Raw genomic sequence first — 71,332 nt, forward strand, 5'->3', positions numbered from 1 at the left:
ACAAACCGCACTCAGTCCAGGTTCTTTGAGGACAAAGTGTTTGGAGCAGAGGGAGCAAATGCGTCCCGAGTGCATCGCTGGTCAATATCTGTCTGCAAATAACAGACCATCTGCATAACCTCCAACTGCTGTGTCAACGGCTTGATATGCAGCTTTAGTGCCCCCCTGTGGCCACAGATCACCGCACAGGACACGCAACAGGTGGCAGGTTTAGTTTATTGCATGGAAACAGCAAGGAGAGCCACGTGTTTTCTACACTTCACAGCTTTTTGGCATCATTTGAGCCTTTTGTAGACAAACTAACATACAAGAAATTATTAAGATTTAGTCAAAAGTGTCACAATTTTGTGTGTTCTTGCCCTGGGTTGCTGTATAGGTGAGCTGTGTAACACACCAAGGCCTTCCTACATGTTTCCATGTCACCTACATACAAAGCAGCGGATACGCTTTAGGCTGTGGAAATGCACTTGATAAGACTTCACACGCCTTAAGCATATCAGAGGAGATTTGTGCCGTTAGATATGATTCAGAATCGTATCACTGATCAAAGGTTAACCTCTGATAACATACGCTGGTGGAGACGAAAGCCAACTCCAGCCACTCTCAGTGACAGTGCTCCAGTAGGGGGCGCTAAACAGAAAAAATGATTCTATGTCCAACACTTAAGGTCAAGTGCTGCATCTTTCTTCAATCTCAGAGCATCAACATTAAGGTCAGCTGACTCAAAGGAGGTGAGTCATCAATGGTCACAGAGATACGCCTGAGGAGAGGCATGACAGTAAAAGCATTTGACAGAGATGAAGTAAGCGGCAGGTGAGTCAGTGAACTCACCATGCACTTCTTTTTGATTTTGGTGAATGTGAAAGTCACATGACGTATTCAGGACTCACACATGACCGGAAATGAGGAAGGAGACGCTGCAGTGTCCAAATAATGAAAATAAATTACAACACCTGGCTTTACTGCACTTATATTTTCAGAGGCAGTTTGACATGAAATTACTTGTTTATGTCTGACAGGGTATTGCTGAGGACTGGTTGTGAGTAAAGTAAATACATTACATTTGACCAGATTTACAGTAGGACACTTTTTATTTTATTAGAATTTAACGGTTAAATAAAAAGATTTACTGTATTATTTACTCTCTCTCTCTCTCTCCCTCTCTCTCTCTCTCTCTCTCTCTGCTTGGTGTATGGCGCCCCCTCCTGTTGCTCTTGGTCTGTTCACATCATTTGAAGCAACTGTCTCCTGTTGAATCTCATCAAATTCTGCATTGAACCTAAGACAGTGGACAGAGGACAGTGGACATTTTACTGATTAGTTTCACCCTGAAAAGTCTTTCTCCTTTAGTTTGAGCATCAGCCGTCTTCAAGTCATCCTTCTGTTACACTCACTGAGTGTTAAATTAGGGTGTGTTGAAGCCCAGGGTCTGTGCAGGTGAACCAGGTGAACCTAAGACAACTCATTATGGGTCTTTTAATATGCAACATTATCTTCCTATGTGCCAAGAAAAATGGATGTATGACTGGCTGCATGTAGAGAGCGCAGCTCCAGAATAAAGAATAGTCGCATTGATGGCGGCTGTAGTGAAGTGTACTGACTCTCATCATGTGTTTGACTCCTTAAGATTCCTGAAAAGGAGGAACCACATTTCATGGAGGATGCCTGGTGTTGTTTTTCAGGGTCCTGTAAAGATGTGATGTTGTAAATCCACCGGTGAGTCCTCCCTAGATATGATTAGCAGAAGAGAAGTCGGCCCAGTGGTTTGAGTCTGTGGTCACAGATATCTCACACTGATCTGTGGTGCGTGTGCAAAGAAACGTTCATGGTTTAAACATTAAAATATCTTCTGTCTGATTTAGTGTCACTTTACAAATAGAGCGAATATTTTTTTCATGCTAACAGTCCCTAAAGTAAATCTGAAAGATTATTGTCATGTTTGTAGATATAAGAAAGCATGAAACAATATATACGGCTGTAATGCACATGTGAAGCTGCAATAATTACAACTTTCATTATGTGCGCATGCATGACAGTGTATTAAAAAAATTATCTAATTAGCCATATGTTTAAAAAGAGAGTGTAAAGTAAGATCATGTATTATTAAACTCCAGCTATTATTACTTTAAACGATCTTTTATGATGTGTCATATTCAGCAAATTTAACTGATATTTATATACAGTATGTAAAGTTTTTTGTGGAGGACTCCAGCTCCCTCCTGCCTGGATGGACGTCTGAATCCGCGCATGCGCTCTGCCGCCTCTGTCCGCCAGGGCGGTGATCTCGCTCCCTCTCTCTCTCTCTCACACACACACTCTTTCTGCGTGTCTCTCTATCACTCTCTCTCTCTCTCTCTCTCTCTCTCTCTCTGGGAAAAACCCGAGCAGGAGGAGAGCAGCAGAAGGGGGAGGAGGCGGACTCCTTCTTCTTCTTCTTCTTGTTCTTCTTCTTCTTCTTCCGATACAGCGGCGGCGGCGGCGGCGGCAGGATATTTAGAAAAATAAATAAAAAAAATCCGCGCACCAACCCCCCGGTGCGGAGCGGCAGAGGAAGAAAAAAGCTCACGGATGTGCCACCGAAAGCGCAGCGGATACCGCCCTCCAGACCTTATTAATGCCAAGATTGTGAGTATCTGATCGGCTGCAGAAACGAGCTTGGACACGGGGAGGGGAGGGCTGCTGTTCAGTTTAATTTCCCCTTCCCTGGTCTCCAGTCCGCGGCGGGGCTTTTCTTCGTTCCGCGGTGTTGAGGAAAAGGTCGGGCTCCGCGGTTCCTTCCCTCCCCTCCCTCCTTTCCTCCTTCCCTCGTTGCCTTTCTCACCTCCTTGACTCCTTCTTGAGGACGGGCAGCAGGCAGGCGGTCTGTGGGGAAAAGAGGAGCAGAAGGAGTCGAGCGGACCTCCGTCTTGTCTCCTTTTCCGTCTGTTTCTGTGTCTTTTGGACGTTTTTCTTAATGACACCAGCAGCGGTGGTTCAGTCTTTAACTGTCCAAAAACACACAAACAGGTTGTTGTTAGAAAACTGAGGAAGGAGAAAAAGGGTTACTTTATTTTTGTTTACTGACTTTCTGGCTTTTTTCAGTTTTCATGTCCAATGAAGTGAGTTTAGTTAAATAAATTTAACTGACTGTTAGCTTACTGTCTGCTGTTGAGGATGATGAACCCTCTCAGGTGTAAGGGGACATGGTTCATTGGTACGTTAACGCAGGCTCGCGGCTAACTAGCACGTTTGATAAATTTCGTGTTGAACTTCATGTATTTGACTGAAACCTCAATATTTGGATTTGTTTGTGGCTTTTTTGTTTCTTTTCCCAATTGTTTAAAAAAGTAACAGAAAAGTAACAAAAATATAAACAGGGATTACAGCAGTTAAAAATGAGTTACAAATAAACAATTAACTAAATGTAACTAAATATCAAGTTATATAATATGTGTTAAATATTAAAATAGTATTAAATAGTATAAAAACAAGCATTTACGACAACAAAAAACCCTCTCCTAGCTAGCTATTTAAGCTAACTCTTGGCATGCTAACTGCACTGCTAACCACCTGTGGTGTAGTGTGCCGTCAGTTGCGATACGGATTCAGTGTTGTAAAATGCGTGTTTTTGTCTTGGTGAGTTTGCTAGCTCGTAAGATAGCAAGTTGCTAGCTTGAGATTTAGCTTCTGGAGCTAGGTGCTAACCGCAAGAACCTGCAAAGGAATCTTGCATGCAGGAATGATGTAGCTCCGTTTTCTCCAATCTTAAAGCCAACGTTAGGCTACGTATCACAGCCCTCACTGACCTCGGCATCATTTGAAGCTATTAAAAGAGCATTTTAGAAGCTCGGCCATTTTCTATTAAGAACAGCAGATGTTCTCTTTAAATACTCTGACTTTTATTTTACAGACTGACATGTTCGTCTCACTGAATGAAGACTTGTGGTTGGTGTCCTCCATGTTGCGAGGCTGGTGCGTTAGTTTGTCGTGTTAATGTACATTTAGATACGCTAACTTACCAACAACAGACATTATCTGAGACTTTTTTCAATGTTTTCTGCCCTCAACTAATTTTTCAAGCTTTTTTGTTGCGGCGCTTTCTCACTGAACAAAACAATGTTGTCAGTTTTTCCTGTATCTGCTCTAAGGATGTGTGAAGATCATGTTGATTTTGGTGCTGGTTATCGACAGAGAAAAAGTCTGATGAGTGCACTCCTTAAGTGGGATATCGCATGCACTGATTGGACCTTTTCTCTTCCAGTTCTCAGCGTATTTACCCAGCATTCATTTATGTCAGCTCAGTGTGAGAGTCTTTACAAACAGCCTCGTGTGGTTCGTAGCCCTCCACACTCATGCAGCTGAGCCGAGGACGGACAGCTGAAGTGACGATAATGTCGTCTGTACCGGTTACAAACATGCTTGCTAATGAACAACACCCTAACGCGCTGACGGTCCGTGTTTTTGTGTTTTTAGCTGAGCGCGACCAGAGACCACTCTGTTAAACCAGATTGATGATGCTGTTTGCTGGAAGTGAAGTGCTGTAGCCTCAGTGCGTTTCATGTGGATAGATCACTGCACCAGACTGTGCTTAAAAAAAAGAGTCTTTTAAACGCTGCATTGCTTGTCAGCATCCGGTCATATGGTAACTTGGGAGGCAATTTGCCCTTGTGTGCTCTGATTAATTTGGCATGCAGTTAGCACAACAGTCATACTTTTGTTTTAATGAAAACTGGCATTTGCTCCTGGCGTTTTCACCATTGCTTTGGAAGGAGGAAATAACGGGAGAAACAGTTGGACTGTTGTAAAAGTGACATATTGTCTTTGTAAGTACATGCTGTGAGGTGGATCTAATTGATGCCGATGGGAAGAGTGGTTCATGTGGATTTGGAAAAGTAGCCGGTGAATATTCTTCACTCAGTCTGCATTGTAAAGAAAGAAAGAAACTTAAAAGTGTTAAATTCGAGAATGGAGTTTGGTGTGGTGCTGGGTAATAGAATGAGGGGCAAGATGCGATGGAATCTGCTTTTGGTAACTAATTGAATTAGATCTTATTGGTACAATTCTTCCATCTTTGGACTGGACCTTTTCACTCTCACTTCAATTCAAACAGAATTGGAAAAGTACTCAGAACAGCCTTTCTTAAGCTAAGGACAAATAATAGCTGTACATGACTTGTAAAATATGACTCTTTTAACTGTTTGTTTTGTTCAGATCCCAATGTTCTGTGATATAAAACTGAATTCGGTACATCAGCTCAGGGTTTCTGCCTCAACAGGTCGCGATCTGACACCATTACTGTCTTTTCCCTGTATGGAAAATCTGAATTCCTCAGTACTGGATGGGATTTTTATGTAAGGAAGCATGAGGCTAGAGATTGTTGTGGAACTAAAACCTGAGTTGGCCGCCCTCTGCAAATTACTGAACATACCTGATAGAGGAAACACAAAATTGAATGATGCTAACTAAGTTAGACCAATGGCAAACTTTAATAAGATTGGAGTCATGCATACCTGTCCCATTTACATTCAGTAGGCTGTGAACCTGCTCTGTGTTGGTCTGTTATTGTGTAGCTGAGATTTGCTGAGCATTGGGCCATTGGAAGAATACATCAGGTACTGGTGACTGATGGACTGTTTTGGTCAATTTGAATCATCAGAGGGTCTTAATAATAATAATAATAATATATGTATTATCAGCAGTCGAAGTCATGAGTGAAATGTGAAAAAAAATTCAAAAATGGTGGTGTGAGGTTGCAGCCTTATGGTGGAGGTCTGGTAGCTGAAAATAGTGTTTGTTTGGGCTGATCTTTATGAATTTAGACTTTGAATGAGATCTTGATTATTGGAATTAAAACTCACAGCGAATGTCAGAGCGACGTCACAAATTAGGGGCGGTGGAGTCCAAAAAAGACCCTGTTCCTACAGTGTCTGTGAGGTTTGTGAGTTTATTGTGACCTTGCTGTACTTGATGATATGTTTATGTATAAACTGACACTATGAAGTTCCGACATGCTTGTCCAGTCCAGCAGTAGTCTTATTGTACACATTCTCCTATATACCATAACACACCCTTAGTCTAAACTATAGCTTCAATATCACTACTGGGACTCATAGGATTCTTATAGAATTCCTATTTATGACCATATAAGGCGTTACGCTCTGGTTAGCCGATTTTTAGAGGAAGAGACACAAAAAAAGCAGAAACGAATGTGTGGTTGCGTTAATGTATATGTAATTTGAGCAGAGGTGGTATTTTACAATTCATCCCTTCATTGTGCAGTAAACACCTTTTCAGGAATTATACCGGACCGCTTCAGGTGAAGGCATTGCACAGGAAGGTGCTTTTCAAATCAGACATGAGGGCTGAAGGAGGTGCCAGTTTTTCAAAATAAAGCTCTTTGCAGAGCTTCTCTGTTTTCTGTTCTGTGTGTCTCAGACATGTGGAAATGCTGGCAAGTAAATGTCAACATCCAGCTCGCTTTATCCTTGTAAATCCTTGTGTTTTGGGGTCCTTTCCTGTAGCTGGTTCGAGTTACGCCCTCAGTATCAGTAAACTGACTCTGGGGTCTCAACCCTGAGATTAAGAAACGTTCCACCTCAAAGGTACTGACTTGTACCCCGTCCAGAGTCTTGAAGCTTTTTCCTACTTCCTGTTGCCAGTTGGTACACACTTCCTCTTCCTGTGTCTTTCTTCATTATGTCTGTTGCTTGCTTCCTCTTTTTTTAAGTTGGTCATCGTCTTCCCTTCCTGCGTCTCTCTCGTGGTTTCTGTTTCCCCCTTTGTTTTTTCTTTCAGTCTCTTATTGTGTATTTCTGTCCACCTTTACTGTAACTCTGCGTGTGTGTGTGTGTGTGTGTGTGTGGTGTGTATGTGGCTGCCATTCTCTCAAGTGTGTGTCTTCATTATCATCTTGTGCTACGAGTGTGTGGTGGTTTCACTGGTCAAAACCAGCATTCCCATCACTGATGTCGCATGAAAACCTTAAACCTCCAGAATGTCAAATGTTTGTCCAGGAGCTGAAAAAACCTGCTGTATTTTTAGTTTGACCACAACATATTTTTGTGGTTCCAGTGGGATTTTGAAAGGATCATCGAGAGTTCAGAGAGTTTTCTCAGCCCATAGAAGACCATGTCACTCTTAATAATAATATCAACTTAAAACACAGTCGCCAAAATTGGAGTTACGAGTTATATGCTGTTCCCATAGACCCTAAAATAAGTCGACGGGGCTCCAGGTCTGACCAGTGAAGCTGACGTGGGACTGCCTTAATCCTGCATTCTTTCTAGTGGTCAGCAGGAGGCGACTCTACTGGTTGCAAAAAAAAGTCTGAATTAATGTGAGCTTAAGAGAAAATTAGCCTAATTATCGATTGATTTATTACCTCAGTAAACATTTCCCTGATGACTTTATGGGCTCGGTCACTAGTTTCCAGTCTTCTGTACACCACGCTGGTCATTTTGTGAATCATGGCTCCATGCATCAGGGCGTGGCCACCTTGTGACTGACAAGTCAGTACTGCGGCACGTCCTTGGCTTCTCAGTCAGATCCAGCCAGGATAAAGGCGTAGCAGCATGTGTCCTACCCGGCTCCACCTCCTCATCCAAACATGGTAACTTCCAGCTCTAAAAAAACCCCCCAAAATGGCCGTAACCATTGTGCCAGACTCAATGGTTACAAACAGCAGTCCACAAACCAATGGCTGACATCACGATGGCTCCATCCATCTGCTTATTAAACAGTGTTTCTGAGGGTGTAGATCTAGAAAATATCTGAAAAATACAACTTTCAGCAATGTGAGCAAATGTTCGTTTTGTCCAACCAGCACTCCAAAACCTGATGTTGGAGCAAATTAAGAACAAGTTAAGAATTCCATAAACTCAAAAACTCCTATTTCTCCAAAATGACCTCTTCATTAGCTTTCCTTATTGAAGCTAATTGGCATGATAAGCAACAACCTTGCAACTAATCTCTGTCTCATGGCTTCAATTTGGAATTCCGGTTACGTTGAGGATTTCAAAGGAAAATGGACCCCAGAGGTAAATATCCAAAGGGCAGCTGCTTTTAAAGGACTCAGCGCTCCAGAAGTGCAGCGTTGCATCATGGTCAACATCTTGAAATTGTTCAACAGTGTTGGTGCATTTGATTTTCTGTAGTGTTTTAGGCCAGTTTTGGTCCAGTATTGACAGGAGCATTGTCCTGGTTTGGTCCAGTATGAACTGGTGTTAAACCAGTGAATTGGACCACTGTTATGCCCTTGTTGGTGGTGTTTTGGTCGTGTGTGAATGGGTCTTCCAGTCATAGTTTGGTCCATTATTATATCATTGTTATTGCTGGTACGGTGCGATATTTGGTGGTGTTGGTGTGGTCCGGTTACAGGGAGGCACCTCGTCCAGTGTTAATGTGTGAACGTCATCTTACACGTGAAGCAGCGATGACACACCGTGACCTTCTGCAGGTCCTGGTTAAATACTCGTGTTCAAACGTCCGCAGTGTGTTTACGTGAGAGGAGTTTGTGGAAACACACACACAGTCACTTTCTCTTTCATTTCCTTTTTTTTGGGGGAAATTTGCTTAAAATTTGAATTAATTGTCAGAAAATGAATGTCCTGTGTCACAGATGGAAGATCACACACACTCACTGTGCCCTTTTTTCTCTCCGTGTGTGTGCGTATGTGTGTGTGTGTGTGTGTGTGTGTGCTGTTGCCTGTATGCACCCATGTTTCTTTGGATAAATGTTTGGTGCATTTTGTGGTTGTGCTGTGTTTTCTGTGCTTCTTCGTCGTGTTTTCGGTCCTCGGCTGCACGTTCTTTTGGGATTTCACACACGTTCATGTATGACTGTGTGTGTTTTTGTGATGCATCATTGTGGTTCTGTGTGCCATATATGCGTGAATGCACGTTTGCATGTTTTTGCGTGTGTGTGTGTGTGTGTGTGTGTGTGTGTTTATAAAGGAGAGGTCCGAGGCAGAAGGGGGGATGACATGCATGTGTCCGGCCTGCTAACATCGCTGACGACTTGCACACTAACCGACTGCCCGCCCTCACAACATGACGGACGTACTGGTAAACCAACTGAATTTCTTTGTTTACTGTGTGGGAAATGTTTTTGTCACACCTGTCACACCTGTCTGCTGGCAGAGCAACAGGCTCATGGAAAGAATACAGTGCAAACTCTCAGAATACCTCAGAAAGCATCAGTGGTCAGTGGATCTCAAAGCTCAGAGTGCTGACACGACAGCAGTTACAGAAGAAAAATCAGTGATGAGTCGCTCCTAACTTGCACCATTGCTGCCATTGGTGGTGGGTGTGAAATGCATGCTGGGATACTTGTATACCTCAGGTCCACACAGTCGTCTGGCAGAGCATCCTGGACAAAATGAGTGAAGTAGTAACATTCCTGGACGTTTGGACTGTTTTTCTCTCTCTCGCTCTCCCCCATTCCTCCCAGTTCCTCCACTGCTTTCCCTCTCGTTATCTCTCACCCACTTTCACTCTTCATCACTCTTTCTCGAGTTCTTTCTCCCACTCCCCCATATTCCCTCTCAGCTCTCTCTCCCCGTCTTCTTCTCCGTCGTGCTCGTCTGTTTCCTCCCTCGTATTAACTCTCCTGTTGTCCTTCACACAGGCTGGTTCAGTGTGTACATTCAGCCGACTGCTCGATGCCAAGCTGCCAGTTAAAGGTTCACTGAAGTGATCGCATTGGTACAGGTTGATGTTAGATTTCCTCTGATTTTAGTGGGCGGGGGGGTGTCTTGACATCAGGCAGCCCACCTCAGCTGTAATACTCTGTTTAGATTGTTTCTCCTGTAAGAGCAGTGTGTGAACTCCTCCATCAGCACCTGGTCGGGGCTGATTGTAAAAAGCTTCCTGTTTCTGCGACGTGCAGCTCTGATTAAATACTGCGAAGAATGTGATCAGTCCGTCAGTCTCCAGCTGACCCCGACCATCTCATCTGCTCATCACAGCTACCAGACGACGGTTTGAACAGTCGCCTCACTCATTAAATATGTGGCCTTCGTTGTGTGAATGAACCGCTGCTCATTTGCTCCTAAAGCTTGATAAGCCTAGTGTTGTATTTCACACAAATGTAATTCCATCTTACATTATTGAGGCGCCCTTTATTTCGGGCGAAGGCTGCAGGAAACCCTGACTCATATCACATGCTGAACATCTCATTCCAAAACCACGGCATTAATCTGCTGCTATAACTGCCTCCATTCTTCTAGGAAGGCTTCCACAGGTTTTTGGAACCTGCAGGGATTTGCGTTAGTGAGATCCAGCCTTGATGTTGGGTGATAAGGTCTGGCTCCGGTTCATCCTATAGGCGATGGAAGGGGTTGAGGTCCAGGCTTAGTGCAGGCCAGTTAAGCTCTTCCACTCCAACATGGAAAAGCGGTTCTTGATGAACCTGCCTTCGGTTCAAGCGCTCTACTGTCTGAAATATATCTCAATGCTCCGGCGTTAGGATTTACCTTGTTTTGAACTAAGGGGCCCAAAGCATGAAAACCAGACCGAGGCAACAAGCGCGCTGGAGTACGGCCGTGTAGTGTACGCGCTCGGTCAATCAGAGGGAGGCGAAGCTGCGAACAGCTGCCTCTTTTTCACTCTCCTCCCATCAAAGAATGAGGAGGCTGACACGGCGGAGCCGGGAAGACACGATCCTCTCTGATGTTTGCTGCCTGCAGCATTTACGTAGCTCGAGGGATACACAGTCAGATTTGTAAAGTTTGGCATTCTTGTGAAAGACGGAGACGTTGACAAGTCTGGACTGGACTCCAGGGGTGTCCAAGTTCAGAGGAAGAAGGAATGTAAATGCTGGTTTTAGGAGCTTTTCTCTGTAAGCCATCTTGGCATGAATAGGCTCACGCAGTCATGACGGGTAGGGTTGGTGTGAGTGCGTGTGTGGGCGTCAGTGTGTAGACACCAGGTCTGATTCATCAAGTTTCAGAAAGAAACCAAGAAGCCCTGTGTGTCACAATACTTCTGACTCTGCTTCCTGCCTCTCTCTCTCTCTCTGGCTCTCTCTCCATCTTTTTCTCTTGCCTTTTGTCTCGTCCTCCTTTACTCGAGTGTTGATTGATGGAACCATCGTAGCTATTAGTGAAAGAGTGAGAGAGGCTAAAAAGAAGGACCCGTTTGTTCTTTCATTCAGTCGTCCATCGTCGATCCACCACTGAACCGTCTCGTCTCTGGTGAGCTTTGCGGCTGAGTGCTTTCTGTGTGCTGACAGTTGAATGTGACAGAGTTTGGTTAGTTCGCGCGCTCTTAAAAGTTGTGACTTTATAGCTGGATAGAGAGCAGGGAGCACTGGGATTAGTGGTTTGAGTCCCTCTCTGGCTGCCCATGCACTTCAGAAGGATGCGTCCCAAACTGAATGTCCCTTCTTTACTCAGATTTATGTGATTTAATAACCCCTCTGTGGGTTTTAGAGGAAATTCCCAGTTGTCTTTCTGATGAAACTCTTTCAACACCCTCGTAGATACACTTGAAAATGCGTTGTCATCAAGCTTTAAACAAGACTTTTCTCAGTTCCTGAAAAGTGGACACCTTGGACATATTTTTGCATATTTTGGCTGATAAACAACTAATAATCTGCACATTTTACTTTCTCCAGATTCAGAGGTTTCAGATGGATTTCCCTCTTTCCAGACCTCTTGGCTTTGGTTTATTGTTAATCATTTATTTGGATCGCCAGGAGTTGCTTCTCCATTATTGATACACTTGGTAATGTCAGCAACTTTCTTGTTTTGCACAACCAACAGTTGAAAAGCCAAAGGTGGTGCATTAACTGCCATGTAAAACACAGACAAGCAGCAAATGCTCACATTGGAGACTAATTAATGGATCATTTTTTTCATCACCATTTTTCATCATTCATTGAGTTTTCTATCAATCGACTGATCAATCAGGGTTTTTTTGTGCTCATTTTATGCCCTCTGAGTCTTTTTATAGCTTCAGCGCTCAGCGGTAGTCGACAGCAGAAGTGCACGAATGGTTTGCGGTGGCGATAACCTGGTTTCAAGTCTCATTCTCCCTGTAAGTAAGTGTGAGTGTCAGATTTGACTCGGCAGATGGCTGACACGACAGAAATGCTGAGCTGTAATGTAAAGTTACGGTAATTCGTCGAGTCGAGAGACTGCTGGCGTGTAAGTGCTGGTGGATACTGAATGTTTAACCTGGTCAGCAGCGTGTACGCAGGGCTTTTATTGTGAAAGGAGAAAAAGAAAAATGCACCTGTAATGCATTTTGCGATGTTGGAAGCAGTAAAGAATTAAGTGGTCCTGATTCAGATTAGTCCTTCCTCTGTCCCATCACCAGCTCTGCTTTGGTGGAAACAAACCCTTAATTCACAGAGTTACACATGAAGATATTCTGACTTCCTGCGACTTCCCTCTGCTGCTGTTAGCCTCTTTGTGCAGACCGTTAAATTAAAAGAATTAAAAGAAAAAAACAAAACAGTGATGGATTTAGCCAATCACAGACAACCGACATAGTCCTCCAATCGCCCGACCCCAACCTACAGGACGTCTGGCTGTTCGTGGACACATACTTGCTGTCCGCTCCGGGAATCAAACCTGTGACTGACCACAACGTGGTATCTAACCATGGAGATGGAGTTAATCCATTTCTCAGATCTGTTGGTCAGAGCGCTGAAAAATGACATTTGGTGAAAGTCAGCAGTAACAAAGCTTTCTGGAAATGATATCCGACAGTGTCCAGAGTGATTTCTACTCCGGAGAATCCACTGACCTTCAGGCATATTTAACATTACGTGTCTTTGTACGTGTCTTTGAATGTGTCTTTGAACGTGTCTTTGAATGTGTCTTTTTTCTCACTGTGGACAAAAATGTGTTTTCCCTGTTTTAATGGGAAGTCAGCGTTTTCATGTTTGGTTTCAGGCATGTTTGCAAAGGGGCATGCTGCAGCTTGTATGGTTGTAGTGTGTGTGTGTGTGTGTGTGTGTGTGTGTGTGTGTGTGTGTGTGTGATGTTACTCTAAGTGGACATGTGTATGTTGTTGCAATTGTGTGCGTCACAGTGTGTTTGTATGCACGTGTGAGCAGTTGTAGCTTTACTGTGTGTATCTAGTCAGTGTGTGTGTGTGTGTGTGTGTGTGTGTGTGTGTGTGTGTGTGTGTGTGTGCGCGCGCGCGCATGTGTGTGTGTGTTTGTGTGTGTGTGTGTGTGTGTGTGTGTGTGTGTGTGTGTGTGTGTGTGTGTGTGTCCATATAACGAGAGCAGAAGAGATGAATTTGGGAGCTGATATGGTTTGTTGGCGCAGCCCTCTGGTGAAAAACCTTGAATCTGTCACTGCAGAGCGCTGTTAGGCCGGATTTATAGACCCACTTACTCTGTGTGTGTGTGTGTGTGTGTGTGTGTGTGTGTGTATGTGTATGTGTGTGTGTGTGTGTGTGTGAGAGAGAGAGAGACTGTTGTAAAGTAAGAGGGAGTTTCAGTGTGAGAGCGAGGGAGTGTGTGACATTTTCAAGATCAAGAACGAGAGGAGAGGAAAATACAGTATAGTATAGTGTGTGTGTGTTTGTGTGTGTGTGTGTGTGTGTGTGTGTGTGTCTGTGTGTGTGTGTGCGCGTGTGTGTGTTAAACAGTGCATTAGCAAAGCTTTGGCAGCGTTAACATGTCAGGACAGGAGTTTGGAGCAGCTCCTCTCCTCCAGTGGATCTGAGGTGTGACTCACTGTCATCCACCTGCACTGTTTGTGAAGTGGAATCTGCAAAGCAGCCAGAAGTGACTTCACACCCACTGAGCTCCTCAGCTCAGAGACACCGAGTTGAGCAGCAGAGCCGACACTGATCTAAACAGAGACACAGAGGAACGCCGGCCTGCTTGTGTTCATTTAGGGTATAACTCCGTCTGTTGGCTTTTGGGCTGTTGGTGAGACAAACCTTGACGTGTTTTTATTTTGCTTTGGGTTTCAGATCTTGAGAGTTGATTCACAGATTCATTGGCAACCAAATCATTAAGAGCAGCTGATGTTTTCTGGTTTTGTGCTGAAATCTTTGAATGCATTCAAAGCTGTGCTTCAGACACTCAGGTGTTTCTTCACCTGAGGGCTCCGGGTCGTGTTGTGACTTCACTGTGATCATGTCAGGGTTATGTTTCAGGGTACGTCTGTGAATCTGCTATTCATAACGATATGATTCGATCGATGCTCTGCTCAGTCGCCGGGGTTTGAACTCAGCTGTTTCGCTCTTCTCGTGCTCCACCAGGTGCTTCTGTTCCAGGTGGTGAAATAAGTTTTTTATTGCCCTCTTCTGTTGTTACAGTCATCTCGCACTTGTTGCTTGTTACTGTACTTTTATCATATCAATAATGACGGTAAAAAACTTTATTTATGCAGCACTTTTCAAAACAAAGTGCTTCATGTGGTTGAAACAGGACCAAAACCTTTCAGGACTGATGCAGGTAGAACTAGAATAAAACAGAATAAAATGCAGTAAAGATAATGATAATAATGCTGCAGATAAGACGTGAGATAAACAGTGGCGGTAGCTGAGAGGACGTGACTGTAAACGCTTGGTCTCCTTCACTTTGAGCCAGGACATTAAAAATGATACTGATAATATCTGATAATGCGACCTCAGTGAGAGAACCTGAGAGGACGCGGCAGACAGTTCACTCAGTTCCTGTGAAGAGCGTGAGATGACGTGTCGTGATGTCGCCATTTAGTTCCACAAAATCGTTGTTGCACACCTCATGTTTGTTGGAAATGGGCCAAATGATTGAGCAGAGTGAGCTGAGGTGAAAATCTTTTTCATGACTGAGTGTTTAGTCGGGATGCGCCTCCACGCCACCACGCGGCGTGCAGGTGGGACTGCAGCTGTCGCCTCCGTTTATCTCAAGTCTGTCACATTTTGTCTGCATCTGCTCGAATCGCTGTGAGCAGGGATGAGCGAGAAACATGAGACCTGGAACAAGAACTAGAGATGATGGGCTTCAAGAGCAGTACGAGCCAGATGGTGGCGCTGTGATCAAGGTCCAGGTTCTCTGCATCGTGCATGCTTGTTGGGTTTTGACGGTGTTAGCAGCAGAGTGGGCGTACAGCACCCATGATAGATGAGCACGATCGGTCAAAAACCAAAAAACATCAACCAAAACATCAACTTCAAGCAAGTGTTACCCAAAATGTGAAGCGCCGTGTTGATGGCTGTGATTGGACAGGGCCTGTCACATGTCTGCTCGTAGCTCGAGGTGCCTTTGAGCAGTCCTGCTCCGATGAAGGGACAAACGTCTGAACTCCAGTGAAGTGCTGCAGGCTTCGTGCGACTGCTGTCACAGCTCGTTTAAACACATTCAGACCAGCCGCAGTGACCCCGCTCACCTGTGTGAAGCCTGATTGGTTCCTGGTGCAGCTCCAGTCTTTAACTGGCTGAGCTGGTGCAGTTTCCTCAAGTGTTCCTGAGCTCGTGTGTTCACCTCCTTCATCCAGTCATGTGTTCACAAACCTCGCTCCATCCTCGCTCGTGAACGGCTGAGCCTTTCCAGGATGCCCCTTTCATACCTGTTTACCTGTGGAATGTTTCAGACAGGTGTTTCTGGAGCCTGTGTGAGATATGTGAACATGTTTCCAGTAAACCGAGAAGTTACTTAAAAGAACAGCCTGTCACTCTTTGACTCCGTCCTTCATCTGTCTGTCTCCTGATCTGTCACTGTGACCCACACCTCTGTCACACACACACACACACACACACACACACACACACACACACACACACACACACACACACTCTCATAGATGGCTGTTTGTGATCGGGTGATGAGATTATGGAGCAGTAATCTCTCAGATTAATACTTAAAATGAGCGCTTAATTACTTAAACTCTGCTGGCAGGTGCTGCTGGGGTGTGTGTGTGTGTGTGTGTGTGTGTGTGTGTGTGTGTGTGTGTGTGTGTGTGTGTGTTGGGTGCTGTACATGCTGCACTCAATTCCCTGCCAGTGACTCTGAATTTAAATGTGATCTTGCTTTATTGACATGTGAGTCCATCTGTGCTGCCAGAGCACGGGTCCAAGTCCAGGTCCAGGTTCAGGTCCAGGTCCAGGTCCAGGTCCAGGTTGGTTCAGGTCCAGGTCCAGGTTCAGGTTCAGGTCCAGGTCCAGGTCCAGGTCCAGGTCCATGTGATCACAGTGGACTTCTATAAAAATGACCACTGGACAGAAAAGTGCCCAGAAGTGCTTTCATGTACCTGTTGTATGTAACTGTTCAGTGAAATGTCGTTTTAGTGAAAAGATAATGAACTACTGTGTGTGTGTGTGTGTGTGTGTGTGTGTGTGTGTGTGTGTGTGTGTACGTACGTGTGTGTGTGTGTACGTACGTGTGTGTGTGTGTGTGTGTGTGTGTGTGTGTGCGTGCGTGCGTACGTACGTGTGTGTGTGTGTGTGTGTGTGCATGCGTGTGAGTGTGTCTGTGTGTCTGTGTGTGGTTTCTAAGTCTTCCTAATGTCATCTACTTTAATCAGATTAACACTCAGCCCAAATCCCGTTAAACACACACACACACACACACACACACACACAAATTCACGTGGAACAAAAGAGGAAGTGAGACATCTGCTCAAAAGGAACTGAACAGCTTCTGTCTTTCTTTCTTTCTTTCTTTCTGTCTTTCTTTCTTTCTTTCTTTCTTTCTTTCTTTCTTTCTGTCTTTATCTCTTTCTCTCTTTTTGTCTTTCTTTCTTTCTTTCTTTCTTTCTTTCTTTCTTTCTTTCTTTCTTCCTTCCTGTCTCTCTTTCTTTCTTTCTTTCTGTCTTTATCTCTTTCTCTCTTTTTGTCTTTCTTTCTTTCTTTCTTTCTTTCTGTCTTTATCTCTTTCTCTCTTTTTATCTTTCTTTCTTTCTTTCTTTCTTTCTTTCTTTCTTTCTTTCTTTTTCTTTCTTTCTGTCTTTATCTCTTTCTTTCTTCTTTTTGTCTTTCTTTCTTTCTTTCTTTCTTTCTGTCTTTATCTCTTTCTCTCTTTTTGTCTTTCTTTCTTTCTTTCTTCCTTCCTGTCTCTCTTTCTTTCTGTCTTTCTGTCTTTCTGTCTCTCTTCCTGTCTTTCTTTCTTTCCTCCTCTTCGTAATGAATCTTCCAGTGTTCAGTCATCACCTCTAGAAAACATGAATTCACATACACACGCACAGACTTGCCTTTTCACACACACACACACACACACACACACACACACACACACACACACACACAGGCAGAAATGTGATAGCCCTGTGTTATAAAAGATGGTGTAGGTGATAAAAGAGAGGAAGGGAGTGTTCCTCCATCTTTGCTCTGATGGTGCAGGTAAACCGTGATATCACTGCAGTGTGTGTGTGCGTGTGTGTGTCTCTGCAGGTGTGTGGTTGTGTACATCCTGTGTGTGTTTGAGCGCACTCATACAGCACACCTGTCAGCTGCACCAAAGGTGGCTGTCTTGCTCAAACACACATAATCAGAGAAAAATCGCTGTTCACTTGAAGTTTTGTCGTTGGTTTTCTCTCTTCAGGCAGTTTTATGGTCACCACACAGACCAGGGTCCTCCCCCGAGAGCGGGTCGTTATAATAATCCATCTTTAGGATGTGTTTTATCAGTGAAAAACTAAAGGTGTCTCCTCAGTTTTCTGTCCATATTCAGGACATGTTAGCGCTGCTGCAGTCTGCTCCTCCGTTCTGAGAACACTGCGAGTTCAACGCGTCACGAGGAGCAGCTGGCCGTTCTGATTGGTCGGTCTAACGAGTTGAATCATCATTGAAACAGCACCAGTCACATCACAAGATGGAAATATGGGCTTTATGCTTGTTTCCTGTGTTGTTTCTGAGAACTTTGGAGTCCTCACGGCTGCTTCTTTGTCTCTTCAGTCGCTTTTTTCAGTCGCCCACAGCGATTTTTTTTTTCTGGCATTTCTGCTCCATTTTTTCTCCTGTACAAACTGAAAATGAATCGCTTACAGACATGACTGAACTGTCTGCAGACATGCCTGCTGTGTGGAGCGGTGATGGTCCAGGACTTTAGGAAACAGCGGCTCAAAACAGGGACGTTCAAGAAACAAAATCCATCGATTTAAAGAAGAAGCTGTTGTGTGGACACAGCGCAGCGTGCTTTAGAGTAAAGTGAGAGCTTCCAGTTTCACTTCAGCTCTTGATGCACGTCGTCACCCAACCTTTATGACTAGCGAGCGTCCGGGAGCAGCTAAAGGTGTTCGTTCCATTCCAAGACGTCGGTGCGGAGCCCTGCGTCTCCCGAGGCTCACAGACGACTGCGGACGGAGAAATTCACGCTTCGCAGTCTCGGCACACGCTTGTGGTGAAGCTGAAGAATTTAAATAGCTCACCTTGTTCACAGGCTGAGACTCAAAGGAGTGAAACGTGCAGTTTGTGCCGCAGCAGCAGGCGACGTCCTTCATTTGAGTTCATGTTGTGGCTGCGCTTCATCGCTCAGCCGCTGCAGCCTGCAGCGTTTCATCAGGATCAAAGTGCTGCACGTTCACGCATTTACTGTGTGACCAGCATCAGCGGCCATTCTGCCACACTCAGCCGCCGTCTGCAGTGTTGGCATCAATCACACACACACACACACACACACACACACACACACACACACACACGTACGTCAGCAGGCCACTTCCCTGTGCTGGCACACACACACACACACACACACACACACACACACGCAGTCGACAGCTGGAGGCTAATGTCAGCTGAGCTGTAGTTTCTCCATTTTAGAGAAATGTGAAATAACAAATACATCCAGTCTAATGATGATGGCATCGACGAGGAATTCTCTGCACACACACACACACACACACACACACACACACACACACACACACACACACACACTGCAGTATCTGCGTGTGTGTGTTCTCTGTACATCTAATTGCATCTTTATTTGCACCTATGTGTGTGTGCTTTGTGTGTCTTTCTGTGCATGTGTACGTGAGCACATGGTGTCCACCTCGTCTTCATACACGTGTTGCTGCGTGCAGCCGTACAGATGTGCGGCATGTGTGTGTTTTTTTAACTCTGGATGAAGAGAGCTGTGAGCAGGAACTTTGAAATGTTAAATGTAGAAAACAAATGTCATCCTGCAGCGTCATGTGTAGATCAAGCGACCCAGAAATCCTGAATTCTGAACCTAGAGTTGAGAAACCTGTGTGTGTGTGTGTGTGTGTGTGTGTGTGTGTGTGTGATCACAGTTCAGTCACATGATGCATCACATTGCCCCGTCTGTCTCCATACCCGCTCTCTTTCACTTCCTCTATTCTACATGGTGCCTCTCTCTCTCTCTCTCTCTCTCTCTCTCTCTCTCTCTCTCCTCTTCATCACCCTCTCTAAATTTGTAAACCTCTTGCTTCCCTCTTCCTCTTCCTTGTCATCTTTTATCGCCTCTCACCTTTTTTTTTATCGCTCCGTCTCCGAGCTGTGTCTTGCAGTCCATTTATTGATTCCCTCTTTTAACTCTGCCCGTCTGTTTCTTCCTCGTCTCGCTCTGTTGAAGAAGAAGAAGAAGAAAACAGATTGTGGTCAAAGACTGACTCATTATCTTTTGCGAGCACTTCCTGTTTGTTCATCTTCATCTGCAGCTTTATGTTCCGTCTGTTTGCGAAGCCTTAAGGCAGGTTTGACTGAAGGAATCTGCTCGTGCTTCTTCGTCTCTCTTCTCCCCTCTCTGCCTTTTCTCCCCCTCCCATCTCAGTTTACAGTTCAGTTATTATCAGCGTGTCTGTGTCAAAGAGACAGAGTTTCCTAATCGCTGTGAAAACGACTGTCTGGCAGGATTGTACATTTTCTAACACAAAAACACACGCAGTGTTTGTTTGACGCCCGGTGAGAACGCTCTGTGACTTCACATCCTTCACCGTGAGCTCATCCATCATCCGTCAGGCCAAACGTGCCATGCGGAGCATTTTGAAACAGACAAACACCCCAGTGCCATGTTCACGGTGCTACCTGGCTGTGATTACTGTAAACAGAGAGGGTCATCTTTCTGCGCGCTGTGGAGCAGAGGGTTTACTCTTCACTGGATGCGGCTTTCTTTCCTCCTGAACTCTCCTGATGTGTGTCAGGATCGATCCGTGCTGATGTTCAGAGTGACCTCAGGATTGGTTGATGCTGAAGTGCTCGACGTGACACCGTCAGTCATTTTGAAGTACTTTAAATAACTGTTCAGACCCAAAGAGGCTGAACTCTATTTCATAAGAAGACTTTGTGTTGTTCTCCATGAATCACCTTTTGACCTTCCAGATTTATCAGGTGTCCCTTGGAAGGGTCCGAACCTTAGGTTGGAAACCACTTATTTCCAACAGTAATTAAAGGTGCAGCAGCTCCACTTCGACCTGCTGCTGCACGTTGATGCATCTGCATGAACAGTCTATGAATGTAATATGTGGAACACCTGAAACTAAGAGGGAGTATTTTTTACTTTGTGGTACTTAAAGTGACTCGAAGTGACAGTACCTCTCTCTCTGCAGTACACAGGTCCGATCCCGGGCGAGCGAGGGGCCGAGCTGGCCATGGGGGGGGGTCGCAGCGAGACCTCCGCACTGAGCGGGGCGGGAGGGGGGCGGGGCACGACCTCTACCCAGAATTCCCAACGGCCCAACGCCTGCTGCTTCTGCTGGTGCTGCTGTTGCAGCTGCTCATGGTAGGACACACACACACACACACACACCGCATTTACACAAACTGCATTTACAGACACACACCAGCGCTTGCACACATGTGCACCTCTAATGTAAGCAAACACACACGCGGGCGGAGCGGCTGTGTGGGAGTGCTGCAGTTCTGTCAGCACAGCTGGAAACGACACAGCTGCCTCGTCGGTGTTTCAGCGAACTTCATCGTGTCTGCGAGGCTTCGCGTGACTCCACGACTCGTCCGTGGTGTCAGTGGAGCTTCAGCGGCGTGTCAGCGGTAAACTGTGCGTCTCTGCTTCCTCAGTGTCACTGACAGTCTCATGTATTTATGTTTTTATTCAGTAACAGCAGTGAAAGACGAAGGAAGCAGAAGGCTTTGGCTCTGCTGGATCACAAACTACAGTAGAAAAACACAAAAATAAATAAGTTCATAAAAAAAAAATGAGAGATTCAAGTGAAAAGGCGAAGAAATAAAAGTATAAAAAAGAGATGAGAGTGTGCTGCTTGAACGAGGTCTTCAGCTGATATTTAAAAATGTCAACATGTCCGCTGCAGCGACTTCAGGAGGAGTTCAAATACCAGCACCAGACCCAGTGTTGCTGAAAAGAAGCAGATTTAGCTCGTCGTCACCTGCAGCAAATGCTGCAGCATCAGAAACCTGCAGGAGGAAGCACAATCAGCCCAAACTGACCAATCACAGTTCCTGTGGTTTCCACTCGGCACGCTTTCAGCCACCGAGGCGTTGACACACAAACTTACTCTTTTTTTTACACTTCAGCTGTGGTGAAGCATTTGGTCCAGTCTGGCTATGTGTGCGTGCGCACACACACACACACACACACACACACACACACACACACACACACACACACACACACACAGATACACTGGACAAGCCTACTCACAGTCACACACAGTGAGTCTGCAGACGTTAGTCAGACAGTAACTGTGTAGTGATTAGGTCTGTAAAGTTCCCACAGGGGAACTAATTATTTATAGCTCTCTCTGTGTCACACACACACACACACACACACACACACACACACACACACACACAGTCAGCCACACGCTGAAGGTGTAGACACCTGTAGCTGCTGTTTTACCCTGCTGTTAACATAACTGTGGTTAGTGCGGCCATCAAATGGGGGTAGTAACATCTTTGTGGGTGAGTGAACGTGTGTGTGTAGCTCTGAGGGCAATTACTCTTCTGTCAGCTGTGGATTAGTGTGTGTGTGCGCACGTGTGTGTGCGCGTTTCCTGTCTGAAAGCCGTTTTATCATGTCAGTCTCACCGTCAGGAATGAAGAGGAGAGACGGAGGCGGAGCAGGAGGAAGAGAATATCACAGGACACCAAGATGGAAACTATACCAAACTGTGAAGCTTGGTGAGTCTGCAGCGCTGACACACACACACACACACACACACACACACACACACACACACACACTCACTGTGTGTGCTGTGAAATCTACAGAATGTGTGGAAGGTTTAAATAAACTCCTGCTGCTTTAGTCAAGGTTAGTTTTCGGTCTGGATGCAGGATTTAGAAGGACTTAACAGCCCCAGACTGAGAAGACATTTTCTCATCAACACCTGCACTTCATTTAAAACACAGCTCAACGTTCACAGACGTGCTAACAATGCTAAGACCGAAATGTCCATTACTCTGCTAATAATGCATGTTAAATATGTAGCATGCTAATGTGTTAGCATGTCAGCCGCTGCATGTTGATCTGCTCTCGTTCACATTGACATGCTAACAGTTAGCATGTGTTGTTAAGCATGTCAGCTCAAGTTAGCGTGATTCCAGTGGTGACACTTAGCATGCACGTTAGCGTGTCAGGACTTTGAACTGCTGATGGAGTGAATCGGGACTCTTCCCTCCTCAGCACCAAACCCTCAGTGGAGGAGATCCGGCTGTGGTCTCAGTCCTTCGACAAGCTGATGAGGAACCCGGCGGGTCGGAATGTTTTCCGGGAGTTCCTGCGGACGGAGTACAGCGAGGAGAACATGCTGTTCTGGCTGGCCTGCGAAGACCTCAAACAGGAAATCAACAAGAGCGCCGTTGAGGAGAAAGCGCGCTCCATCTACGAGGACTACATTTCCATATTATCGCCAAAAGAGGTAGGAGAGCCGCTGCAAACACCTTAACGCTGACGCAGAATCAGCTTCACGCCTGGTCGATGAAGTAACAGGGACTCCGTGCTCTTCCAGGCTTTTCCAGGGATTTTTTCCTGGAAGTTTTCAGGCTGCTGTCGGGCTGGCAGATGTAAGGCTTGCATCATTGTTTAAATTCCAGGAGATTATTGCTCGTTAATCACTTCAGGATGTCGAACCGTCGGGCGAACGTTGCCTCTCTTGTGCCTCAGAAACGAGATGATTTAGGGAACTACAATTTTTTGAAGACATTTTCTGATGAAAGATCCGACTGATGCGTTTAGTTTTGTCCGGTGGTTCTTGCTTCATGTGTGTCCGACTGTCAGTCAGTCTGTCTGTCAGTCTGTTCGTACCTCCTACATCTTGATTCACAGCGAGATGTGTCAGCAGCTAAAGTTTGTTTATTGATCTTCATGGTCTGCTCATGAACCCTGTCCATGTTTTTCTCTTCAGGACAGACGTTAAGGTTTGTCCCTCTCTGATGTTGACGCTGTAAAGACGGTTGGAGGCTCGTTGTTTCCTGTTGCTCTCAACACGTCCTCCATTGAATTCCTCTGCTGCTCCTTTTTGGCGCACGCTGCACATTTAAAGGTTTTGATTTGTCAGCTGTTGTGCACGCGATCGGCTTCAGAAACGAGAGATTTGACCAGCCGTCATGAACTCGGACATACTGTGGAACACACACACACACACACACAGCGAATGTGTTAAAGTCTGATGGGGAGTCTATGGGGAGAAATGGGGGAAGCATTGTCTGCATTACTGCTATTTTTAACTGTGTGTGTGTGCATGTTTAACAGTAGTTGCTTTATTTAGTGTGAGTGCTGCAGGCTTCGCTCGTCAGGCTCCATCACCAGTGTGTACGTGTGTGTCGGCATGCTCAGACACTGCTGTGTTTGTATGTACAGTTGTCTGCGTGTGTGTGTGCGGTGTGTTTGCAGGAAGCTATAAATTGCTGCTGTCATCACCTTCTGGCACTCGATGCTTTTTATAGACACACAGTGAAATACAGAGATATCCAGACGTGTGAGTTTGGCAGAGGAGATGCATGCCTGGCTGTCTGTCTGCATGTCTGACCTTGGTAGGATGCCTCTGTGTGTGTGTGTGTGTGTGTGTGTGTGTGTGTGTGTGTCTTTCCTAAATAAGAGCAGAGGGAAACCATAAGAGAAAGCTCGTCGTTCTATAAATATCCGCTGGTTCTGCGGCTGCGGGGAGACTCTGTGGAAGTTAATTAATGACAAAGCTGCAGAGTACAAAACACCTTCAAAGTGCGCTCAGCCCGTGAGTCCAGATGTGAGAGGACAGAGACAGATTTACAGACGCAGAGCGAGTTTTTCAGGGAGAGCAGAACTCCACAAACCGTCAGCGATCAACAGCTGTTTGAGAGCCACTCTGAGCCTGATGTGAGTGTCCAAACTAGAAAGAGTGAAACGTTATCTACTGACAGGAGATCAGTGTGCAACTGTTTGATAATCCTTTAGTCAAATGTCATGTTTCAAGCCAAAAAAGACAAAATCAGGACACTTTGGACTGTTGGACAGAACAAATACTTTGATAACGTCACCTTGGAAAATCACAGAGGCCATTTTTCACTACTTTCTTAAATCTTAGAGACCAAATTGGTGATTAATCGGAGCCACGTCCCTTTAATTAAAGCTGCTGAAGCCTCATTGGCTCCCGGTTAAAGTGAACAAACCACGCATGCTTGACTGACAGCTGGACGCGTCGTCTTCTCCCTCCACTAAACTGAACTGAATTTCCCTCCAGGTGAGTCTGGACGCCCGGGTTCGAGAGGTGATCAACAGGAAGATGCAGGACCCGACGCCTCACGCGTTCGAGGACGCCCAGCTACAGATCTACACGCTGATGCACAGGGACTCCTACCCACGATTCCTCTCCTCCAACATCTACAAGTCGCTCATTCACGGCGGCTCGCGCACCTCCTCCGAGTCCTAGTCCACCACCGCCGCCGCCTCCTCCTCCCCCTCCTCCTCTGCTCCTGCACTGACAGGACTGATGCCAGACCATTTCATCGCTCCTCCCATCACTCCTCCTCCGTTCACGTCTCTCCGATCACTGCCAAGACTTTCTCCTCATGTGTTTTTTCTCCTCCACACCTGTTGCCCCCCCCCCCCCCCGCTGCTTCCTCCTCTCGTCGCTGCTCTCCAGTTGAATCCTCTCCTCCTTTTTCTTTCTCATTAAATCTTCCCTTTCACTCTTTTTCCTTTCCTTACTCTCCTCTGATCCATCCTCTGCTTCTCAAATTCAAAAACAAAAAAGCATAAAAGAACATCGAATAGCAGAACTGTGCTGATATTTCAGTACAGAATGTATGAATGAGCTGATAAAGGACGTCTCACAGGCTTTTTCTGGAGCGTTCAGCCTCATCTCACAGTCTTCCTCAGTGGATGCTCAGCAGAGGAAGACTGCAGGAGGAGGATGTTCACAGGCCCAGAAGGCTCAGTGAGCGGAGCTGGAGTGGATCACAGCCGGGACGTTTGTCTCTGATGACGATGCTGATATTTAACAGAAAAGTGTTTTATAAACACTGTTTTTAAATGTCTTTTTTTTTTTTAACATTTCTTTCTGTAGCAGACTTTTGTTAATTATCAGCAAACCTACGCTGACGCTGATGTGTCGGCAGTCAGCTGACGCTGGCCCGGCAGAGTTATCGGTCCGGGATCATCCTTCCTGTCCCTGAAATGAGAGTTACGACGTGTTCAGAGAATGTGGGACGTGGTTTCCTGCCGTCTGTCAGGCTCTTCATCGTGAACGCTTCACCTCCTCTCTCCTCTGTCCTCGTGAACCTTTGCCTCCTTTTACTTCCTGTTAGCTTCCATCTCCATCCTTCTCCTCCGTCACCTCTCCTGTTTCTCACCTCAGCGGCTCCTGAGCGGAGAAGGCGGCGATCCGGATGTTGACGTGTTCCGCCTGCCGTCATGGTTTCTTGGGAGATTTTAGTGCATTTCAGTGGGAGAAATGTGAACCTGTGCCATGGATTCTTCACCCTCCCCCTCATGAGCGTCCACTCACCTTTAAGAGCCAATCAAAGGTGGAGGTCCCCGGCCGCCGCCCGCCTCGCCGCCGTGCTTTTCATCGTCCAGTTTTCTACGTCCGAGCTGACGGAGAGGCGAAAGAAGACGACGCTGTCTGACTCCTTCTTTCTCTTTTTCTCTCTTTCAACTGGAAGACGCAGGGTGCTCCCTCCATCCGCCACACGCCACCAAGAAGCTCTGCTTTGTTGTTTATTTATCCCTCTTGTTTGCTGGATCAATCACGTCACTCCTGTGATAAACAAACGGACAAACGGATGGAAGTCGCTTCCCTCCGACTACTGATTTACAAACAGACGAGACGTCTATTTTTTAAGAGAAAACTATACGGAACATTTTCATCATGTTGTTTTGTTTTGTTTTGTTTGTTTGTTTGGTTTATTCGGTTTCTCCCACTCCTCTGAGACTGTACTGATCCCACCCGACACCACGGACGCCACAGACACCACAGACAGGTGCAATAAAACACTGGAGTTCAGACAAACCACGACCACACGCACACATTTACTGCATTTGTCTTACTATACTTGCGGGGATCTTTCCGTCGATACGTCTGTCCATCAGCTTCATCGCGTCATTGTGAGACATTTCTCACTTTCTCAGTAAAGTTTTTAAGTGAAGCGTCGCCATAAAAACAATCTTTAACAGCAGTTATTCATATTTAAGACAACGCGCCTTTGAATGTAAACTTCAGGTTGTCAGTTGTTCTCTGAGGCTGCGTAGAGGCTAACTTTATTTAGAGTTGAAATTAGCTGATTCATTTTTCCATGAATTGATCAAACGGCTTCTCAAAGGTGAATCTTTGCTGTTTAATGTGATTCTAAATTGAATGTCTTTGCTATTTGGACAGATAGTTAGAATGTGAAAATGTCTCTTTGGGGTCTTTGAAGTTGTGATTTACGTTTTTCCCTTTTTCCACATTTCATGACTAAATGATCCAAAAATAACTCGCACATTAATCAGCAATAAAAAGACCTCAGTTGTCTGCATCTACATCGAAGACAAACTGTCTTTTGACCTGAAAACAGTGAAATTTAAGCTGCTTTCATGTCATGTCGCCGTTAGCGTTCAGTAACCACCATTTCCAGCTTAACAAAAGACACAAAACTGCGTGAAAATGGAAACAAATATTGGCTGATTTTTCAGACGGTCGTGTTAGCGATCAGCTGCAGCACAGTTATCTGATGAAACGTTCGCTGTCTTCTCGAAAGATCCTTTTAAGATCCGTTTAAACCTAGAAAGTATAGTAATACACACACACACACACACACACACACACACACACACACACACACACACCAGGGTGGCCTACCTGGGCACTGCTGCTGCTGACCTCTGCCTCTGTGACCTCTCACCTTTGACCTCACCACTGTCTGTCGCCCACTCGGACACCTGCTCCTGATTGGCTGCAGGAGGCTGCAGGGCTGAACTGTGGTTGGTCAATTCAGGAAGGGGGGTGGGAGGAAATCCCAGGTGCAAAAAATATATAGATATATTAATGAAAAACCATTAATACAAAAAATATATAGAGAAAAAGATATTATGTGAGACGGGATACTTACACCCAGTGCTTCATGGGAAATGTAGTTTGAGGAAAACAAATGTTTGTAGTTGTCTGCGGAGGCAGAAACAACAGATTTTAAAAAAGAGAAGCCCGTCTCCAGACCGGTCACTCAGAATGCATTTATCTTAGTATTGTTAATGTTATTTATTTTATATTTTGTTAAAACTGTGATTTTAATTGTACATATATAAACGGAAACCCTTGAACATCCATGAGGAGCCGCTTCGTTTGTTCAGTGTTTGTGTCATCAGGTCGTTTCTCGTCAGTGTGAGCGTCTCCTGGGAGTCAAACCGACAACCTGCCTGTGCCCTGCGTTTGAGATGACCAGCGTTTCACAGCGTGGGTCTGACCAGCGCTGCAGGCCCACACCATGCACATCATCATTATCATGAAACCATCATTAAGACGTGTCGCAGTGAGGGACCGTTAGCAGCATTTCAGCTGTGTGGGGGTCTCGTGTGAACCTGCAGCTCGAGTGGGTTTGCAGTGAACTGAGCTCAGACCGGCGAGCTGCTGCAGCTGACCGTCACTGTTGATACTCCCAACACGGAGTTCCTAAAGAAACCAACACACACGGCGCGCTGCTCTTTTTCCATAGTTCACTGGAACCTGATATGTTTGTGTTTAGGTTGAATTCTGTATGTGACACACACACACACACACACACACACACACACACACACACACACACACACACTGTCTCATACTGACCTCCAGGTTCTCACACATATCTGGTCAAACCACTGCTATCAAACCAGTCCTCTGTGTGTCATGGAGGCTCCACATTATACGTTTTACACTCTTTGACTTCATGAAAATACACAGAAAACTTCATGGAGGGCAAATAATACCGAAATAATACTTTTTAAAGAGTCTAAGTACACTTTGTGCTATTTTTGTTGCCTTCAAGTGTACTGAAGTGTACACAAGTACCACTTGTGTAATACTTGAAGGGTAAATAGTTGCTAAATGTTCACAACTTTTTACAAAATAGTGAAAATCAGGATTCACAAGCATTCAAAACACACTCGCAGTACAATTATATCACCAATATGTTGCAAATACACTTAAATGTACTTCAAATGAAGTAAAATTAAAGTACACTACATTGTATTTGAAAGGACTTGAAAATAAATACTTTATCACTGCTAATTGTAATGTAGTACACTGTTTAAAAGTACTGAAATACCACTTTAAGTGTTGCAGGATTAGAATATTCATTTTAAAAACATTTCAGTAGAACTTCATGACGTCGAGTTAAAAGTACACTTTTTAAAGTATCTGTCAAACATACTTTAGACTGAGCACAAAAAGTCAAAGTGTACTTGTACTGACGTTCGTGTACATTGAAGTGTTTCACTGTTTGACCTGGAATAAAAACCCTGTAACGTTACCTCACGCTGGCGTTAGCATTAGCACTGAGCTAACGTATGGAAAGCATTTATTTCTCCCTTTTTTAAAGCTTCGCTAACAACAGAGACTTGTTTCAGTTGCGTTTTTCCTCTTATTTTCATAGTTTTTGTAAAATGTCCTTATTAAGGACAGAGCTGACGTCCAAAACCACAAAATACTAAACGCTGTCGATCAGAAATGATGTTTCGCCCTGAACACGCTGTGAAGTGAATCTGGTGAACGTCAGCGGCGAGCCGGTCACACGGTCACTCTGGAACCTGTTTGCTGGTCTCTCTCTCTCTGTGATTGGCCGCTGTGAACCACATGACTTCAGTCTGTTTTCCATCCATCTCTCGCGCTCGTGAATGGAAAGAGCTCGGCGGTGTTTCCACAACAAACACAACAGGAGCTTTCTCTGCTGTGCTTTCTCACCGCCTGCGGACGCGCTCGCTCCCACGCCGTCGCCTGAAAACCGACACGTTTACGCTGCAGTCGCTTCAGATTTATTCTGTTTATTTTCCTGACCGGTAAAATGAAATGCCCTCAGGATGAATGAAGGTGGCGCAGGCCTGTCTGAGGTTCAGCAGCAGCGACCGTGTTTACGCTTCCTGCAGCAGTTTGACTTTTACTCTAAATACTGTCAGAGCCGAAAGTGCGACGCTGCAGGAATATTCCACATCGTAAACCCATTCCACCTGCTTCAAGGTGATCCCACAGCTCACTGCATGAACAGCTTCCTGTTCAGAGCGTCTGAAGCAGGTTAAAACACGGAATTCATGGAGACATTTTGGGGATTTTGGCTCATGTGCAAAGAACAGATTGTGTGGAGTGAAGTCAGAGATGAAACAGACCTGAAACTGTCGAGAGAAAACACTTAAAGGCTAAACTCAGCAACACATCGCCAACAGTCAGCGTCTGTAAAGTAAAGCAGGCAGAAGACAAGACGGAAGCTCTGCCTCATACGGGGACCAGACAGATATGGATTTAATCCATCTGAACTCCTAATCAACTCACACACTTTCACTCAAATCTGTGTAAAAGCAGTTTTCCTCTTTATTCAAACCAAACAAGGCGGGAAAACAAGAGAAAACTCCGGTGACGTCGTCTCAATCCAAGAGCAACTTTAATCTGAATTTCAGGGGCAAAACATGTGGCAGCACGGCAGCGCAAAGAAAGGCACAAAGTCTGAAAGTGATCCAATGTGGCTTCAAGCTTCATCCATCCGTCCGTCCATCAGTACCAAATAAAGTCAGAGCTCCATACAAAACACATCCAGCCAACAGACAACGTGACCTGGCATCTTTTCCTCCAAATATATTACAGCTTTTAGTTAGATATTTATAAAGAAATGATACAAAATAAACAAGAAAACTAAGTTATTTTCTTCATGTCCACATTCACTTCACTTCACTTTGCTTCATGAGAGGACCAACACGCGTCCTCTTCAGTAGAACTGGAAAAGGAAAGAAAAGGAGGATTAAAAATGCAGAAAAACGCTGAAAAGCTTTGCGTCCGCTCTCCTTTAAAGCCGAGTTTAACTTTAGAAACACACATTTTTCACTCCTGCACTGAATGACTAATGCAAGTCCTGACATGTGAGGTCGAAATTCAAGCCGAATTTAAGTACAAAGACGAGACTTCCTGAGGTTAAAGAGGTCAAAAGCTTCCCGCAGCTTCATCAAACTGATTTGTTTCTGTGTGAAATGTCAGCGCCGCCCACCATGTTTCACTTTCTCAAAGTGCTGAAACAACAACACACAAACTACCCACAAACCATCAGCTCCTCAAATTAGTCGCCTCACCTTGACCCAGAGCCAGGAGCTAAATAAGGGAGGGAGGGCGAGGAGAGGGAGGAAGGAAGGGAGGAGGGTGGAGGGTGAAAAGGGCAGCGAGAAGGTCTGAGAGCAAACAAGAGGGGACGAGCTGAGCGAGGGAGCGAAGGAGAGGGAGAGTTAGATCAATACGAAAAAATAATGAGTGAAGACTCAGAGAGAGGAGGAACGGAGGGAAGAGAGAGGAAGGAGGACACAGGAAGGTGCAGGGAGCAGCGAACGGAGGAGGAGCAGAGAGGAAGAGGAGCAGAGGCCGGTCTCTGCTGCCATCTTGTGGCGAGCGAGTGTTACTGACGTTCAGCCTTCATTCACTGATGGTTTATCGTGAGCAGCAGGTTTCAACCTTCACTGTAACTGACTTCATCTGTGTTTGTAGATTCTAATGGAAAACTTTCTGTGTACTGATGTGTTTTTATTCTGTCTGTTTATCCAGAAATCAAACAACACGACTCAATATGACTATTTATTACTATCAATACTGCCAAGTGTTAGTATTCAGTACTACTATTTATTAGTATTCCTCCTGTCTTTACCTTCCATCGGTTACCGCAGCTGTTACACAACACGAAGGTCGTCATGGGCTCATCAGCACTGCGGGTCTGTACCTATGACACACACACACACACACACACACACACACACACACACACACAGCGGAAGGGGAAAAAAACAGCGTAATTAAGTATTTTCATCAAAACTGAATCCAAACACACTTCTGTGTGTGTGTGTGTGTGTGTGTGTGTGTGTGTGTGTGTGTGTGTGTGTGCGTGCGTCCATACTTGTGTGTACGTGCAGCTCTTTCCGTGACACTTGTTGCAGATGAACATGTCCGTCTCCGTCCCTCCGACCTTGGACAGCTGATGCTCTCTGATGGACTCTTTGGTCAGAGCCTCTCTGATCTGCTTCAGCTCTGCACTCGCCATCTCCTGCACACACACACACACACACACACACACACACACACACACACACACACACACACACACACGAACAAACAAACATGAATACGCTCCATCCCTTCACACTTCATTGATCTAATACATTCTGTCTCTCCTGAGCTGAAACTAATCTAAGCCTAAACCTGACTCTAACTTTAATCCTCGACAGACGTGCACGGCTGACCTCGGCAGTCATGCTGGCGATGCGTCGCGGCGAGATGTTTCCACACAGGACGTTGCGGCGCAGGTCTGGATTCTTCTGGTCCTTCAGGTTGGAGATGCGGCTCCGTAGACGAGTTTTATATTTCACATCCGTCACCTTGAACTCCTGGAAGATCTGTGGCCACGGCGAGCAGTCAGGGACAAAAACGCTCACGAGAGACGAGCCAGCGGGTGCAAACACATACGAGTACACGCACGACACAGGACAAAGACGTAACATGTAACTCTGTAACACCCGGCAAAGGGAGACATTTCTGCATGTTTGATCAGTAGAAACAGTTTTAAAGTGAGCTCACAGCGCCGCCCGGTGGCCGGAGCTGCTGCAGCATCGAGTGTTTCTCACAAAGTCAAACTCAGATTAAGATCTTTGATTCGGGCCTGAAATCAAAGCTGTTTGTTAAAGTGCGACGTGGAAGGATATCCTCTTCAATCTGTGCCGCCAGGTGCTCACAGTCGACCCCGATGGTCAGGTGGTCATCTGAAACACACACACACACACACACACACACACACACACACACACAAGCAGAGTCAGCTTTATGCACATTAAAACTTTACACTTAAACTGACGTTTTACAGGACGACAAAGCCAAGTTAACGGCCTCATGATCAAACAAACCTGGAACAAGGGAACAAACTTATAACATATGAAAATAAACACATGTGCTGCAAGTAAATCAATTAGTAAATTGATCTGAAAAGTCACAGGTTTGATGGATCACATATTCCTTTGGCTGGTTTGGAGTTGATCACACAGCAAATGGACCCAGTCGTCAAATGAGCCACGTTCCTTACTGAAGTCACATTTGCTGAAGAAGGTCACAGAATGCTGCTGAAAGCCCTGAAAAAAGCTAATAAGTGACCCTTGAGTTTAGCAAACCTTCTCACAAACTGCACTAGAGACAGTCCTCACCATCAGTCTGCAGCGCCGCCACCAGCAGCTCTCGACACTTCGTCCTCACGCTGTCGGTGGTGACGGGAGCGGGAGGGAAGGAGGTGACCCGAGGGGGGAGGGTGGGGGTGGTGGGCGACTCCTTACTGCTGAGCAGGAGGAGAGATGATGCAAACTATGTGCTTAAAGGAAAATTCCACCTTAAATCGAAACGGACAGTGATGTCATCAGCGTGCGACAGACCTTTTCTCGCTGCTGCCAGAGTCCTTGGAGGTGGACGACGACCTCTCAGGAGAGCCGTCCTTCTTCTTCTCTGACGAGCCGTCTGCAGGACGACACGCAGAACAATGAACGCCACGTGATGCAAGCTGCAAACGCACGCACGCACGCACGCGCACACACACACACACACACACACACACACACACACACGCACACACACACACACAGACTCTTACCCAGCAGTTTCTTCCAGGACTTGATGAGAGCTTTGGCCAGAGTTTGAACTTCTTCATCTGAGCTCTGTTTCCTCACGGCGTTCACCGACATCCCAACTCTGGTCGACTACAGACAGACAGACAGGCACACACACACACACACACACACACACACACACAGACAGACACACAGACAGACGCACAGAGAAAGACAGAGACAGATTTTTCCTCGTTCCTTGGTGTTTGTTTTGACTCACTCAGTCAGAAACTTCACTTTTCTGGATTCTTGCGGCTGCTTAGTGCACGACGGACACGGCGCGGCCAGCTGAGCGAGCAGTCGTCGTATCTGAATTTGCATAATCACGACTCGTCCTCAACTTTATGCAAATGCATGTGGAAGTCTGTCGCACTTTTAATGACACCCAACAGTGATGTCACAGGTTACGGGCACACCTGGAGTCCACGTCCTCATCGCTGCAGCGAGACGAGGGTTTAACCCCTTAAAGCTCAGCAGAAACTTGATTTAGTTTTGGATTGTTTTTATTATGTTAGCACGTGAGACGACACAGTGTTTAACGAGCGGTTTGAGCTGAATGAGTTTCTTGATCACCCTGTGGAGCCTCTGCGCCAGGATTAAACACACTGAGGCTTTGTCCACATGTAACACAGACGTTTCCTCTGCGTCTGCATTCAGCAAAACTGCAGTTCCTGCGTGTCCATGCGTCCATGTGAGGTGGAGCATTTCTGTCATCACCCCAACCCGTCGCTGCTTTGTGTGATGAGTGTGTATGTGATTACCTGCAGCGTCTCCAGAGACATCTTGATGTTCTTTAATTCCCTCAGCAGGTCCAGAGCTCCGTCCTGCAGACAAAACAATGAAGGAAAGCCTCTGCATCACTTTGATCCGTCACCTGATTTCATCTTTCTTCAGATAATCTGCAGCCGATCTGCTGCCGAATCTGTGTCAACTTCACGGACAAAAAGTTTCAGATTTGTTTCAGCGAACATCAGTCATGGAACCAATAACGTCAACGTGGCATTTTGTGTTGTGTGTGAAGATTCATGGTTTCTTCCCGACATGCCCTCCCACAGCTGAGCTGCTGGCACCCAGACGGCCCGAGACAATCGTTCAGTGTCTGCTAAAGGTTACCGAGAGAGTGATGGACGCACAAGATTGGATTTCAGGGAGAGGGGAGCTGTCTGTCTGCAGCTTCTGCTCAGTGTTCGACAGGAGATTTTCACATCCATCTGTCGCTTAATGAGGTCGAGGAGTGTCCGTACGTGACGCCAGGAATGTTATATATGAGCACATTAAGCTAATCCAGCAGCTGCACAGGTAAACGGGATGGGATGCTCTGTGCAGCAGCTGCACAGGAAACACAGCAGCTTTCCTCCAAGAACATACACGACTCAAAGAGACGGATCAGAAAGGTGAAGACGTCTTCCCACACTGCCACACAAGCAACGGAGACAAGAGGACACACAGACAGACGAGGTGGAGACAAACTGCTGGATTATTCATACAAAAACAAAGCTACTCCCATGAATTCCCCAAATCTGAGTGCAAACTGTAACTGTGAGACCGAAAGACCCAAAACAAGGTTTCACTGCAGGAAGGGAACAAAAACAATATTTAACCAAGAGCAGAGCCGAGAAACGCTGTTTTCATTCATCACTGAGAATCAGGCGTCAGGCTCCAGTCAGCCTCACAGGGACGCGAACCCTCAGTCGACTGTTTGCACATAAACAGCGTGAAGAAAAGGAGAGCAGAGAAGTTCAGCTCCACCGTGTCTGCTGCACCCGTGAGCAGGAAGCAGGATGGACAGCAAGCAGCGCCATCAACGGAGGCCGAAGCTCAGCGAGACGTTTCAGAAACAGGATTCATATGGAGTCAGAGCGACGGGCGTCCTGCTCACAGCTGACAGAAGAGCTTTAAAGCAGGATTACGCCTCTAAAACCAGACAGATAGAACACCTTTCTCAGTGGATTTGTTTTAAATGGACCAGGTTAAGAGCGTCAGGACCTCAGTGCAGCTTAAATGTGTAGTTAGAAACTGAACGCACACACAAACACAACACAGCATCAAGCACGTTTGCTTCAGGAGAACACCGACATGAAGGCAGAGCAGCCAGCTTAAAAGACCAAAAACACCTTTTCTCACTACTCATCAGGAGGCTTCTGAGAAACTTCTGCTGCTGTCACAGTATGAAGGTCAGTCTGCTTTAAGTTTACACTGACGAGGATAATCCATGGTGTCTCTGTCGCCTCCAACAGGTGAACAAACCTTCCACACTGCACCTTTAAACACATGAAGCCAAAAATATTTGCATGTTCAAATTCTGGATTCTGTTAATTGGGAGGAGGAGGAGGAGAAGATGTTCTTTTAAGCATTTATTTAACGAGGCAGAAACATCTCAGACTCAAAGCAGACCGCCTCGTGTGTCTGGAGGGTTTTTGCTGGGCAGCTTTTAAACGTCACTCTGCTCAAAATAAAGTTGTGGAAGTTTCTTCTTGCTTGATGTTTGCTGTCCTGATGAAGCTGAGGCTGAACCGATGCTTCCTGGGAACATGCTGAAAGCGTCAGTCTGTGCAGTGAAAACTACATCTCCACATACGCTTTTTAACATTTAGATTTCACTTTTCTGAAACTTAACCAGCACGCGAGCTGCGCTGAACAAACCGTGAGGTGAGCTGGCTCTAATTGGCTCAAGGTGCGGCTCTTTTAATGAGCAGCTTTTGGACCAATAGCTGCTGTGATTTATTTGCCAAACTCTTTCCAAACAGCCTCGGAGCTCGTTGTGTGGAGGTAAAGAGCAAACATGTGAGTCCTCCTGCACCACGCGCCGGGCTCTCTTTAAAGCGGCTCTCCAGGCTTCCAGAATTTTCCCTCTCTCAGCAGTTAAAGGTAGAGCTCACCATCACCTGATCGCGTGTTTTTCGGCGGATGCGGCGGCTGTTTTGCGCACTCACCGTGTTCTTCTTGTGCACCATTTTATCCAGCTTTTTGGCGATGCGCTCCACTTCCTGGTTTTTGGCCATCTTGAGCGGATTTCTCTCCGTCACTTCTCCTCCTCTGCCGCGGTGAAAAGCCCCATTGATGTGGAGGAAAACTCTGCCTCTCCTCGCTTCTCTTTACGCAGCCCGTTTGTCTCCTTCTCTCCCAGCTGCCGCCTGCCTCTCGTGCGTTGTTGTGGGACACTGAGGGATGCTGGGAGTTGTAGTTTTCTGTCTTTCTTTTTTCCAAATTCAACCTGGAGCAGCTTGACCAAACCTTTTAAAGGAGACTCAGCAGCCAAAGGGAATTTCATGGACGGACCTCTGAGTCATAAAAATGATATTTAAAGCGTTCATCAATCATTAAAAGCGCTGACAGGAAGTAAGGATCGATCATTCTGAGCATTTTATGTAATTGATGTGGCTGGGCGGAATTCAGGGAGGAATTGATGGTTAGTTTAAGTTTGAGAGGCTGCTCATCGTGATCCTGTTATCCAAAATACACATTACAATTCAAACTTCCTGCCACAGCAGATCAATGCGCACAAACGACCACAGGACACTCAGATATTACAGGGAGCCATCCGCAAAAACAGGATGACGGACACCGGGAGAGGTGTAGATAAATAAATACATAACGTGTTCGACTCAGCTGATGAGTCACGTGTGCGGAGTCTCCTCAGGACCAGCTGAGCCTGACGCGCGTGACGCGTCGGTCAACAGCTGAGTGAAAACTTCCCTCAGTGAAAATCCACATTTGCAGCGATTCTTAGTCATTCTTTCTTCTTTTTACTCGAAAGTTCATTTGGGGAGGTTGAGGGGAGCGTGACACGCTGCGTCCTGCACGAGGCGCGCATTTCAACCCTCATCTCACCCTGAACCTGAACGTGTTTGGACAGCAGAGCCGATATCCAGACAGTCTGTATGAGGGCGTGAAACTGGAGCTCTTTCACAGTGACGTCGCTGTGATTTCAGAGAGCAGTTTGAGAAATAACTGAAGTCCATTTTGTCTCTGTTAAAGGTGAAATACACACACCTGGTTGGGTGCTGATCAGAATGAGTGACGGGAAACTTTCAGCTCCTCTGGAGGAAGTTTGTCATCCTGACTCAGCCTGAAAAACCCTTTGAGCAGCCTGCATGTACTTACAGAGTCCGACCACTGGATGTCAGTGTTGTTTTGTTCTTTCGTGTCCAGCGCAGGACGCACAGTCACCGCAGGCTGTGTGTTGGATTCACGGAGAACAGATTCTAAAAAATACACAGTTTACAGTGTTTGGAACAGTATTTAACTTTAAATACAATTAAAACTCGGATCAGGAGAAGCTCTTGAACAAAGGAGATCAAATGATGACACTGACTCCTGACTCATCACCACCTTTACAGTCCTCATGTCCTCTCACAGTGTCACAGAGTGAGTTTGCCATTGGGCAGATTTATTCTACTTCAAGAGCACAGAAGCGTTGAATGAAAGCACATCAAACACATGTCAGTATGTTCTGGAGTAGAAGCCAAATTTGGATGTTAGGAGTTTGAAAAACGTGAGCTGAGCAGACCTGCAGCTGCTCCTCACCTCTGACTGAAGCTAGCCTCGTTAGCTGCCGTTAGCACGACACACCTGACTCTCTGACTGAGCTGTTGGCAGTTAAGGTGCATCGTGGGTAATATAGGTGCAGAGTTTTGACCCTCGGGTCATTTTAAGGGCTCAGGACCATTAAAGGCTGTGGGCTGTGCCGTATATCTGCACCGTGACACATAGAACTACTGATTTATGTCACGTTAGAGCAAAACTGAATAGAACTGTCTGGTATTTTTGATGTGATCTGGAAGAGATCACAGTTTTAAACAAACTAACGCCGTCTGCCAGCGACAGCTCGCTCACACCGGACGGGTTCGGCCTCTTTCTCTAAACTTAAGTCAGACTCTCTGCGCTCCAGACGAGAGAATAATTCTGGAACTGGGAGACTTTTCGGGGGTCTGATGAGTTTTTGCTGCTTGATGTCTGCAGCCAAGAACGTCCTCCAGCCCAAGAGCTGGCAGCCACGTCAACAGCTGCTGGGTGAGATACCTGTGTGTGTGTGTGTGTGTGTGTGTGTGTGTGTGTGTGTGCGTGCGTGTGCGTGCGTGTGCGTGCGTGTGTGTGTGTGTGTGTGTGTGTGTGTGGAGAGCTCTCAGGTTTGCAGCCAGGGAGGAAAAGCAGCTTCATCTCTTCTTTCATCCTCTGCTTCCTTATCTCCTGTATTCCTTCCTCCACCTTCCTCGCCCCTTCTTTCCTCGTCTTCTTCTTCTCTCGTCCCTTCCTCCTCTTCGTTCTCCCCTTCACCTTCTTATTTCTCTGCCCTTTACTCTTTCATTCTTCCTTTTAGTCTTCTCTACTTCTTTCATTGTCTTCATCCCTTCTTCTCTTCATTTCTTCCTCTCATACAGTGAGTCGTCTACTTACTCTTCCTTCTCTCATCTGATTTTCCTCCCTTCTTTTCTTCCACCATCCTCTCAAACTCTTGTTCTATCTTTTCCTTCTCTTTTCCATCCTCCTCTCCATCTTCTGTATCCTCTCACTTCCTCTTTCACTCTTATCTCTCCTCTCATCTCTCCATTTATTTTCCCCCTTTTCTCACTTCTTCTTCTTCCACCCTTAACTTCTCTTTCCTCACTTCTTTCATGTCTCCTTGTTTCTCCTTCTTTCACCAACTCTCCTCTTTTCCTCCTTCTCTTCCTCTGACATCTCATTTCTTCCTCTAGCTCCTCTCCACCTCCTTTTTGTACATCCTCATCCCTTCCTCTCCTTTCTTTTCTTCTTCTCCTCTCATCTCCCCTGATCTTTGCAGTCTTCTCCTCTCTCAACACCCTTTCTCCTCTTTCCTCCTTCTTCTTTGCACTGTCTTTTGTCCTCTCTCCTCCTCTGTCCTCTCCTCTCTTTCTAAAATCTGCATCTCGAACCTCATTTCTCACACATGTAAAGGAACGTGTGAAACTTGGATCTGCTCATTGTCAAACTGAAAACTGCTGTAGATCAACTTCCACTGAAGTTCAAGTATTTGAAGATTTCTCAGGAAAGTCAACCAATAACAGCAATGCTTAGTGTCAGGAAGCAGTCAGTGAGGTGATACGTGATGTTAGGGTGATGAGAAAAATGCCAATTAATGAAAACTAAACAGAAGAGCCAAGTTTTATTCTCTGCATCTGTGATTTCGCAATAACTTCCTTGAGCTTTTAATTTCCTGGAAACTCTCCTGAAACTGTTGACTTTTGTAGCTTAACATTACGTTGTGGCATTTTTCCATGGGCCCAGTACAGCACCCTGTGGCCTCCCGAAACATGCTGAGTCATGATAACATGTCCCAAAGTCCTCTAATCTTCATTGTTTTTGTGCCAAAACCTAACAAACCTTAACATAAGAGTTGTCACATCAGATTCAGACCAGCCTAAACAAACCAGACGGTTTAGGCGTGAAAGCAGCTCACTGAACGTGTGAACCACCAACAAATTCTCAAGGCAAACAGCGGCTTTCACCTGCTGCGACGTTCGATGGAAAACTCACTGTGTCGTGCTAGTTTGGCTTGAAAGATCGCCGTTGCTTAAGACTCGACGTGATGTGAATGTAATGAATTCCACTGGAGGCTGATGTAAAGCTCTCAGAAGTCAGTATTTGGGTTCTTGGTTAACGTCTTTAAATTTACTGTATTGAGGAAGTGCTCGCCTACCTTGGACTGCGGAGTCTTTTGGATCAGCCTCTGACAGCAGGAACTGTTCGTTCTACCTGGAGTTGATCTATGGATCCAGGAAGTGTTTGTTCTCTGTGTATTAGATCAATGAAACCTGCTATCAGCAGCTGGATTCAGGACGTGCCCTCTTCTTGTGATCTATAGACTCATTTGAAAGTCACCTCTGACGCCAGGAAGTGTTTCTCTGCTTTAAACGGTCTCAGTTATTGACCATCTGAAGCAGGAAGTGCCCACTCTCCTTGATCTGTGGCAGTTCGTTTTGACCCTTGGCACCAGGAAGTGTCCTTTCTACTCATACTAGATCTATGGAGTCACTGCTAGTTATGACCTCAGACAGGAAGTTTCCTCTGCGTTGGATGGATGGAGCTATTCTTATTTCCTTCAGAAAGCAGGCCAAGTATTGTGTTGAGTTGGCTCCTTCTTCCTCTCTGATGGTAAATGAGTCTGCTGAAGCTTCGTCAGAACTGAGGCAGCTTTCATCATTTCAGATGTGAGTAACAGGCTTATTTAGATTTGGTACTTCTGCACATAACAAACGAGGATGCGGAGATTTGATGGGAAATCAGATACGTGTTTTTGAAGAACGATGAAGCTCCAATGTGAAAGTCGCCAAAATGACTGCAGACGAGACGAGTCCGCCATCTCCAGCTTGTTTGTCTGACATGTGGACGCGACTCTGTCTCCTTGAAATTCTGTTTATATACAACTAGTTTGCATTCACAATTATGTTGTGCTGACGAATGTAATCACTGCCCGGATTATGATCACAGTCAGCGTTTGTTTGAGTGAACGAAACGCTGCATTTAGGCACCGCGCTGGGGTCACAGGGAGGTGGTGGAGGTGGATGAAAGTGCAGGACTGTGACGCCAGAATCCAGATTTCACGTCTGTTTTTATGCAACAAACGCAGCCTGTAGACTCTTCTCTATTAAAACAGACCGTGATCTTTCCTCAGACCTTCACCAAGTGCTGCCAGTGCCTGAACACACCCAGAAAAAAGCTGAACGATGCTGTCGTCACTACGAGAGGATAGTGCACTGCACCATTGCCTTCTTTGGTGGAAAACATGAAATATGTTGTATAGTGTTCTAAATTTACATATATACTTGAATTATTAAAAAACCCAGACGTTCAACTGTGAAAACGAATGTTTGATTGTGAAAAAAAAAAAAAAGCAGCGCCACCTCAAACATGAGTCACAAACCAGAGTTTCTGGTTTCCAGAGTTTCTGGTTTGTGAGTTTTTTACCTGGAAAATTGGATGAAGTTGGACTAATTAAAGTCCCTCCAGTCATAACGTCTGGTGAATATAATTCCCGAGTTCAATGGAAAAGTATTACAGCTCTACAAACATAAATCTCACATTTATTTGCCTTGTCTGAGCCTGTTTTTTTTCTGTGTTTTCAAAAGGTATTTTTCAGTTTTAAGAGGAGAAACTGTGGCAAACGTCACTGTGCAAAGCTTTGAAACTACAGAACTACAGTTGTGTATATTTACTGCAACCAGTTCACCAAATAAAGTCCATTTCCAAGGATGTTTTTTCCTGGTTTAATTAAGAGTGCGGAGTTTGCTTCCCAGCCTTCTCCACAGAGGATTTCTCCCTCTACGGTTCTTTCACATTGATGCACATCTGCTATGACTGAGTGATTTTACTGTTTCTCGCATCCAAAGCAGCTACAACAAACGACTTCTGCTTTTGACTTAACATGAGTGAAACAGACAGATCTTTGGCTGTAGTTTAGAAAGCTTGTTAACAATTACGAGCAATACTTGAAAACTACATTAGTTCAGAGATGTTGGTGCAGCTCCTGAAGCTATCGGTGCAGGATCACGGCGTCGTTACAGTCTGGACGTTCATGCTGTAAAAGACTCTTATTTTTTAAACATCCCTGTTTCTGTGGAGAGGAAACCCCGAACAGACCGATCAGTCTGCAGCACGAAAGGCCGTCTGACACCTGACACGACCGAAGTGCAGGAGCTCGTCAGTCAGACGTGAATCCAATGACTCATTCTGAGACGCCGTGACGTCTGCAGTCTGACACTTAAACACACAATAGAAGGTGAAATCAACATTTTCCCATAAAGTGGGAAAAATGATTTTCTTTTCTTTTATTCACTTCAACACACGCTGAGCTCCCCAGTGGCCACTAGAAGAACTGCAGGCTGAGACACTTAAAGCATCAACAGCAGGATTTAAGAACGGTGATTTTCGTTGCTGTTGTGTCTTCTCGTCTCTAATCTTGGACTCATCTGGTCAAACTGCTGCTGCCTGGAAATGAATCCGACTCCTGCTGCGTGTTTATTCCTTCATGTATCAGATGATGTCAACAGCTGACCTTCTCTGTGTGCGAACAGGACTGTGTATGTACCAGTGTGTACAAGTGTGTGTGTATTTGTTTGTTTCCCGGCCGTGTGCCAACATTCCAGCCGGTCCAGGCGGCCACGCCAGGAGACAGGAAGTCAGGAACAAGGTGATGGTGATGTCATCATCCTGGGACAGAGAATGAGGACGTCGGTCCTGTGTGGCACAGTTTCGGCACACGTCCAGTCATTCTCCGCCCTGCAGGCGGCACCGACATGTGGCCAGCCGATAAACATAGAGAAAAATTCACTTCAAGAAAGAACAAACTACTGAGAACGTGAGCGTCAGCGTGAAAGAAACTCACGGCTCAACGCTGCTGACGTCAAAAACCATGTCAGAGTTCACGCTTTCATCCAGTTCAAGTCAACGTTTCTGTCAAACATGAGTTTTGCTTCAGTGGTGAAAGAAGAATTGAGATCCTTCACTGAAGCAAAAACAACAACATCAACAGTTTATAGTATAAGAAAAAGTCCTGCATTTAAAATTCTACTCAAGTATTATCAAAGTATCAAAAGTAAAAGTACTCATTCTGCTGAAAAACAGCCCTTTGACAGATTATCACATGTGACATTAGCAGATTGTTACTGCTGATGCTACTGAGCACAGCAGCTGGTGCAGCCGGTCGAGGTGCAGCTAGCTGACCCTCCAAAGAGTCACAAAGTAAATCTGAGGGGTCGTGAGATGGTTAAAGGGAGAAGAGGGAGGGAAAAAAACAGCTCTGCAACACATATTTGTTTTCATTTCTTTGGACTTCTCTCTAATCTTCGCTGTTTTGTGAAATATAGGAGAGGTTTGCTTCTTCGGGGCTCCAGCAGTTATTTAAATGAAACCATCTGAGGACATTTTTGAGGGGAAATGTCTCTTTGATGGAATCGCTAACAACTCGTAGACATCTGAAACATGACAAGGGGCCCCATCCAGAGACCGCTTCAAGCTAAAAAGGTTGGGAACCGCTGGTTTCATCTTTAACAATGGATTGTATCTCATGAGCTAATATGTGCTTTTGTGCACAGTTTTAATGTCAAATCACAAAATCAAAGTAACTCCATCTGTCAGACAAATGCAGTGGAATAAAAATGTAAAGTTGCCAATAAAAATGAAAGAAGTCGCAGCACAGTACAGTAGAAGTACCTCAGAGTCAGTAAATCTATGGAGTTCATCCTCCCTGCTGCAGACTCACTGTTTGATTTGAAAGCTGTTTCACATCTTTCTGCTGAAGGAGGAACGTTTCTCTGCGCTCACCTGAGATCTCAGACTAACACCTGGACAAACTAAATGATACTATGACATCACGAGCCTGGAGACCAATCGTGGCCCTGTATGCAGCATTAATTTTTTATGAGGGAGAAGGAGAATATGTGCTTTTCTATATGTGATCATGTGCTTTTTAGGCTGTTAATTGAACTTTTTGTGGACAAACATGTCTGGAGAGGGTCTGTCAGCGGGTTCTCATGCACGTCGTCCTGCAGCCGTGCAGCTGGAGTTCATGTCTGATTTCAGATTAAAGTGGTTTCCTAAGTTGTGTCAGTACACACCTTAAACACAACATTATTATTTCCATTCATTCATTCATTCATTCATTATAAAACTCACTCGTTCAGGTTGGCACAGCCTGTCGCTGTCTGTCAGAGACTCACAGTCTTCAGTCTGTCTGCCTCTCGGTCCACTTCCAGTTTTCTTTTGTTGTGAAGTAATTTGTCCTTATGAATGGAGACAGTGCTTTGTACAGTGCCTCTGTGTGTGTGTGTGTGTGTGTGTGTGTGTGTGTGTGCGTGCATGTGTGCGTGAGCATGTGTGTGTGATTTCCTCTCGGCCAGGTCACAGCAGGACTTAAGTCTGCTGGTCGACTGCTGGGCTGTGGGTGTGTGTCTGATCTGATGTGTGTGTGTGTTTTATGAGTGTTTTATGAAGTGTGTGTGTGTGTGTGTGTGTGTGTGTGTGTGTGTGTGTGTGTGTGGGAAGGCACTGGCAGCCCCACTCCCACACGCTTCCCTCCCACGCCCCCTCTCACAGTGCTCGTGAACACACACCTCACGCAGACACACACCCTTTCAGTTTGCTCTCTTGTCGTCTTTGCTCACTTTAAACGCTGTGTGTAACGCAGCTTCGGGCCGTTTGTAAAGTCACAGAAACAAACGCTGACCGCTGGTGAACGAGGCCTCTGGGTTCACGTCCGTCTCTGCTCTATATGACCGTCACACTGCTTCCTGCTGTGACACTGACGATCCTCATTGGACGTAAATCAAGTCCTGAAAAACGTCCTAATGTAGACGTCGCTCCGAGGAGATGAACTGAATATTAGCAGAAGGACTCTGTGGTGTCAGTATTGTCCTTCAAAGAGGGGAAACTGGAGATCACAAGTTAATTAATTTGTTTCCTCTGCGGTGTCAGCGGTGCCCTGCCAGCATGCATAGACGCCATCTTGACAGCTGATTTCAGCCGAACGTGTCAGATCAAAGAGTAGCCATCGGTCGCTGCATCAGACTGGAGTTTAGTGAAGGTGGAGCACAGGCAGGAGCTGCACTGCGTCTTCAGATCAGTCCTCGTCAGTGCAGTGCACATCAAACAGCAGTGACCCTGAAGGCTGGAGTCAGGTGTGATCAGATGGACCAGACGTGTGTGTGTGCGTGCGTGTCTGTCGCTCCTCTGGGATTAAAAACAGAAGAATAGCAGCAGCTCTGCACTGGTGTGAAACTGAGAAAGTCTTTGCTCCCTGCTTCTCCTTCCTGTCTCTGTGTCCCCTCACTTCCACCCACACTTCCCCTCAATAGGACTCATGGGAGTTTAAAATGTCTGCCCATCTGTCCGTCCGTCCGTCAGTCTGTCTCTGTTTTCTTACGTTCGGCTCGATCTCAGCTCAGATCGACACCTCGAGCTCAGTCTGTTTTTTACTCACATCACAGATTCACTCTGTGATCTGCAGCCGTCTGCACAAACACAAGGTTGATGACCAACAAAAGGCACCAGAAAAATGTATTTATCTCCATTTTGCATGCTAGGCGAACCTGCCCAGCATGATAAGATAAGATAAGATAAGATAAGATGATTGCACAGATGTAATGGATTCGAGCGAAGGTGAACATAAATAACAGATGCATGATGCTAATGGAAAAATCGATCAGGGGTCGAGGATCACTTCAGTGTTGCATGAACGTCGTCATCGTCAGCGTCTCGCTCATGTGACCTTTGCAGTCCAGACGTGGAGCTCAAGTAAACCTGAGGTGAGCGCACCTGAACAGTCCTTCATCGCTCACCTGTGTTCACAGATCTCAACTGAACCGACGACCGGAGCTTTAAAAACCAACCAAAACAGTGTGACCACGTTCTGTCAGCGGCTGTTTTCAAGCTCAGGAATGAAACTTTCACTCTCAAAACCAAACTTCATGAAACCGTTTCCTTTAACGCTGTTCACTTCTTCTGTGGTACAAAAAAAAGGTTGACATCCATCAGGTCAAAAGAGGTTTTAGAAGGTAAACGAGTCTCTGTCACTTTCCATCAACACAGTCATGAAGTAACGGGCTTTGTCCTTCTTTCAGCATGCCTGCCCTCATTATTCTGCGAGAGTGTGTGTGCGTGTGTGTGTGTGCGCGTGTGTGTGTGCGTGTGCGTGTGTGTGTGCGTGTGTGTGTGTGTGTGTGTGTGTGTGTGTGTTTGCATGCAAAGTTGGATATAGGTCAAACCAGGGTGTATGCATGGCTTTGTGTCTGTGTGTGTGTGATTTTGAGTGTTGAAAAGGCGCTCTAATCTTTATCCATGTAACAAGTGAAAACAATGAACACACACACACACACACACACACACACACACACACGCACACACAGACATGCACACACACGCACACACTCCACCCTCCTGCTGCTCTCAGCATCTCTCCACTGTGGCAGCAACACAATTCCCAGAAACTGCCCTCCATCCAGAGTGCGCACACACATACACACAAAGACACACACACACACACACACACACACACACACACACACACACACATGCTATAGATTCCTATCAGCTGTGTGTATAAGTGAGTGCAGCACGTTTTCCACGTGTGTCGATGTGTTTACATTGTGTATCACTAAGTGCAGCAGGACAATGGTGGGACGCAGTGAATGTGGCATGGCTCACACACACGTGCGTGCGCACACACACACACACACGCACACACACACACACACACACAGGGGGTGTATGTTTGTTTTCCTGTAAACCTGTGTTTCTGTTTTCCTCTGCGCACAGAACGCACCGTCAGCTGTTTTCTGACTGTTTGTTGGTGTGTGTTGATGAGACTTTATGTGAAATACATGTGTGTGTATGGGATACACACACATGTATGAGCATGTCCACACTAACACACACATCTTCTCTGGACTATAACCGTCTGTCCAGCCTCTGAAACTGGACGTATGTAAGATTACAGATCTCTTGTTGATCATGTGGTTTGTCTGCCAACATGGAGAGAAATGTTTTTTGTTTTTTTTGTTTTTTTTTAGAAAATCAGCAGCCTTTAGAAGATTTAAAGTGACAAACTGGAATTTAATTTCATCCTCTGTTTGTCCAGTTGGTCCAGAATTGGTCCAAAAGGTGAAAATGGGACTTACAATCAAAATTGCTCTTTGAGTCTTGCAGATTATTTGCTTGTTGGGTTCGGGGTAAACTCTATACACACATATCTGCACATGGAAGCGTTCTGTTTGTGGTCTGTGTGGGATTGACCAATCATGTTGGAGCAGGCTTCGGTTACGTGCAGGTAGACAGACTTTATGGAGAGCATAAGAGAGAACTGCAGTCTCAGAACCCATCAGCTGTCGTCTGATGGTCATTTAGCTTTTTATTAGCTTTTGTTTAATTCACACGCAGACATCTGTTTATAGAGATTAGCTAAATGTTGTCAGGAAGCTATTTCTGCTATTTGTCAAGTCGTTAATGGGGCTGTAAACAATGGCCGGCACACAGAAGAGCAAGCCTTGACCCAGATCTGCTCGCCATTATCGGCTGGCTGCTCTGGATGACCCGAAAACGTCCCTGCAGAGGCTAAATCGCCATCAGATGACAGCTGACGGGTTCTGAGTTCACCTTTTCTGGGACGAGCAAAGGCGACAAGACCACGAAGAAAATCCAAAGTCCTGTCAGGATTGAGTTCTGGGAGGTTTTCTATGGGCTTTGAATCTGATGCTGCCTGAGAGACAAAACCCAGGGCAGAAAGGCCTGAATCTCTCAGTGCCGCCTGTGTCGCTCCGACCAATCAGAGAAAGAAATCATCATTTTTATTTTATTATTCATTTTAGTGCCACACATCAACAACGCTAGAAAATATATCTAACATTTTACCACTTTGACAAACGTCATCTCAGAAACTCTCATTAAAGTTTTACGTTTTGTATCAGTGCGTCCTGATGTCACGCACACACACACACACACACACACACACACACACACACACACACACACACACGATGCTACGTAGCTTTAGCCTTTTTCCATCAACACACACAAACAACATCGCATGTGAGCAGCAGACACACACATCCAGGAAAAATACAGAATGTCACATGACCGTAAACACATGTATTGTTTATAACCCATGACCCACGCACACGCACACGCACACACACACACACACACACACACACACACACACACACACGCACATCCTTTACTTGTACACGTCACCTAACTTTGCATGATCATATATTCACACACACAGAATTGCATGCGAGTACTTAAATGACCACGCATACATGCCTCTCTCTCTCTCTCTCACGCACACACACACACACACACACACACACACACACACACACACACACACACTGATCCCCTCCCTCCGTCTTCAACATTTTCTGAATAGTTGCAGCGACCACAGAATACTTTCCCAACTTCTGTGGCCGACTAAACTGGAGGCTCCGAGTTTGTTCGCCATCACTCCTCCTCCTCCTCCTCCTCCTCCTCCTCCTCCTCCTCTTCGCCTCTCATCCCTTCTTATTTCCGTCCATCCGTCACTTACATACTGTATATATATATGTATGTAAGTATGTCGCTGTCTCTTCACGTCAGTCAGCTCCTTTCATCTTTTTCCTCTTTCTTTGTGTCTCTGCCAAACTGCTGGATTTTTCTCATGCCTTTGTTGTTTTTGCTCTTCAACATTCTCATCTTCCTCTCACTGTCCCTTCAGTGTGCCTCTCCTTTCAGGAATCTGTTTATGCTTAAAACTCCTGTATGATTCCCCTCAATTTAAAACAGCTAAAAAACGTTCTGCAGTTGTTCTGATCTTTGCAAATCACATAAATAATCTGGAAAGTGTATCAAGTGCTTGTTGTGGTTACTGTCCCATATTTCATGTTTTGATAAACACTGGAGTCCAGGTCGCAGTAGCCTTCATCAATAACAGTCATGAAGGACGGCAGCGTCCACTGGTAAAACCTTTCTGAAAGTCCAAATCCACATTTCTGCTGTTATTCTGCTAATTAATTCAAACCTACATCCTCATTTATCCAATGCATTTCTACACATTTCTATTGCGATTTAATTCTGCTAAACAAGGTGCATCGAGTTCTCGAATCACCCTCTGACTCTTTCTCTTTAAAGGTTCATTTTTGGCATTTCGTCTTGATTTGAAAGTGACAGTGAAGATGCTGACGGGGAGCAGAGAGTCACACAGACCTGCAGTCAAACCTGAATCTGGAATCAGGCAAACGAGCTTTAGCAACCGGCTGCTCTGTATCTACGTTACATGTGGAGGAGTTTTATCGTATTTGACCTGTGATCGAAGTGTTTCAGCTGCCTAACTCTAATCTTACCTCAACCATACTTTACTTGTCTTAACCACAGTCTTTGCTGAATCGTAACCACACTGAAGAGACCGTGTGCAGATATAAAACAAACAAGAAAACGTCATTAAACTTGATTCAGGGTTTGGGAGAATCATAATATCAGTGTTTTTGTTCGGTAATATGAACTGAAAGACTAAATGAATCTTTGATAGTGAAGACTTCACCGGCTATTCTCGCCAAAGATGTATCATCATTGATGTAGATGAAGAAGTTATTCAGGTGGTGCATTCATGTGCTGATGGGAAGCTCTGACATCTGAAGTCTGAAAGTCGGCTGTCCAACAATTTTTCATTCACAAGCAATTGTGGAAAAAATCAAACCAAGAGAAACAAAAAGCAAACATTTCTTACATAACGGAGCTTCCTGCCAACATTTGAAGGCACCATCAGAAAACGCTGTAACTCTGACAAAATGTAAAAAAAATAAATGCTGACTGTGATGAATTAGCTGTCTGCAGCAAGTTTCAAGTCTCTACAAATTGATTTTTATAGAAATGAACTGAAACCACAGGCTGCCTGGAAGGGAGGAAATCAAAATAAAAACTTACAGTACGGTTTGGAAAATGGTCGGCAGTAATTCAAAGTACACATAATTTGTATTAAATTAGGTAAAGCATGCAATGATACCACTATAATCCTTGAAGGTCCTTTAAGGCGACCTACCACACTCTGGAAACTATGGGATATACTTCACTGACTGTCTTAATCCACCAAACATAACTGAACAATTAAATAAAAAACAAAAGGAATCTGCCAAGAAAAACCTGATCCAGTGCATTCCTCCCGTCTCTCTGCAGCGATGGGAGGCTCTGCTGAATTACAGCGTTTTAAAACCACACTGCTGAGGATTCAGTAATGCAGAAGCTCTGCCCCTCACTGCTTCTCCTGCAAAATACTATCACACATCCCACTTCACCTCTAAATCATATCGAAGCGTCGGCCGCGCTCAAAACAACCGAGCTGCAGCCCAGAAGCAGGACAGACAGAGTTCAGCGGGTCTGCAGCCTCTCCAGTGCCCGGTGTGGCTGTAATGCTGATCACACACCTAAAACAAACTGTTGAACACGTTGAATTAGCTGCTATCTGCAGCTTTTGACCACATGTGGGACAAAAAATGTTGTTTGTCCAGAGGGTGACATTAGTCCACGCTGTAGTTCAGATGGGTTCATCTCTGAATTTGAGTGCTGGGCGGTCGTGTTTTTAATGTACCAACTGAACAGCTGTTAGCATGAGCTAATGAGCTAGCTGGTAACTAAGTGTGTGTGTGTGTGTGTGTTTGTGTGGCAGCTGCTAGAAGCTCCCGTTCTGTTATTTCCTTCAAGTCTGTCTCCTTTCTCCTCTTTATTCTGTATAGAATATTTGCAAAGCTTTCACTGAAGTTGAAACATAAAGTCACACTGATGCATGTTTGCATTAATTTGCTCCGTCCCGAGTGAATTCACATCCTCATAACATGCTCACAATTACGTATTGTACGTATTTGCATGCATATTAAAATAATACACATGCAAAGCTGCTGACTTTTGACTTCATCTTGTCAATATACCAACACATGAAAGACAAAAAGACACAATAACCACTGAGCAGTCTGTACTGATAAAATCTGGGTTATGGTACATATTGTCATGCTAACAGGCTACCTGCTAAACCAGCCCGCTAGCATGTTAAAGTAAGCTAATGTCACATAAGTATAATCACTGTTAGCATGTTTAGCATGAGAGCTAAGCTTTAGTGTTGTCTGCAGTTAACGTGAACGTTTTAATGTTAGTTTGTATGTTGTATGTAATGTTAATGTATGTTTGTGTATCTCAACAGATTTTGGATGAAGGATAATTGATTCTGACCCGACCCGGTGTTTTAAAGCCCTGAAACGTCTTCTGCTCTCAGACTCGATCGCAGCTGCTGACAGAACGTAGATGAAGACAGATACAACGGAACTGAGTGGAGTCTGAAATTAAAACGGTGGTTAAATAAAGTTAAAGCTAAAATGTTTTTCACTTAGCACCAGAAAACCAGATACCAGTGTCAAAATAATGCCAGCAATAGCACCTACAATTACATTTGCCCTTGGCCTGCTGGCCTCCTCTGCCATGCTTTAATCACAGATCGTCTGCGCTGATTTAAATTAGGATGTTTTTTGCCTCAGAAATGACTAGAATGAACATCATCATTATCCCATTTCACCTCTAAATCACTTTCTCTCCCCTTAACCGCACTCAAAACAGCTGCAGCCTCTGGAAAGTGGTAAAGCAGCACTTAGGATTTAAATTAGTGGCTTTAGTGAAGGAATGACTTGGTGTTGTTTTAACAAATGGCTGGGCCAACACTTTCGGGTGGGACGGAGGGTCGAGGACAGAAGTACTGATGCAGTTAGTGTACAAGACAGAAATGTGCTGTCCTGTTCTGGATTAACAGGAAATGACACGAGAGTCATCAATCAAGTGCAATCTGGAAAAGCGATCACAGGTTTCACGTTTGAAAGGCGAACATTGAGAAAGACGTGTTTTTCCACAGATTTAACACTTCATTTTATGTTCTGTGAAATCCTCGAGCTGTTTCAACGCTGTCAACAATTTGTCAAAATTTTTTCCAGCTGTGAGCAGCTCTTCCTTTTCTGTTACACTCCCGAGGCGGGACATCATCTATCAGCAACTGTCCTTTAAACCTGCCAAGAATTAGAAAACAGAATCAAACTGCAGCACAGCTCAAGTTTTTGTAGAAAAGGAATTACTAGAACGAACATCCTCATTATCCCACTTCACACCTAAATCACTTTCTCTTTCAAAACAACTGCAGCTGAGAACAGCGGCCTAGAAAATGGCCAGTATTTAGGTTTTAAATGAGCGGTTTGTTTTCACACACGGCTCAAAAACACTCGTCCGTCTGTAAACTCGTATTCGGGTAAAGACCGAGCGTCGCTGTTTATGCCGACCTGTTTCCAATAATGATGATGTAAAAGCAAAATGATAAACACACACTAAAAATCCTAAAATAAGCTTTCTCATTATGCCACTTTATGGCTAAATTACCGTCTGTCCACTCAGACCCTGGACCGAGGCTTCGGCCTGGAAAACAGACGGTGGTAAAAGCTGTGAAGCTGTTTGTTTCGGAGGAGAAAGAGCTCCATCACAAACTGATAACCAGTCATTCTCTGACTGCTGGGTGTACTTAGAGTACATAATGGACCTGGAGGTGAGACTGTTTTGTCAACTGCTGTTTCCAAAAATCAAGAATGAACTTTTAACCTCAACTTTTACTCTAAATCAGCTCAGAAAGATTGAACGTCTGCAGTCCTCCGACATCTGATGAGGAGCGGATAATCTGACCGAACAGCCACGAAATGTCTTTTTAAACTTAATGTGTTTGGTTTCTGAGGAAACGGAGGCCTTTTTGTAAGTCAAATCTTTGGGTGTCATAATTTATTCTAAGATACTGATTTTAAAAAACATACACATTACATGGAATGAACTTTAAACTTTAAAGTTTTCCAGGCTGATGGACAAACAGTCCACAGGACGGTTTCTTCAGCTGAAAGAATGCACAAAACAGGAACTCACTATATTCACAGATTTCTGTCAGAAGATGTTACCACAGAAAGTCACTCTTACCCCGAGGTTCCACTGGGAACGTCTCCGTGATGATGTGTTCATGGCGCGTTTTTGTTCCGTCCTCCACGTGACTGCAAAACCAGCCCAACACATAGAGTTTTGCCTGGCAGATTTTGTTAACTTTGTTAGCTCAGATTTAGTAGATTTGGTCATATTTCTGTGATACGTGTGCCTCTGCCATCAGCTTCGTAGTTAAATGGTTTCTTTTAAGTCTGTTTTAATTGCATTGGTTGTTGATGTACGATCAGGAGTCTGCAAGGGGTGTTTTATTTTGAAAATTTACCAGATTCTCTACACTGTTCTGGTGTCAGACTTCCTGTCTGCGTCGTCCGTCAAATTTAGTCTTGGTACATATTCTCCGTGGAGCAGAGTGTAGATACGCTTCTGAACAGACGTGGAATTGTACGCATTGGCCAGAAAGGCAGCGATCAGCTTCCTTGGCTGCATCGCGGTCAAACAACGACTTACGCAACCCATGAAATTTAGGGGTTATCCAGACCAGCTATTGGAAATAACCCCCAACAGTCGATCAAGTACTGAACATGAAAGATGGAGAAGTTCATAAATTATGGAAAATTCTGCAAAAGCCAGGATGACGTCAAATGCCAATGGGTTTAAAATTCTTGCTTTTCCCAGTAACTGCGCACGGGAACTATGCCGGGCGGTGACGGTCAGGCAAAGATCGTTGTTACAGCAAGTAAACTATGGTTTGGGTATTTTAGGCGTAGGTCTGCAGGTCTGTTGCGTGATGCAAACTCCGATCTGCAGCATGTCGAGTGACTTATGTCAACCCCTCAGTTACCTGTAATTGGTGTGGTTGAACATAAATGAAACAAATCAAAAAAAAGAAAAAGGCAAAAATCAACTTTAGACAACAAAAACCAAACCGAAAGTGAGATTGCTGCTTAAGTCCCTTTCTCTGTTATTTCAAAACAGCTGCAGCCCAGAGCTCCATTTAACAAAATACACAGTGACTGATTACACGGTGTTTAGCTGGATTTTAAATTAGCGCCTATATGGGATGGAGGTGGTGTTGTTTTAGTGCTTAGCAGACAAAAGGCGTCCCATGGAGCAGGGTACTGTTTTTTTTAATCATCATAGATACTTGGCTCTGCTTTAATTAATGATAATGGTAAACCACAAATGACTAGAACAAACATTATAATTATGTCACTTCGCAGCTAAATCATTTTCTGTTCTCCCAACTACACTCAAAACAACTGCAGCCCAGAGCACTGGCATACTAACTGGATCGTGGTAGAGTAGATAGTGTTTAAGTTTTAAATTAGTGGCTTTGCTCTAGGACTGAGGTTGGGTTTGTGTTTGAGCACTTTGCAGGACTCGGGCTGCAGAGTCTGTAAACCTGTTGTTGCTCCACAGCTGGTGGGGCGATAAAAGGCACCACTTCGACTCTCAGCAAGATGAAGACCCTGCTGGTCAGCTTCCCAGTCTCCCAGTACTCTGAAGCTTTTAAATTCGCGGTGCAAGTTTCTAATAGTGAAGGTTCACAGTCCATCAGTTGGCTTCAGGTTCTGCATTAACTGGAGAACATCCAGTTCAGTGAGCTTTTGGGTTTCTGCTTTTGCAGATGATGTTCTGTTGTCTTCAATGCATTGTGACCTGATGTGTAGCTCGGTGTGATCAACATCTACATCTAGAGAGTCAGCACCACCAAGTCTGAGACCATGGTCCTTTAGAGATCGATGGATTACCCTGAGATCAGCTGAGATCAGCTGAGTTGGCAGAGATAAGCTCACTGTGTGCAGCTGATCTACATCCAAAATGAGTTTCCTTCACAGGACCTCAGGGCTCACCTTCAGCGGGATGAGGAGGACCTCCAGAAGGAGCTCGGGGTCATTCTGGGTTCTAAACCTCCATCAAGCAAAAGTTCAGGTTTACTGTCAAAGAATCTAGATGTCAGATCAGCTAAGTGGCTTCTATATCGTAAACATCCACAGATTGCCATTATTATTACTTCAACATCCCTAAAAGCAGCAGCTCAGTTCTGAATCTATAGAATCTGTAAAGAAAGTGATGATCCAGGCTTAATGTGTCATCGTCTTCATCATCTCTTGAGATCTCGGAGGAGGAGGAGAAATGCCGCTCAGTGTCTCTTGTCCTTTGCTGACACACTATCTCACAGACTCCAATAATAACCCAGCATTGAACACTATACCCACTAATCTAAACCTAAACACTGTGCTGCCCTCCACTCGTCTGCCTGTGTTGTTCTCAGTGCGGTTAACTGGAGGCTGATTTAGCTTCGCTGCTGCCAACCTTTTCTCTGAGGCTCTGGAAATGAATTCTTCCAACAGAGGTCAGATGTTGGAGATTGAGAAAAGTGGAGTTTAACAGGTATAAAGTCTGAGTTAAACCGACTAGCTGTATCAAATGTGTGGTAGTTTGTCGTGATGACATGTACAAGTGAGAGTTTACGCTGTATGCAGATGTCAGCACGCAATAAACAAGAATTAAAAGATTCCATCCTCTGGGGAGCATTGTTCGATATTTTTTCATTCAAAATGTTGGATTTTTTTGATTTTTGTCCACATGTGGAAATCCAGGTCAACAAAACATTAAGAATTATCCTCTGGGAACCATGAAAAACAACAGCGAACGTCATGGCAATCTGGATTTATTATTATCTTATAATAGACAAAGAGTCGGACGAGCAGACTGACCAAACGACTGCAGCAGAATCAAAGAAATATGTCTGAAATAGCCTCAAAGCCCAGAAAAGTCAACTTTTAAAAGATTTAGTGACAACCACACGCTAATGTCTTCAACATGGTGATTGTGTATGGAAAGTTTTGTTTTCTCATGATCACACAAACTTTATTTTATGGTCTCGTCAAAATAAACTTATTGTCTTGAGATCACAAGGACAGTTTCTTTTTTGTCATTATTTTATCTTGTTGCATCAAACATAAGACGCTGCCAAAAAAAAAAAAAAAGAGCTCCGAGACTAATTATTTTGTCAAGTCAACGTGACGTCACAGCGAACTCTCCCAAACTTTATTTTGTGATGACAGGAAAACAAAACCTCAGAAATAATTGAATGCATGTCTTCTGCGGTCTTTTGCATATGTGGGGATGACAGATCAGGCATTAATTTGTGAAGTGAGAACTCATCTTACGTTGGTGCAATTAAAGAAACTATAAAGACGCGAACTGAGAAAAGCCACGCAGGTCTGATCCCAGGTCAGATCTCGCTCCTTCCAGATCCTACATTTATTGTGTTTCTTCTTTTGTATTGGTTCTGTTTGGCATCAAGATCAAATTCCATACAGCTTACGGGCTCCGTCCCATTCCTTATCACCCTCGGGTCACCATCGGCCCCATCCCAATCCTTATCACCCCCCCTCTGAAGCAGGGCCAGTGTTTGAGTGTGTCTGAGGCTGATAGCATTGACTTCAGGAATCACTCCATCTCATTCAGCAGTTCCCACAGGCTCACCACAAAAGAAAAAAAACCCCACACTTTACACTCACCACAAAAGAAAAAAATAGACTTCACTTGCACACCACAAAAAAACCCTCTTTATCTCCCACCCAGCTCCTCTCGCTGTGCCAAACAATCCAAAGTCCCACTTGTTTCACCCCCTCCCTCCCTTCGTTTTTTTTCTCCTCTGCATTGTAGTCCTGCTCTCCGGCTTGTTCAGAAACACATGTTTGATGGGCAGAAGATATTCGGCCGCTGCCGGAAATGAACATGAGTCAGAAAAATGTGGGGAGTTTACAGAACGTTGTTGTTAGCGGCGTAAAAAGGAGAAAAGTGGGAAAAATAAGATAAGTGGAAATGTACAGCGCAGACTAAACAGACCCCGAGTCTGTTTGTGAAACAAAGAGCGAATACGTGAAATACTGCAAGACTCGCTGCTTCTGTTTGTACGCGTACGTGTCAAAGCTGTGTTGACCCGTTTCTGAACAGGACAGGTCCAAGTGTCAGGACTCAAGACTCGTCGTAGTTCAGTCAGGAGAGACAAGAGAAGTGAAGATAATTGGTTATGTTTATGTTTTATCAGCAAGTCTTTGGCGCTTCACCTCTGAAATGATGAAGCTGAAGACCTGCACAGACTGGGCGGTGATGGGGAGGTGGAGGGCGCGTATAACAGCAGCATGAAAGAACTAAGGCAGCGACATGATTGGCCAACAGTGAAGGTGCGTCGCTGCGCTTTTGGATAGGTGTGACCAGCTGATGAGAACAGCTGATATCTGGATGACAGCTGTTTGACCCGTCTCTCCTCCACATGAAGACTTTTTGACTCTTTACATCACCTGACTGTCAGGACGCCTCCTTCCTCCTCCCTTTCCCTGTGTTTCCTCCACCCCTCTGTGTCATGTCTCCTTGTGTTTCTCCTTGTTTGTGTGTATGTGTGTGTGTGTGTGTGTGTGTGTGTGTGTGTGTGTCTGGACTGGGCGTTTCCCTGACATCTCAGCTCACCTGCACCTGCTCCCAATCAGCCTCCACAGCTGCAGCCAATCCACCATCATCCACCACGGGATAAAAACCCAGACCTCCTCACCAGTCTTCCCCGGATCGTTGGCCTTACTAGCCTGCTAACCACTTTGCTAGCCCTCGTGCTCTTTATTGCCTCTGAGTTTGTCTTTTGTCTTTGTGCGCTCTGCCCAGCTCCCTCCACCACCTGAAGCACCTGCTGATTCACTTCACCTACCTGCCCACTCCTCACCTGGGTCACCCTGTCTCATCTACCTTTGAACACTACCCAGATTTTGTGACAATAAATTTTTTTTTCCAGGACGGCTGGCTGAATATGGTACAAAATCAGGTTGACAGATGGTTATTGGAGCTTTTAATAATAGCCATGAGCTTTATAACATTCCACTTATCAATCTGAGAGTTAACAAAGTGCTAAACTGCTTTGCTCAAATTTAAAGCAGCAGTTAATGAAGTGACAACTCCCACATTCCAAAAAATTGACTGAGTTTCAAACTGGCAGCCTCTCAGTTTTCCCCATATGCTTTAAAGCTGCAGCTGTTCCAAGTCCAACACATAGAGAGACAAAACCGTCCTCACAGCTCGCAAACAGAGAGCCGATGTCGCTGCGAGCGGAGTGATAAACGACAGCAGCGAACGCACATCGATCAGAGGAAGTCAGCTCGAATCCCACTGTGCACAAAGAGGAAAACATAAGTGAGAATAACTGAAGGATGAGCGGTGTCGCTGCGACAGGAAATACAAATCAACAAAAAAAACAAAAGTCAGCACAAGAAAACGAAATTAGCAAAAGAGCTCAGCTAACGTGCAAAGGTTGACGTGATTGTCTGTTTACTGGTCGGCTCCTGGTGCCAATGTGTTGCATTGTACTTGTGTGAATCAGTGAGCTGCTGGATCTTGCGAATGTTCTTTTGTAAATAAGCGTATAAACCGAGCAGCTGATGATGAATGAAGCTGCGGTGGTGATGAAAGACATTATTCTTGGTTGCGGAGCTGCAGGGCTCAAAGTTGAGTTCATCTGCAGCCTCGACTTGGTAAATGTTTATTAAAGTTCTGATTCTCAAGCCAATAACAAACAAAAGTCTGTTTCTGCTGCTGAAATTAAAAAAAATCTATATCCTGACCATGTAATTGTCATTAAACAGCAGCAGCTGAGCAGATGATTGACCGGATGTTTGTGCATTAAGTCGACAAATGACCTCGATTCCAAAAAGAAAAGTTGTTTGAGACATGTTACTGCATCAAATTCAGAATAAGCATATGTTTACAAAAATCAATGAAATTTTGAGATGACATTAAAAATATTGTCTTTATACTGTTTTCAGTTGAGTATATGTCACAGTAAATTTCTTCTACACAGCATCCTGACTCTTTTGTAGTCAGGGTTGTGTATTAGCTTGTTAGCTAGCTTCTCAATCTACATACAACCTAACGACAGCTGAAAATAGATAAAGTAATACATGCTATCACGTGTAAACTACCTCACATAAAATTCCACCTTTGTATTATATTGTGATCTTTTTATTCAATAAGAAGAGTATCTATCTTCATCAATTCTGCTGCACTTTGTTGCACAGGTTGGAGCTAACGTAGGCTATCTTTTGCTAACCTCATATTTGTCACTATTAACGCTTTGGTAAAACTCACAAATATCCTGTATGAGACAAAATCAATAACTAATAAAAAAGAAATTGGTGTTCTATGGTATATATATTATCTATATAATTAATTATTAGCTTTATTCAAAGCTAATTTCACCTGCGCTAATGAACAGTGTTCTGACTGTAGCGGCTAGCTAGCGACGCGTGCATGCAGTGTGCTTGTGTGTCAGCTCACACTCTGATGAATCTCAAAATGTGAGTTTTCCTCTGTTTTCCTTCTTTGCTCTTACACTTATGTATCTATACTTTTAGGAGCTATAATTATTTGTTGTCTACTGCTGATTTCCACTGCATTCCTGTAAATATCTTGTGCAATATTACCTTTTTTTTACTGTGCTTACATGTTATTTCTATTGTGTCATATATTTTCTACTGTGCAACAGTACAAAACATGTGTTTTATTGCTCATATCCTACCATGTGCGATTCAGAAAGTTTTCCATTGAGAAACTGAGCCATCCATTTATTTTTATATACCTTCTGTGTGTAATGTACATATATACAGTATTTAGTTGATATTTTATTTTGTATTCCTTTTTGTTGTCCTTTTGTTCGTTTTCTACGTCTCCTTCTTTATTCTTGGTATTACTGCTGTCTGTAACAACATAATTTCCCGGCGTGGGATCAATAAAGTTATATGTAATCTTAATTTATAGTCAGGATGCTGCATATTCAAAATATGGTTGTTACTTTAGAGAATAAGATTATTCTGCAGTCAGGATGCAGAGTGTGTCCTTAAAGCAGAGTCTTTATTCCATAAGAATCCAAATGTGAATATCTGGTCTGTAAATTAGAAAGGGGCTGTGCTGGTAGGTCAGTGGCATGTACCAGTCTGAAGGAATGTATCTGAGGGACGCCAAGAACATGCGGCTCACAACAATGCAGAGTGAGGTTTCAAAGAATTCCTCTGCAAACATCTCAGTCATAATTTTAAAGAGTCTGTGTGAAAATAGTTCAGAAATGCTGGGTGTGCAGACGGAGCAGCCGGTGAAATATGACTTCCATCCACTCTAAATGCGTTGATACTTAACTGCAGCCTAGACGGCATTCGTCAATTACCATCTCGATGTTAACCCAGTTTGATATAATGAGTAATGAAAGAGCAGCCTGTAATGCAGATGGAGCCTGTAATTTACAAGTGTAGTATGTAGGTATTTAGTTAACCTACAGTCAGTCAACACCAGAAGCAGATCGGAGCCACTTTTCAATGTTTTTCACTCAAAATATTTTTGTTTCTGTGCTGAGAAACTGCGGCTTTGTTGTTTGGGTAAGAACAGTCAAACGTACCTTGTTTCCATGACAGCAGGTTCCTCATTTTAGTTCACCTGTTGTACCTGATTCCACATCTTACCACACTAAATATACTGAGCTATCAGCATTTTAAGAATGCAATTAATCAATATTACAACCATTAATCATCACCAATTTTTAGAATAATTGTGTTTGATCTTATATTTACAAGAAGCAGAATTTATTTTCCATTATAACCTGATTTGGTGTAAAATAAACTGATTCTCAGTGATGAACTCACTGAGAATCAACAACCAGCTCTGCAGCTCTGTGCAGCTTCTCGTCTCTTATCTCATTGTTTTGGTCCAAACTGGATATAAAGTGTCCAGTTCAGACCCTCAGGCTCGCCATGTAAAACCATAAGCAGCTGTTTCCAGTAACCAGGCTCAGACGAGGATGCTAATGTCTGCTGGATGTGAGGCCACGCCAGCCTGATGCTCTGATGATCAGGGCTGTGTCTCTGTTTGTTCTGCCTCTTTCCACCAGTTTCTTATCCAGCCTGAGAGCAGCAAACAAAGACAGAAAAATCTAATTTCATAAGAGATTAGACAAAGGCACGGCATCATTTCAAATGGTCACTCCTGTTGTCCTTATAGACACACCAGATATTCAGAAATGAAGCCTTGGATCTTATAAGTCACGATATCTCCATTTCTGAACTGGAACAAAGAGGCTGATTTGACCATTTTTTCTTCTTGGCAATGTATAAAAAGCTCTGTATGATTTTTTTGTGAACAGTAACATGATACATGGACCAGTTTGGACGAGCAGAGACTCGTACTGGTACAGAGGCAGAGCATGTTCTGTGTGAGAGGGGGTCAGCAGCAAAACCTATTATTAAAGCAGACCCTCGTAAGAGTACGCTGCACTGACAGTGTTTTCAGAGCTTTTCTTGCCATCAGACAGCATCTTCCTTTGGTACAATGTTTTCTCAAGCGTAGAACTTCCGTATTCCTACGAATAAGTGCAACTGTGCCTCACACTGTATTACACTGCAGACCAGCTGTTCGGGACAGACTTTCATCAGTTTGTAGCCACATCAAGTAGCCACATCTGTGTATGGCCAACATCAGTAAACGGAGCTCTACATGGTGACCAGGACACTAACGGGCCGGAAAGCACGAGCAGGTGGGGGTGGATAAAATACATTTTGCTGCTGACCCCTTGCACAGCAGTGCATTGCTCTGCCTCCCTGCCGGTACCTCAGTCAACCCCACTTGAACAAATCCAAACTATCCCTTTAAGATGGTTGAGTTGGTCTCTCACCATCACAGGCTACGAGCTCCTTTGGTTTGGTTCTCATTCATGATACAACACGTACCGCTGAAATCACAATTAAGTTAGAGACGCAGCTTTTGCCTCTGTTAAAAATAAAATATTGGTTAAAATATTTTGCACCAGATGTGGTCATATGTGGTCGCCACTTGTCAGCACGGATGAGCCTCGGCTGTGACAAAATTATTTGAACCCAGAAACTCGTCCCCACACAGTCCTGAGACGAAATCCCTGAGGAGCCCCCGGTTTGTCACAGCCGCCTCAAGGGAGGACATGAAAGAGACCACATGTGATTTGTAATTTCAAACATTTACTCAAAGTCAGACAGAGACTACTATAATCTGTAAATATTTGGTTGTAAAAGTCTGGATGCATTCTTAAAGTGCCGGCACGCCTCAGCTGAAGTTCTTCCCGGATCATCGAACAGCGTCCGAAATGTGGGCGCTGCATCCGAAATGTTTTCTAGTTTAAAATATGGACAATCTGAGAAGTTTGGCCTCTTCTCAGAGCGGTTTGGCAGGTGTCAGCTGGTCTCACCAAATAGTGTATTAATAACAGGCTGTGGTGAGTCATTTGGCATGTAATCACATCCAAATTCATTAATTTATTTTGCTTTTCGCCGTCATTTAACACTGTCCTCCCCGAGCTTCACGTGTCATTTTAGTCGGGTGACGCAGTATAAAGAGCAAGAACGTCAGCATGTGGAGGAAGGAGGATGGATGGATCAAACACACGTGTTTGTGTCCTGTGTGAAACCCAAAGTCAACGCTGACTTAACTTAAGTCCGTGAGTTAACTTATGTATGTACACACGGTGACTTATTGTAACCCAGATTTATCCCAGATCTCCTCTTAAAACTAAGTGGATCTGTTGCCTGAACCTCACCAAATGTGACAATTTCACAGCTTTAAATATGTGTTTGTTATTGTTACCTTTTCCTGCACGTCCAAAACTCATAGAACGGCGTTAAATAACACGAGACGCTTCAAATGTGTGACATGACACATGAAATGTTCTTAGAGGTGGCGTTTTGTACGTTTGGGTTTTTATGTGCCGTCCCATGAGATCTCTTGTGGGACTTCAAGCTGCCTTTAATCATTCCTCACACAAATATCACGGCCTCTTTTTGGAAAGAGGTATAAACACTTTTGCCCTTACATGTGGTCGGATGACAAAGCGTATGAGCCACTTGTGATCAAAGACAGCGGAATCCATCCACTGCCGTGTGTCCTCAGGTGCCCCTTTGGCGTGAATGGCCGTCCGTGTGCGTGCACGCTGGTATAGATGACGGCTGGACCATCAAACATGGTCCTTTTGTCTTCTCTGCAGGTCACCAAGACTCTGATTGCACACATTCATTGGACGGTTCGCCACCCTCACCGCACTAAAACCACCGGAATACTGCTGTGTGATAACTTTGGCGTCCTCGGTGGTTATTAAGGAAAGAAGAGTGTTAATTATTTCCTCACCCAGTCAGATTTTCCCAGACAGCCTGGGATGTGAGTCTTTAACCTTTAACCTGTGATTAGGCCGAGTGGCACAGCTCGACAGGGGCTGACAGAGCTTCAGCTGCTGCGGCTCGTGCGGTTGCTAAAGTAAAACTACTCTTGAAAAGCTGTTCTAATGTATAACTAAACCTCTCAGCAGACGTGTGTAATTTGTAGCTGTTGGTGAGTTTACACTTACTGTCTGTATGTCTCCAAACTCCTAATCATACGTGTGTACAGTAAATGTCTCAACTTCCATTGATTGAAGACTACCAGCCGGCACCATGACTAACACACAAGTATGTTAATCCATAATATTTAATTTTATTTCAAACCATGCAGTCTAGTATATGTTGAAAATGTCAGCAACATTTACTATTTATAACCCCATCATTTGATTTATTGTGTTTCCTGTTGCCAACACATATTTGGCACCACATACACTTGTAATCAGGAGGAATGGCGTGCTCCTGCTTTTGGTGGTGAAATATGCAAAAATGCTTTAAGTGTTAATTTCCCTATAGAGAGTAATGGGAAAGGGATGCAAGCGAGCTGGAGCATTCCTCTGAAGTCTTAAAACTTTGTCATACATGAAATTTGATGTATTTAAGCTTTCAACACATCACCTCCTTTGACTTTATTGGCTGGTTTATCTTTTTGTGTGGTTTCGCCGTCGTTGTCCTTCAGGCTGAGAGGATTATCACTACACGTCTTCATTCAGGAAGTCACTACTGATGGATGTATACCAGGAAACTTTCCTGGAAAAAAAACAGTGAATACTGTCAGGTGTCAGGGATAAAATAACGTTGAAAGGATATTTTATGCCCAACACATCCTCATACCTAAATAAATGTCGCTAACATTGTTAGCATGTGTAGGTTTAGGCACCGAAATCAGATGGTTAGATTTGGAAAAGATCATGATTTGGGTTAAAAATGTTACGGCGCGTACGTAATTTCACTGACTTTCGCTTTCACGTGCGACACAAACAGCAGTCTGCTGCGTGTGTTTGATCCTTTCTCGCTCTTTATACCACGTCACCTGACTTCCTCCCTTCCTCCCGTCATACTTACTACAGCCACCAGAGGTCGCTGTGTGAGATTAAACGTAAATGTGGGTCGAAATAACATACTGTGCTTGTTTTTCTGGCAAAAAATTACTTTTCATGGATTTTGTCAGTTTCATGTTGTTTGAAATTTCGGCAAATCTGCACCATGAAAAGAAGTATTTATTTGCACTGTAGCCTCGAATGTAGACACGAATCAATTACTCAATTACTTTAGAAACTGAAGAAAAAGTCCAATTTTTTTTTCCAATTTGAATTTGACGAGCAAACGTTTGTGGTTTGCAAACTAATATTGCTTTAAAGAGTAAGTTTCAACATTATTTATATGACATCCGTCTGCTGTAATTTGATTTATGACTAACAAGAAGCAGTGTTATTCTTTTTTATAAACCAAAAGGCACCAACTGGGTGATCATATTCTCTGAGGAATCACAGATTAGTTTTTACGGCTTTTTTCAGACTTTATGGGAGATAGAAGTTTAAAATTCAACAGTTTCGTCTCTCAATACACAATTTTTATTTCAAATCGAACAGTTTTGTCTCCTTTCATGCAAAAATCTGAACAAACTCTGAGAGCAAAGAGGACCAGCGCCAACATCTGAACCAGGACTTTCTATAAGGTCACAACTCTAAACGCTGACTCACTGATCTAAAAATGACTCATGTGATCCTGATCATGATGTCACATGACCCAGAAGGTCACGTTCCCATAATGCATCTCTGCTTTATCTCCCGACTCTTTCCGCCACATTCCCGTATATCCGTGTGAGGATGTTAATTCTGAGAAGAAGTGTGGGGGTTTCCTCGTTTTCTGAGGCTTGAATATGAAGCAGACGCACATGAACTGCTTTAAAAGAGAGACAAGAGAGGAATGAAATGTAAAGAAGAGATTGAAGCTCTGAAAACACGAACCGACGACATGAAAACAAAAGATTTGAATATCTCTGTCAGGGACGCAGTGCTGTGAGAGTGCTAGCGTGAGAGTCAGTGCAGTAAAGACAGAAAATGACAGGGTCGAGGAGAGAAGGAGAGGACAAGAGGACATAAGAGGTGAGAGACAAAAACAAGTGTTCGACTGGAGAACAGAGGCGTTGTGTTCAGTGGGAAAGGTCGTATATTGTCCTGCGGTGCTGCGATGCATTAATTACAGGATAAGAAATGATAAGCTCTGCTGCGGGGCTATGAATAGACGAGCAGAGAGACAGACAGATAGCTGACAGTGCAACCGGATGCTGACTGTCTCTGGGTTTCTCAGTTTGAGACGCAGTCAGACGGCGAGCTGGGGAGCAGGTATTTTCTCAGACTGCAGCCGCTACTCAAATAACTGCCAGATCTCAAAGAGTATGAGGAGGAAAGGGTGAGAAACTAATTCACCTCTTTCATTATTCCCCTCCTGACAGCAAGGCAACAACATGTAAAACTGATTTATACAAACAAATAATAAAGGAAACAAAAGTGAGAGTCTACAGACATGCAGCTCTGTGACACGTCTCAGGAGCAGCGGTGCTATGAGCTAAACGCTAATGTCAGTATGTTAACATGCTAATAATGACAATGCTAACCTGATATAATGGTCACCATGTTCACCCTCATACTTTAACATGTTAGAATGCTAGCATGTGCTAATTAGCACTGAGCTCAAAGTTCAAAGGAGGTTGATGGGAACGTCTTTCGCCTAATTTTGACCGGATGATGAGCTTTTGGTGCAGCCTGCATTCTACTTTTAATCTGAAACTACATTTCTACAACAAAAGGAAGAGCTAAGGACCCACCAAATCTATCCTGATGGGAACATGAATGTCTGATCCACATATTTTGGTAATCCAGCCAACTGTTGTCGAGACATTTCACTTAAAAACCATGAATGTGAACATTCACGAGTGGTGGGCTTTCATGGCCATCCAGTGACCCTTCGTGTCCTGTATGAAAACATGTGCTCGCTGTAGATTTCTCCACTCTGTATTAGAAGAATGATATCCACACTGTATGTCACCATGGGAGCTAAATTTCTAAATTTATGCATTTAAATATTCTTTTCAAACATAAATCTGACAGAGACGAACAACAAACGCCTAAATAAGCACAATAGAGAGAGTAAAACCTTCCCAGACTGGAATCAGCAGCAGTAAGTTTTCTTATTGCGTCTCCAAAAGGGGAAAAATTAAGTTGTTTATCGGCCTGAAGAGCAGTTTGGAAAAACAGCCTCATTTTCACACTTTCGCTCATATTTATGAAATTATTCAATCAGAGTTTGGAGTGGCTTTCATGGACTCCAGGACCCTGAAAAAATGCTTCTTCTCCATCACACCCCTGTATTAATACATCATAAAACATCACACATAAACACATAAATGACCATCCAGACAGCTAACACAAGCAAAATTCAGAAAAACAAGCCTATTTTCCCATTGGGCAGCATCTTTTGAATTGCAAAGTGGGTTTTGAATGAGTTTCATGGGGTCGTGAAACTCCTCTCGGAGCCCTCTCAGTATGCCAAAGACTCGAACAGAAAAAGCACAATTACCAAAAAAAGAGAAGAAGAAGGTTTATTCATGCAGCGTCAGCAGGGTGCAACACTGACAACTGGAAAAAAAAAAACAAAAAAAACAATCAGAGCTCAAAAATAAACTTTGTGCGTGTTGTAGGTCCTCCACTGTCACTAACACGAGCCGAACACTGACTCTGTCCTTTCCAGGGTTTCTACAGCCTACACCTTAATTAGGAGCAGCTGTACTTTGTCTTTTTTGCTAATTAGCAAACATTAGCATGCAAACACGCTAAACATGCTCCAAACATGGGTCAGTCTGGACGTCCAGATTGACACACAGGAGGCCTCACTGGTGCTGTCTGTACCTACAGTCTATTCTGACACGTTCGTTTGGAACTGCAAATAGAAGAACATCGTAGGTGTGCGGTTCCAAACCTATCAGCCAATCACAACGCAGAGTTTTCAGTGGCCATGATCAGGTACGTACTATACTAGTTTTTTTTTCTTGCTCCTGAGGGCTAATGAAGGCTTGTTACCAACCATTTCTAAAGGTCAAAGGTCATGCAATTTATGAGTGTTGTATGTGTTTGCATCTGTATGTTGTTTCTGTTGTGTGTTTGTGCATTATGCAACTCTGTGTGTGTGTGTGTGTGTGTGTGTGTGTGTGTCAGTGGGTGATAGAGGTGGGGGATTCCCGCAACGACCCATGTTAACGGTGTGTGTGTGTGCGCGTCTCCCATCCATCATCACACACACTTCCCTCCTTCAGCGCATTCGAAAATAGAACGGTGTGTGAACATGACCTCTCCCACACATAAACACACACACGCGCGCACGCACACACACACACACACACACACACACACACACACACACACACACACACATTGGTAAACACACCCTTTATGATGCCATTGTGTCTTGGTTTCTTGTCCAGAATGTGGGTGCGTGTTTGTTTGTGTGTGAGTGTGTGCGTGTGTGTGTGTGTCGGCGGGGGGGGGGTTATCAGAAGTTGTGAGTAAAATGTCCCCCTGGCCATGTCCTCCCTCCTTCTTTCTCTCTCTGTCTCTCTTTTCTTTCTCGCCACAAAGTCTGGAGTCTCTGCCAAATTTCCGTTGTGGTAAAGGTGTGGTGCCACGACACTGTCTCTCTCTCACACACACACACACACACACTCACACACACACCCACACACACACACACACACACAAATTCCTCCTTGTTTGGTTATAGAAACATCCACACCGTGAACAGGACATTAAGTGATAATGAAATCCACGGTGTCCTGGTAAAGGACATGAGAGAGGAGGTGAAGGTGAAGAATGTTGGATGCCAGGCGATGCGGTGCTTCCTCTGCTGAGTCCATTACTTCCTCTTCCTCTAATTTTGCCGATGCTGGTCAGAATTTGAAGGGAAGTGTCTCAATAACTATCGGATGGGTCGCCATATTTTCTTCCAGACGTTCGTGGTCCTCAGAGGACGAGACCTGACACCGGTCGAAATATCCACATGACAGGATGTTTGCTCTGCTAAATATTAATATGTCAAATTGAAATCTCAGTGTTTATATGTCCGATGCTTTAGGTTGATAGATTAGAAGATCGATACCGATACTGTGTGTGTGTGTGTGTGTGTGTGTGTGTGTGTGTGTGTGTGTCAGTGCAGAGCTGGATCTGGAAGGTGTTAGCATGAAGACCAGCAGCAGGGGAAAACAGGTAGCCTGGTTCTATCCAAAGTTAAAAAATACACCAAACTGCTCCTCTAAAGCTCACAAAATCAAAGATATCTAATTTATTTCATACAGAAACAGACATCAGAACATCCACACGGGGCAGATGGGGAGTACAGGTGCTGGTTTTGGTCTCTGAACAGCCACAATGGTACAATCCGTTCTATTTTTCAGCAGGTGTAATCCACCCTTTACCGTGGTATTCAGATTTATTTATTCCATTCACTGTTCCACAGACTTATCTTTAGATTCAGTTGCAGTTTTCTATGTTTTAATATCTGTTTTGATTAAGCTTTTATTGTCCTTTACACACACATTGTCCATCCTGTTTAAATAAATGTTGAATGAATAACAAGCTGTGAATTAAAATTAAAATGTAGAACACAATTAAGGACCCATTTAAAATTCTACACTTGCACTAATTTCGTAGTATTTTCCTATGATGCACACAATCAGATAACATAATAAGTGCTAATAGATTAAAGGCATAAAGATTCACATCAGCCCAAAGAGAAACTAAACTTTAGACTCAGCTGTGTTTCCGCTCAAGTAGCTTAAATATGTGTTCAAGGCATAGAAATATACACACTTACTGCACTTACTGTACATACACACTATAAACAATGACATAAAGACATAAAGATACACACACACACACACGCACACACACACGCACACGCACACACATGCAGGGAGCCTGGGACAGCAGTGGTAAGTGGGAGTAGTTCCTGGTTGGTCTAGCAGGAGGCTCTGAGACGCCGCAGCAGTCTCCCCTGGAGCTGGGTGTGGGGAGGAAAGTGTGTGTGTGTGTGTGTGTGTGTGTGTGTGTGTGTGTGTGTGTGTGTGTGTGTGCGCAGGGGGTCATTATATTGTGGTGGAGGGAGGGGGTAGGGGGGCATGTCCTTGGCGGACAGACAAACACACCACATACAATATTCATCTTAAGAGCTCGTTTAGTTGAGGGATGAGTTTGAAAATAATGTCTGACTTTAAAACAACAGTTTGGACTTTTAAATTCACTCAGCAGACGGACGCTGCGTTCAAGGCTCAGTTTTTGTATCTGTGTTATTTGCTGAGGCTGAAAAACTTAAAACTGCACTAGGATATAAAAGACACACTCATAAAGTCTTACAACAATACGTTTAATCCAACGAGCTGCCAAAAAGCCACAAACTTCCATCATGTCCACATTTGTTTATAGCGCATCTTAATTTCCCCACATCTCAAAGTAGCTCATGAATGCATCACCGTTCTGTGGCTGGCTGGCATGATCCCACATTCTCTGACCAGCACATGAAAGCAACACATGCCAACATGTTGACTCTTTTTTCTGTGATAGTTTTCAGGTCAGGTGGAGGCGTCTGTGCCTCAGCTCATCCCAGACAGACACGATCTGTCCATGTCCGTCCACGTCTCTCCATCACACACTCATCTGTGACAGCATGCGATGCAGTTTGTTAACTGATGCACGAAAAATGTGCGTGTTCAACATTTTAGTGTTGAAAAGTTTTTCTTTTCTTTTTTTCCCCCTTTTTGTCCAATGATCAATCCAAAAATCAAAGGTATTCTGTTGACATTGATGCGGAACATTTGGGTGACTGAAGCCAGATAATGATTAATGATTATTGATATAAATCAGCCAATCGCTTCATCACTTCAGGCAACTACGTGCTCATATTTCACGTTGTCAGTCACAGTGCATTTTTAGTGCACTTCAGCATCTTGGACATGCCACTGGCTGCTGCTGCATCAGCCAAACCCGGAACTTTACTGGTGGGGTACAGAATGCATGAAGCCCCGTCAGCACCACCACCCACCTCCCATCCAGACCCTGACTGCCCCCCCGCTCTCCCTCGGTGAGTTGTTGTTAAGCTCAGCCACTAATCGCTTTGGTTGGGACTGTGGTCGACTGTGTTACCGCTGCCCTGCCCTCAAATACACACATACACGCACACACACACACACACACACACACATATAGAAACACGTACTATATATGTATATATTCATGTTTTGTCTCTCATTTGTGTGCAAACGAAATTACATATGTGTCATCTTGGTCTCGTGGTAATGTGCGTGCTTGCTTCATGCATGTGAGTTAGATTATGTTTCTATGCATTTATGGATGTATGTGCGTGTGTGTGAATGTGTGTCCTAAAGTTTGCATGCGTGTATGCCTTGAATGTGTGTATTGGTGTGTGTGTGAGAAGCTCCATTCTCAGTTGGGCAGAAACAATGGAACCTCTCTGATTACATCTCCCTGTACAGGCGGACAGGGTGTGTGTGTGTGTGTGTGTGTGTGTGTGTGTGTGTGTGTGTGTGTGTGAAGCTTCAGGGGGGGAGGAAAGGGTGGCGGTCGCGGAGAAGGAAAGAGGGGGAGGCAACGCTTGGACCTGCCCCCCCTCCTTTGCTCTGTCTCCCACACACACTCGTCCCTTCCCCTCGCGCCCGCCTGGCGTCTCATTGGTTAAATCCCCAGCTATATATTTATGTGATTGGTCAGGGCGGGGTATATATACACTGCGTGGGTCGGTTAAATCTGGCCACAAGTTTCAAAACTTTCAAACAGGGCAGACAGGCAGAGAGACAGTGAGTCGGACGACCTGAGTGACAGAGGGGAGTCGAGCTTCGGACAAACCGCTGCACCACACACTCCAAACAAGAACTGTTGTCTTTTGAGAAAAAAAAACGAGTGAAGAAAAGAAAGAGGCAGAGTCATTGTGGATCATTTTCAGGGGGAATATCCTGCACCACAACTTGTTTGTTTTCTCTTTCTTTCTCATCTTCCCCCTCCTCTCAGATCTCGATGCTTTGCTTTGGGATTTGTGCTCCAAATCCATCAGATTCCTCTCTTGATCTTTGTCTTTGTCATCTGAAACATTTTGAGTTACAAATTTTTTCCAGAACTTTGCAACCCAACAGACTGAGACAGACGTTTGCAGGATTTCACTTGGACTAAAAGTTGAAACCGAGCCCGGTTCTGGAATGAATTTAACCGAGCCCAGCTTGTCCAGAGAGACTCTCCTGCATGCCAGCCGGGTGTCTCTCGGGGGACCTTGGGCGTCCAGGACTCCCAGCCCTGCTTCTGATTCTGAAATGGGCTTCGAGCAGAACCTTTCCGGGGATTGCAGTTCTCCTGATGGCCTTGGAACCAGGAACATGAGAAGAACAGAAGCGAGGATTTCTCTCACACCCAGTTCAGGGGGACAGAGTCCGGACCTGACCCCGGCAGGAGGCGTGTCGGCAGGCACGGTCGACGGGAAGGCCGTGGGGGGAGAGCAGAGGATC

General features: G+C 44.6%; 3 protein-coding genes across 8 annotated transcripts in view; 2 read left to right on the forward strand and 1 right to left on the reverse strand.

Moving 5' to 3' along the window:
* Positions 1 to 2,422: 2,422 nt before the first annotated feature.
* Positions 2,423 to 27,705, forward strand: rgs19 (regulator of G protein signaling 19). Of its 5 annotated transcripts, XM_076741460.1 has the most exons (6): positions 2,423 to 2,625; positions 8,932 to 9,042; positions 20,433 to 20,605; positions 21,883 to 21,981; positions 22,487 to 22,721; positions 24,522 to 27,704. In XM_076741460.1, exons 2-6 carry the CDS (start codon positions 9,028 to 9,030, stop codon positions 24,708 to 24,710), a joined length of 711 nt encoding a protein of 236 aa, XP_076597575.1. In that variant the 5' UTR covers positions 2,423 to 2,625; positions 8,932 to 9,027; the 3' UTR covers positions 24,711 to 27,704. The 5 variants fall into 5 exon arrangements, with proteins under 5 accessions (XP_076597575.1, XP_076597572.1, XP_076597573.1 ...); XM_076741457.1 differs by lacking the exon at positions 8,932 to 9,042 and having other exon boundaries at positions 2,452 to 2,625; positions 24,522 to 27,705; XM_076741458.1 differs by lacking the exon at positions 8,932 to 9,042 and having other exon boundaries at positions 2,453 to 2,625; positions 21,895 to 21,981; positions 24,522 to 27,702.
* A 2,098-nt stretch (positions 27,706 to 29,803) lies between these two features.
* Positions 29,804 to 36,296, reverse strand: tcea2 (transcription elongation factor A (SII), 2). 2 transcript variants are annotated; one of them, XM_076740084.1, is made up of 10 exons: positions 36,055 to 36,296; positions 33,883 to 33,945; positions 33,106 to 33,211; positions 32,891 to 32,972; positions 32,669 to 32,796; positions 32,176 to 32,233; positions 31,718 to 31,871; positions 31,375 to 31,521; positions 31,129 to 31,200; positions 29,804 to 30,216 (listed from the first exon to the last, which is right to left on the reverse strand). In XM_076740084.1, the coding sequence occupies exons 1-10, from the start codon at positions 36,121 to 36,123 to the stop codon at positions 30,208 to 30,210; spliced, it is 888 nt and encodes a 295-aa protein (XP_076596199.1). In that variant the 5' UTR covers positions 36,124 to 36,296; the 3' UTR covers positions 29,804 to 30,207. The 2 variants fall into 2 exon arrangements, with proteins under 2 accessions (XP_076596199.1, XP_076596200.1); XM_076740085.1 differs by having other exon boundaries at positions 32,669 to 32,793; positions 36,055 to 36,295.
* A 34,259-nt stretch (positions 36,297 to 70,555) lies between these two features.
* Positions 70,556 to 71,332, forward strand: part of sox18 (SRY-box transcription factor 18) — a 5,245-nt gene continuing 4,468 nt past the window's right edge. The window contains exon 1 of the mRNA XM_076742139.1: positions 70,556 to 71,332. This exon is cut by the window's right edge and continues 103 nt beyond it. Within this exon, the coding sequence (XP_076598254.1) occupies positions 71,030 to 71,332 (303 nt within the window). The 5' untranslated portion in view covers positions 70,556 to 71,029.

This window comes from Chaetodon auriga, chromosome 10 (assembly GCF_051107435.1).
Source record: "Chaetodon auriga isolate fChaAug3 chromosome 10, fChaAug3.hap1, whole genome shotgun sequence".
Lineage (NCBI taxonomy): Eukaryota > Metazoa > Chordata > Actinopteri > Chaetodontiformes > Chaetodontidae > Chaetodon > Chaetodon auriga.

Bases quoted from the DNA above. Each gene is read 5' to 3' on its own strand.
- rgs19 (XM_076741457.1), top strand. From the start codon at position 2,569: ATGTGCCACCGAAAGCGCAGCGGATACCGCCCTCCAGACCTTATTAAT. The intron at 2,626-20,432 runs GTGAGTATCTGA...CTCTCTCTGCAG, and splicing joins ACCTTATTAATGCCAAGATT to TACACAGGTCCGATCCCGGG. The intron at 21,982-22,486 runs GTGAGTCTGCAG...TTCCCTCCTCAG, and splicing joins ATACCAAACTGTGAAGCTTG to CACCAAACCCTCAGTGGAGG.
- tcea2 (XM_076740084.1), bottom strand. From the start codon at position 36,123: ATGGCCAAAAACCAGGAAGTGGAGCGCATCGCCAAAAAGCTGGATAAA. The intron at 32,797-32,890 runs GTCTGTCGCACG...CCTCCTGCTCAG, and splicing joins TCTGGCAGCAGCGAGAAAAG to CAGTAAGGAGTCGCCCACCA. The intron at 31,522-31,717 runs GTCAGCCGTGCA...GTGTGTGTGCAG, and splicing joins TCGCCAGCATGACTGCCGAG to GAGATGGCGAGTGCAGAGCT.